Raw genomic sequence first — 70,700 nt, 5'->3', positions numbered from 1 at the left:
TTTACCACACCAAACTTAAAAGGTTTGCTCGTCCTCGAGCAAAAGAAGAAAGAAGAGAGTAGAAGAAGAAGAAATAGAGGATATAGAGATGGCTTTGTGGTTCGGCCAAAGGGGAGAAGTAGTGTCTAGGTTGTGTGAAAATGAAGGAGTGAAGATGGATTTATATAGGGGTGAAGAGAGGGGTAGGGTTTGGTCATGTAAGGGTGGGTTTGGGAGGGAAAGTGGTTTGAATTTGAATGGTGAGGTAGGTGGGGTTTAATGAAGGATGGATGTGAGTGGTGAAGAGAAAGATGGGATTTGATAGGTGAGGGGGTTTTGGGGAAGAGGTGTTGAGGTGATTGGTGAATGGGTGAAGAAGAAGAGAGAGGGTGGTGGGGTTGGTGGGGATCCTGTGGGTCCACAGATCCTGAGGTGTTAAGGAAAATTCAACCCTGCACCAAATGGCGTGCAGAAAATGCACCATTTGCCAATTCTGGCGTTAAACGCCGGGCTGGTGCCCATTTCTGGCGTTTAACGCCAGCTTCTTGCCCTTTTCTGGCGTTTAACGCCAGTCTGGTGCCCCTTTCTGGCGTTAAACGCCCAGAATGGTGCCAGACTGGGCGTTAAACGCCCATCTGCTAGCTTCACTGGCGTTTAAACGCCAGCAAGTTCTCCTCCAGGGTGTGCTATTTTTCTTCCTGTTTTTCATTATGTTTTTGCTTTTTCAATTGATTTTGTGACTTCTCATGATCATCAACCTACAGAAAACATAAAATAACAAAGGAAAAAAGATTAAATATAACATTGGGTTGCCTCCCAACAAGCGCTTCTTTAATGTCAGTAGCTTGACAGAGGGCTCTCATGGAGCCTCACAGATACTCAGAGCAATGTTGGAACCTCCCAACACCAAACTTAGAGTTTGAATGTGGGGGTTCAACACCAAACTTAGAATTTGGTTGTGGCCTCCCAACACCAAACTTAGAGTTTGACTGTGGGGGCTCTGTTTGACTCTATTTTAAGAGAAGCTCTTCATGCTTCCTCTCCATGGTGACAGAAGGGTATCCTTGAGCCTTAAACATAAAGGATTCTTCATTCACTTGAATGATCAATTCTCCTCTGTCCACATCAATCACAGCCTTTGCTGTAGCTAGAAAGGGTCTGCCAAGGATGATGGATTCATCCATGCACTTCCCAGTCTCTAGGACTATGAAATCAGCAGGGATGTAATGGTTTTCAATCTTCACCAAAACATCCTCTACAAGTCCATAAGCTTGTTTTCTTGAATTGTCTGCCATCTCTAGTGATATTCTTGCAGCTTGTACCTCAAAGATCCCTAGCTTCTCCATTACAGAGAGAGGCATGAGGTTTACACTTGACCCTAAGTCACACAGAGCCTTCTTAAAGGTCATGGTGCCTATGGTACAAGGTATTGAAAACTTCCCAGGATCTTGTCTCTTTTGAGGTAATTTCTGCCTAGACAAGTCACCCAGTTCTTTGGTGAGCAAAGGAGGTTCATCCTCCCAAGTCTCATTACCAAATAACTTGTCATTTAGCTTCATGATTGCTCCAAGGTATTTAGCAACTTGCTCTTCAGTGACATATTCATCCTCTTCAGAGGAGGAATACTCATCAGAGCTCATGAATGGCAGAAGTAAATCCATTGGAATCTCTATGGTCTCAGTGTGAGCCTCAGATTCTCATGGTTCCTCATTAGGGAACTCATTGGAGGTCAGTGGACGTCCATTGAGGTCTTCCTCAATGGCGTTCACTGCCTCTTCCTCCTCTCCAAATTCGGCCATGTTGATGGCCTTGCACTCTCCTTTTGGATTTTCTTCTGTATTGCTTGGAAGAGTACTAGGAGGGAGTTCAGTAATTTTTTTACTCAGCTGACCCACTTGTGCCTCCAAATTCCTAATGGAGGACCTTGTTTCAGTCATGAAACTTTGAGTGGTTTTGATTAGATCAGAGACCATGGTTGCTAAGTCAGAGTGGTTCTGCTTAGAATTCTCTGTCTGTTGCTGAGAAGATGATGGAAAAGGCTTGCCATTGCTAAACCTGTTTCTTCCACCATTATTGTTGTTGAAACCTTGTTGAGGTCTCTGTTGATCCTTCCATGAGAAATTTGGATGATTTCTCCATGAAGAATTATAGGTGTTTCCATAGGGTTCTCCCATGTAATTCACCTCTTCCATTGAAGGGTTCTCAGGATCATAAGCTTCTTCTTCAGATGAAGCATCCTTAGTACTTCCTGGTGCATTTTGCATTCCAGACAGACTTTGAGAAATCAAATTGACTTGCTGAGTCAATATCTTGTTCTGAGCCAATATGGCATTCAGAGTATCAATCTCAAGAACTCCTTTCTTCTGATTCGTCCCATTGTTCACAGGATTCCTTTTAGAAGTGTACATGAATTGGTTATTTGCAACCATTTCAATGAGCTCTTGAGCTTCTGTAGGCGTCTTCTTCAGATGAAGAGATCCTCCAGCAGAGCTATCCAAAGACATCTTGGACAGTTCAAACAGACCATCATAGAAGATACCTATGATGCTCCATTCAGAAAGCATGTCAGAAGGACATTTTCTGATCAATTGTTTGTATCTTTCCCAAGCTTCATAGAGGGATTCACCTTCCTTTTGTCTGAAGGTTTGGACTTCCACTCTAAGCTTACTCAATTTTTGAGGTGGAAAGAACTTTGCCAAGAAGGCATTGACTAGCTTTTCCCAAGAGTTCAGGCTTTTTTTAGGTTGTGAATCCAACCATATCCTAGCTTTGTCTCTTACAGCAAAAGGGAATAGCATAAGTCTGTAGACCTCAGGGTCAACCCCATTAGTCTTGACAGTGTCACAGATTTGCGAGAATTCAGCTAAAAACTGATGAGGATCTTCCAATGGAAGTCCATGGAACTTGCAATTCTGTTGCATTAGAGAAACTAATTGAGGCTTAAGCTCAAAGTTGTTTGCTCCAATGGCAGGGATAGAGATGCTTCTCCCATAGAAGTCGGGAGTATATGCAGTAAAGTCACCCAGCACCTTCCTTGCATTGTTGGCATTGTTGTTGTTTTCGGCTGCCAAAGGTTCTTCTTCCTTGAAGAATTCTGTTAGGTCCTCTACAGAGAGTTGTGCTTTAGCTTCTCTTAGCTTTCGCTTCAAGGTCCTTTCAGGTTCAGGGTCAGCTTCAACAAGAATGCCTTTGTCTTTGTTCCTGCTCATATGAAAGAGAAGAGAACAAGAAAATGTGGAATCCTCTATGTCACAGTATAGATATTCCTTGAGGTGTCAGAGGAACAGAAAAATAGAAGAAAGAGGGAGAAGAATTCGAACTTAGTGAGATAGAGTTCGAATTGTGCATTAAGGAGGAGTGTTACTCCATAAATAGAAGGATGTGAGAAGAGAGGAAGAGTTTTTCGAAAATTAAAAAAATTTTAAAATCATTTTGAAAAACACTAATTGATTTTCGAAAACTAAGAGTGGTAAAGAAATCAAGTGATATTTGAAAAAGATTTTGAAATTAGAAATAAAAAAGATATGATTGAAAACTATTTTGAAAAGGATGTGATTAAAAGGATATGATTGAAAAGTTATGGTTTTAAAAAGATATGATTGAAAAGATATGATTTGGAAAACAATTTAAAAAAAGATTTGATTTTAAAAATTAATGACTTGGCTAACAAGGAAAGATATGATTCAAACATTAAACCTTTCTCAACAGAAAAGGCAACATACTTGAAATGTTGAATCAAATCATTAATTGATAGCAAGTATTTTTGAAAAAGGAAAGAAATTGATTTTGAAAAAGATTTGATTGAAAAGATATGATTTGAAAAAGATTTGATTTTGAAAAATTTTGAAAACCTGAAAAAAATTTGAATTAAAAACAGAATCTTCCCTCTTGTGCCATCCTGGCGTTAAACGCCCAGAATGGTGCACATTCTGGCGTTTAACGCCCAAAATGCTACCCTTTGGGCGTTAAACGCCCAGCCAGGCACCCTGGCTGGCGTTTAAACGCCAGTCTGCCTTCTTCACTGGGCATTTTGAACGCCCAGCCTTTTTCTGTGTAATTCCTCTGCTGTATGTTCTGAATCTTCAATTCTCTGTATTATTGACTTGAAAAGACACAAATTAAAAATATTTTTGGATTTTTAATAATGAAGAATAATCAAAATGCAACTAAAATCAAATAACAATGCATGCAAGACACCAAACTTAGCAGTTTGTATACTACTGACACTAACAAAATGAGAATGCACATGAGAAACAACAAAACACTCAAGTCAATAGAATTCAAAGATCAAAACAAGGAAATCATCAAGAACAACTTGAAGATTAATGAAGACACATGCATGAATTCGAAAAAATGCAAGAAGAACAGAAACATGCAATTGACACCAAACTTAAAATGAGACACTAGACTCAAACAAGAAACATAAAATTTTTTTGGTTTTTATGATTTTGAAATTTTTTTGGATTTTTTGAAAATTAAGTGGAAAAGAAAATAAAGATATCAAAATTCTTAATGAGAATTCCAGGAATCATGCAATGTTAGTCTAAAGCTTCAGTCTAAAGGAATTAGACATGGATAGCCAAGCTTCAACAGGATATTGCATTCAAGAGCTAAATTGATGAGAATCAATCAGCTTTGGTGATGATAAGAACATCACCTTGAAACACTAGAATTCATTCTTAAGAACTCTGAAAAATACCTAATCTAAGCAACAAGATGAACCGTCAGTTGTCCATACTCGAAACAATCCCCGGCAACGGCGCCAAAAAATTGGTGCTGTTGCCGGATCGAAAATTTGGCACTGATGTTACCGGACCAAAAGCTTGCCGAAAACTCGAACAATCCCCGGCAACGGCGCCAAAAACTTGGTGCACGAAATTGTTATCACTACTTTTCACAACTCAAATAATCCCGGTAATGAATCCAAAAACTTGGTGTTCAGTACCATGGCATAAACACAACTTCGCACAACTAACCAACAAGTACACTGGGTCGTCCAAGTAATAAACCTTACGCGAGTAAGGGTCGATCCCACGGAGATTGTTGGTATGAAGCAAGCTATGGTCACCTTGTAAATCTTAGTCAGGCAGACTCAAATGGTTATAGATGATATATGAATAAAACATAAAGATAAAGATAGAGATACTTATGCAATTCATTGGTGAGAACTTCAGATAAGCGTATGAAGATGCTTTGTCCCTTCCGTCTCTCTGCTTTCCTACTGTCTTCATCCAATCCTTCTTACTCCTTTCCATGGCAAGCTGTATGTTGGGCATCACCGTTGTCAGTGGCTACAATCCCGTCCTCTCAGTAAAAATGTTCAACGCACCCTGTCACGGCACGGCTATTCATCTGTCGGTTCTCAATCAGGTTGGAGTAGAATCCATTGATTCTTTTGCGTCTGTCACTAACGCCCAGCCTTCAGGAGTTTGAAGCTCGTCACAGTCATTCAATCATTGAATCCTACTCAGAATACCACAGACAAGGTTTAGACCTTCCGGATTCTCTTGAATGCCGCCATCAATTCTAGCTTATACCACGAAGATTCCGATTAAAGAATCCAAGAGATAAACATTCAAGCCTTGTTTGCTTGTAGAACGGAGGTGGTTGTCAGTCACGCGTTCATAAGTGAGAATAATGATGAGCGTCACATAATCATCACATTCATCAAGTTCTTGAGTGCGAATGAATATCTTGGAATAAGAACAAGCTGAATTGAATAGAAGAACAATAGTAATTGCATTAATACTCGAGGTACAGCAGAGCTCCACACCTTAATCTATGGTGTGTAGAAACTCCACCTTTGAAAATACATAAGAACAAAGTCTAGGCATGGTCGTGAGGCCAGCCCCATGATCTAAGATAGCATAAAACTAAAGATAGCTACCCCGATGTCTCCAAATACAATAGTAAAAGGTCCTATTTATAGGGAACTAGTAGCTTAAGAATTACAAAGATGAGTAAAAGACATAAAAATCCACTTCCGGGCCCACTTGGTGTGTGCTTGGGCTGAGCATTGAAGCATTTTCGTGTAGAGACTCTTCTTGGAGTTAAACGCCAGCTTTTGTGCCAGTTTGGGCGTTTAACTCCCATTCTTGTGCCAGTTCCGGCGTTTAACGCCGGGCATTCTTGAGCTGATTTGGAACGCCGGTTTGGGCCATCAAATCTTGGGTAAAGTATGGACTATTATATATTGCTGGAAAGCCCAGAATGTCTACTTTCCAACGCCGTTGAGAGCGCGCCAATTAGGCATCTGTAGCTCCAGAAAATCCACTTCGAGTGCAGGGAGGTCAGAATCCAATAGCATCTGCAGTCCTTTTTAGTCTCTGAATTAGATTTTTGGTCAGGTCCCTCAATTTCAGCCAGAAAATACCTGAAATCACAGAAAAACACACAAACTCATAGTAAAGTCCAGAAAAGTGAATTTTAACTAAAAACTAATAAAAATATACTAAAAACTAACTGAAACATACTAAAAACATACTAAAAACAATGCCAAAAAGCGTACAAATTATCCGCTCATCAAAGAACATGCCAAACGGCCAAACGGAAAAACAAATAAAGGCACAATCTTTTTCAAAAATCAAATGAATCAGACAACAACATACAAAAGCCTTAGGAAGCTTCAAACTGCCAAGGGAACATCAGAGAAGAAAAAGCCAGAAAATGCAGCAACAAAATATAGAAAAGCGAAAAGGTTCAAACTTTCCCAAATATACACTCAAACAAAAACCCTACTGCACCAGGAAGTAGAACAATGCAAGCAAAAAGAGAAGACGAACCAACCTGAAAAAAGGAGAAGCGCGCGGAGAGCAAAGATGAAGAGACCAATAGTAGTCGTCAAAAGCAAGAAGAGCACCCACGATCGCCAAGCAAATGTCACAGAAGAAAATGAGAAAATCACAGAGAAAAACAAAAAAGAGAGAAAGAAGGTTACGAAGAAGAGAAACCGTTTTTCAAATGCGAAGTTTAAAAATAAAGAGACCCAGAGAAAGCGGAGCATTAAAAGCCCATTAATGAGGGTGTTAAACCCTCGCACGTTTCCAAAGCTAGAGCGCTAAATGCAAAAGCGCGCGCTTTTAAAGAAGCAGAAACGTTCTGCATTCGAAAAGGAGCTCTACAAAGATAAAGCGACAAAATGCTCGAGTTCAGCTTTACCCGAGCAGGCTTGAAGTCCAAGACTCGACCTCCAGATAAAGACCGAGCTCGAGCAGGGACACTGTTCATACCCTGGGTCGAGCTGTCCGACCCGGGATGTTCGACAGGCAAAGCGACCGACCTCTTCAGGTCAGGGCAACCCGACCTCTTTCCAAATAGCTCGGCCAAGTCACCAGGAAAGCCTAAAGAAGGGCCCAAATAGAGGAACACGCCCCAAATCCTAAGGCAGCCCAAGCCTACAGAGAGAAGGGCGGTTCCCCTAAAAATAAAGATGACCTCACTTGAAGATAAGATAAAGATAAGATAAGATAACTAACTTATCTTATCTAAGAAGGTCACTCTACGCCATTATAAATACACTGGAGCACCCATGTATAACTCATACTCTGATTCTACTCAATACATGCTTAATACCCTTGCTAACTTAAACATCGAAGTCCCTTGCAAGTACCCCCACCCTCCGAGGACGAAAGATTAGCATCATCACCAAGTCCAACGAGTCGGACACAGCGACTCCGACCACCATCATCAGATCGGATTCCGCAGTTCCGACCAATATAGAAGATCTCGTCCGAGATCGACCTCTAATTTCAGGTAACCGACGAAACAAAGGATACAGAAGAGTTCAACCACATACTTGTGTGCAATCCCATTTTCAACCTCAGGTGGGTCCTCAACTACATACACAACCGCAGGTTAAGGTTATAGAGGGGTTAAAGAAATTATTAAAAGATGCAATAATGCACTTTAACGTTTTGCATAGTTGACGCAGAGTCAATGAGGAGAAGACAAAGAACCCAATTATTCAACTTTCCAAAAGGTACGATACAGCTGTCCTGAATAATTATAGAGTGCATTTATCGTCTTAAGATTGGAGAACGGGGAAACACCGTGAAGGGTGAATCGAAATTCAATTGGAATGTGATAGGGCGGCCACTTCAATGAAGTCATAAAAAATGACTTCTACCGAAGACACTTCTCGGATTGAAACAAGTGTCCCACATGATTTGTTTTTTAATTTGGTTTGGGTTTTACTTTACATTTATTTATTAGACTGTACTGAACCAAGCCATGGATTTAAATTATATAGTTTAAATTTAAAAATATCAATATATCTTTAGACTAATATTTTTATTAATAAATTTATTTAATTTTTTTCTCCTTTAATAATAAAAATAAAAAAAACCAAAAAATAAGTTATAATTTGTATATCTAAATATAAATAAATTATAATAAGATAAATTATATTAAAAAATATTAATTAATTAAACAATTAATTTAAATCTAAAAAATTAGACAATTATTTATATTTATAATTAAATTAAACATTTACTAAGTGTTAATAATTATAATTTTATTAGTTATTGAAATATTTTTGTTTTAATAAAAATTAGAAGTATAATTTAAAGTTAAGAATGGTGTTTCGATTATAATTAATTGTTTAGTATAATTTTTATTTAAAATAAAGTATTATTTCATTTAAAGTGCACTATTATAATTATAATTAATTTTATATTAGAACATTTTTAATGTTAGTTCTAGTTTTAATTTTATTTTGAATTCTATAAAAATATTTGTGAGACCATATATTATAAATAGTGATTTATTTAAAATTTAGAGTGAAAATTTGTTGCTTCAATACTTAATCTTAGTTTATTTAAATTTTAATATTTTTTAATTATTTTATCAACATAATTATACGAACGACAAAATTTTATTAGTTCTCTCCATCAAAATGATATCGTATCTCTAAGGTGAATTTAGAATATGATTTAATTTCAAATGTTTGTTATAAATAAATGATAATTAGTGATCTGATCGAATAAAAAATTAAATATCACTTAATTAAGTTTATAATCATAACAACAAGAAAAATCAATAATATAAACTTTTTATTTTTAAAAAATCACTTAAGAAAATCTTTTAAAAGTTTACCCAAATAAATTTTCATTGTATTCAGTTATTTATTTTTTTAAAAAAATCAGAAATTAATTTGTTAAATAAAATTTAATTATTGTCATAAATGGGTTTATTTTTATATTAGTCCAATCAAATTCATCCAACACATTAAACTAAAATAGAAAAATTATAGTACAATAACTTTAATTTTTGGTCCACCAAAAAGAGGAACGCGATTAGGTACTCCATAAATGAATGGAGTTTTAAAACTCCATGAACAAAAGAAAGAGTAAAGTTTGCATATTTATTAGAAGCTCTTAAATGCGAAGAGAGAGAAAAACTTTTTATTAATTTTTGTTTTATTTTAGACTAAATTCAATAGTATTTTAATAATAAGTCATTAAAATTTATTTTATGTTTATTTTTGTCTCAAATTCATTTTAAGTTATAATTAATCTTTTTATTTAAAATTGTAGTGAGTTAAAATTAAAAACTGTAGAAATAATTTTTTTAATTAAATTTGTTTGGATTAAATTTTTTTTGTTTTATTATTTTTATTTTGGGCTATATTATTTTGAAATGATATCGAACTATTATAATAAAAACAAAAATAAAAAAACTAATAAAATAAGAATATCTTTTTATAGTTAATTTTAAAAGCTTAAAATATAATTTAAAATTAAAATTATTTAATTTGAAGTAAAAATATGATTTAATTTTAAAAAATTAACCTATAATATTAGTTAATTTTTAAAATACAAAATTGTTCTTTTAAAATTAATGTTGTTTGATTATTTTAAATATAAAAAATTTATATTTGAATTTAGAATGATAAAATTACTACTTTGAGGATTAATTTTAAAATATATATTTAAAGATTAATTAAAAACACCCGTCTTTCTTTTTTTTTGTTTTATTTTTTTAATTATTTGAATTAAAAGCCAAAAATTGAATTTCTATTCTTATTTATTTTAATTTTTTTTATATTTTATTTGAATTTAAATGTGAATATTTTTTATTAATATTTATGTTTTAAAATTAATAAAAAATAAACTTAAAAGTAAGAAATATCAATAATTTATACCAGTAATAAATTAAATTAGGCTTATTCAATTTACTACTAATACAGTATATACATGATAAATTAAATAAAATTACACCAATATCCTAAATTAAATTGGATTATATAGTACAAATTTAATAGAAAAAAATCTGAGCTATTGTTTAAATTAAATAATATTTTTTTATGTATTAATTATTTTCTAGATATCTATACGTATAAACATTCTATTAACATTATTTTTAAAAAATTTTTTCAGAAATTTGAAGCTTATACATTTAGATATATTAAACTATATATTAACGTATTAAAATTTTAAAATAAAAATAAATTTTATTTTAGAACGTAGAATAATAATTTTTCATGTTTTCCTTTTGAGAAATATTGTCAAACACTTATCTACTAAAATTAATATTCATTTCAAGATGTCTCTTTTAAAAATAATTTTTTGAATTTAAATTTTGTAATTTTTATAATGAATTTTATTTACTAATATTAGAAATTCAAAATTTAAATTTAATTATAAAAGACTAATATATGGAAAAATTATTTAAATGAATTAAAATAATTTTTTAATTTTCAAAACAAATAAAAAATCTTTAATTACATTAATCCATTTTTCTTTTGCGAGGACACAGATTATTCAAAATTTTGGTGATTTGCTAGATTTTTTTTTAATTTCTCTATTTTACACTATATTTATTTTTACTCTTTTTTTTATACCATGTTTAAATATTACTATAAAAATATTAATGAGTATAATAAAATAATCACTCAATAATATTTTTTATAGTACTTACTAATATATTTTATTGTATTTATTAATAACTTTTAAAGTATAATAAAAATATGATATAAAATAGAAGAATAAAATATTATATATATTAAAATTATAATAAAAGTATTAACAAATCCTATCAAAAAATATTAATAAGTAATTATTTTATTATACTGTTTAATATTTGTTATAGTATAATAAATATTTAAATATTAATTTGTAATTAAATATTTATAGTTTAAATATAAATATTTTTTTGTAGTTCTACAAAAATAATACATTAATTGTTTAATGATTTTATCAAGATGCATTAAAAGCTTCATTAATGTAATGTCTTCTAAAATATCGTGCTAATATATATTATAATATTAATAAGATAAAAGAGTTTCAAAACTCGAAACAATAGAGAGGTATTGTAACATTCACCCCAAAAAGAACATATATGTCCATAAGATCTTTAATCCCAAAATATATCAAACGGTCCAGCTTAGACATTCAGCGGAAGTCACTTTTAATGGCTTCATTGGAGTGGCCCCGGATAGATTTTATTAGATCGCTCCTCACCAAACACCAATTTCCTACATCAACCATCATCACTTCAGTTTTCAAGCACAAATCAATCCGTTCCATACTTGACATACACACCCCCTTGTAATGGCAGATAATGTGATTTCGTTTGTCCTAGATAACTTGTCCCAATTGCTAGCACGCGAAGCTAATCTGCTATTTGGCGTGGACGAGAAGGTTAGATCCCTTCACAGAGAGCTCAGAATGATAAACGAGCATCTCCAAACCCCTGAAGGTAAAACCAAGAAAGGAGTAGAGAAAGAAGTTCTTCGCCAGATCAGAGATGTCGCTCACGAAGCTGAGGATGTCATCGACACCTTTGTTGTCAAAGTGGCTATGCACAAGCGTCGAACCAAGCTGGGGAGGATGCTCCATGGTTTTGAACATGCAAAGTTGCTGCGTGATGTGGCTGAAAAAATAGACAGCATCAAAGCCACTGTCAATGAAATAAGAGACAACAAGATCAAGTTCACCGATGTCTTCCAACAAGAGAGTGGATCATCATCTTCAACAAGAGAAGACGAGAAGATGCGGTTGCTGCACAAGAGGAGAACAAATGTGGAGGAACATGATGTTGTCGGTTTTGTTGGTGAATCCAAGGCAGTGATCCAGCTGCTTAAGGAAGAGAGTTCCCAAAGCAATGTTGTCTCCATCATCGGTATGGGTGGCTTGGGCAAGACCACCCTTGCCCGAAAGGTCTATAACAGCGGTGAGGTGAAGTCATATTTCAATTGTCGTGCATGGGTTTATGTGTCAAATGACTGCAGAGTTAAGGAGCTTTTGCTTGGTCTCATCAAGTGTTTGATGCCTGACCCTGAATATGAGCATGGGAGGAAAAAGAAGGGAAGGAAACAAAAAGGTATGGAGAAACCAGGTGATCTCTCTAGCTTGAGTGTGGATGAACTAAAGCTCATGGTGCGAGATTTCTTGACCATGAAAAGGTATCTGGTAGTCCTTGATGACCTCTGGAGGACTCAAGATTGGGATGAGATACAAGATGCTTTTCCAAACGACAATAATGGTAGTAAAATACTAGTTACTAGCCGTTTGAAAGAGGTGACATCACGTACGAGTCCGTATCCTCGTTATTACCTTCAATTACTCGGTTATGATGAAAGCTGGGAACTCTTTTCCAGGAAAGTGTTTGGAGGAGAAGAGTGTCCTTCTGAAATAGAGAATCTTGGCAAACAAATGGTCAAAAGTTGTGGGGGTTTGCCACTCTCGATTGTTGTTTTGGCAGGGTTATTGGCAAAGAAGGAGAAGTCATACCGGGAATGGTTCAGAGTGGTGGGACATGTCAACTGGTATCTTACTCGAGATGAGACCCAAGTTAAGGACATTGTACTCAAACTCAGCTACGACAACTTGCCTACAAGACTAAAGCCCTGCTTTCTGTATTTTGGGATCTACCCTGAAGATTTTGAGATACCTGTAAAGCCATTGCTTCAAAGATGGGTTGCTGAGGGATTTATTCAACACTATGGGTCAAGATCTGCAGAGGATGTTGCTGAAGATTACTTGTATGAGCTCATTGATCATAGCTTGGTTCAAGCATTGCGAGTGAACTTTAATGGAGATGTAAAGGCATGTCGCATCCATGATCTTCTTCGTGATCTTTGCATATCTGAGAGCAAAGAGAACATGCTTTTTGAAGTTTGCACAGATAGTAACATTTTAGAGAGATCAAAACCTCGCAGGTTTTCTATCCAATGCTGCATGTATAGCTATGTTTCTTCAAGCAACAATGACCATTCATGTGTCCGCTCTTTGCTTTGCCTTGACCCACCAAGGTATTCTTTTACCCCCAGTGAGTGGAAATGGCTTTTTAAATTGTTCAAGTTGGTTAGAATATTAGATATTAAAATCAATATCATCAAAGTCCCTTCCAACTTAGGTTTATTTATCCATTTAAGGTATTTAAGAATATACCCAGAAACGGATACCTTGAATGTTCCAGATTCAATATGCACGCTTCAAAATTTACAAACTCTGGACATATACAGTAAATATCCGTTTGGGGTTTCAAATATATATTTCCGCAGTGGACTATGGAACCTCAAACAACTTCGGCATTTGAATAGTAATGGAATCATCGTCCTAAGTGGCCACCATCGTTCAAAAGTAGATGATCAAGTTATGTTGAATCTTCAAACCATCTCTTACATTAAATTCAATAGACGAATTGCATGCATGTTAGAGAAAGGAAAGTTTCCCAAGCTACGAAATTTGGGTTTGCAAATCTCCTCTGTCGACAAAGATAAGGTGCATGAGTTGTTGTCAAGCCTAAAACGATTAATTCATCTGAACAAGTTGCGACTTTCCTTTAAAATGAAAGAATGTAAGGGCCCAAAGCCCTCAAACTACTATCACATGGAACGGCAGATCGGTTGCAAGCCAATTGAATTATTACAGAGCCTGCAGCAGTTGCCATATCTGACCACATTAAAAGTTCACGAGGCTTTGGACCTTGCAACGTGTGATATTGCATTTCCTGCATGCATTACAAAACTAACGTTGACAGGCATTAGCTTCATGAAAGATGATGGGATGAATGCCATTGGTAATCTTACTAGACTCCGACTTTTGAGATTGCATGGAACAGGTGATTTTGATGATTATTTTGAGATTAATTGCACTGCAGGCACTTTCTCAGAGCTCCAGGGTTTTGAGATGCAGTCTCTGAGTATTCACAACTGGAAATTAGGCAATGGTGCAATGCCATGCCTTCAAAGCCTGCTTATCGGATATTGTGACAGATTAGACAATCTCCCAGATGAACTGTGGTCGTTAACTGCCCTGAGACAAGTAAAAGTTGTGGAACCCTCCCGGGCATTGTCTCTTGCGCTAGGAATGTTGGAAATGAAGGATGGATGTGACCTCATAATTAATTAGTGGTAACTATAGAATTTTGATGTGGAGATATTGAGTTTGAATCAAATTACATGTACTGTAAAATTCTTCGTACATTTTCATCCACCGAGTCATTCTGCACAAATATTACTATTCAGTTCCATTCGCATTGTCATGCTGATGTTTTCAGGTTTTACAATGCCACCAGTTTCATCCAAAACTTTTGTTGCTTTTACTTATCCACTTTCTCATCTGATAGTTGCTTGAATCTTCTCTCCACTTCTACTGCATATTACAATGAACATACAAACTCCCTTGTAAAGGGGCACTTTCTCTGTTTGAGTGTTCTTTTTTTTTTCCTAAGTCATATCACTTGTCAAGAGAATCCAGTACCAAGGTTATGTTATGGCATGCTTGAATTTGTATGTGTTTTAATATTTGAACTCTATTGATAGCCAGGTTTTGTCCCTTGTTTTCTCTTTTACATTTTAGCTTTTGGAACTCTAAAGCCAGCATTTACCATTTGGCCCATTCTGTTATGGCCTTTCACGCCATACTTTCACCAGAACTTATCCACCACTCAAAGATTTTCTTTGTCTTTATGTTGTAGAATTGTTTGGTTCCAGAATCCAGAGTGATTAAGTGATTATCCATAGCATTTATTTTTTTTAATTCTAATAGCAAACTATGCCTAAAGGCGAGGATCAATGCGTGGTTTGTATCATGAAATTTTTCTTCCAAAAATTTAAATTGATATTTGATGGGTACAGAGATATACATAGATGGTTTTATTTCTAATATAGGCTCTCTTGCAACTAAGATCAAACTTTATTCTCATAAAAGCTCCAATACTTGTCATTAAATAATCTCTTTGAAAAGCTTAAAATGATTGATAGAAGCATATAAATGGTTTTATATATTTGTTTGGAAAATGAGGGATCTCCCTTCTCAATATCAATTTCTGTCTTCTAAATTTATGCAAATCTCTCTCAGTCCGGCATAGGAAGATTTAAGTTAGGTTCATGTAAGCATTATCATTCAGCTAAACTATGAAGTAAAAACAGTCCTTCAGGATTTTCAGGGGATTGTTATGAAAGGATTATGTTCTATGTTACACACTTCACATATAATCGATTATAATAATAATAGATTTGGGCAACAAGTTTTCAAGTTTGTTTGCTAGGTTAGTTTGAAGTTTTTTTAGATACCTTATATCTGTTCTTGCACTGGTGCAGATAGTGTTAAGAAGACAGAACATCCTCATAAAGGTGAATATAATGCAAGAAAAGATGAAGATAAAAATGGATAGGAAATGAATAATGAAGAACATTGCCATTATGGTAAAGCTTTGAGAGGAAGCAAGACTTTGAGAATTAACTTGTGCAAATTCGTATTATTAATTGCAGAAAAAAAAAAAGACGAAAGCTGAATCATCAAGCTAGATAGTTTTATTCAATTATCCATGGTCATTTTCTCACGCCACCGAGGATTAGTGTAATTCAAGTTGTGTGTTAATGGCTTTACATTGTTCAAAGTTCAAACAGGTCTTTTAGGTTAGAACTAGGCAAGCTTACCAATAGGCTACCAATACCATTGTGTTTCGAGTATGCATTCATTTTTGTTAAATATATTAGGAAGAAGAGACACAAATACATTTCAATCATTTAATGAGTCACTCATGCACAGTATTTATACATTCGGCGGACACATTCACCCTCTCGGCCATTGGCGTGTAGCGTCGTTAGTTTGAATGGACACGTGGCTCTCTTTACTCCTTGCTGGCACGGATATTTTAAGTGAGGTGTCCCCTTAGTGCCAAATCAGAATAAACCATTTATTTTAATGATTAATTAAACAAAATTAATTAGAAACCATTCGTGGCACGTGTTACAACCATCCATACGAGTATGCCACGTGTCATTCCGCATCATTATACCATTACACATGGTCAAATCATAGAGTGGCACGTATTACTAACAACCCACATCATCAGGCTATGTCATCACGTCGTTAATGGAAAATGGATCAGAAACTAGTATGATGCATTTTCATCAATCTCAAGGACGTAATTAGTGCAATTAGAATCTTAAGAATGATTTTGGTGCACGACGCCAATTTCAAAGACCATTCTAAAATTTAATTACCTTTTGTTTCTATTGCAAGCTCGGTTTTCTCCTTCTATATGAATCTTAATTTTTTTCTCTTTTCGTTTTGATTCCTAATTTTTGCTCATTTGTTATTCCTATACTAATAAAAAAATGTGAGTTCTTTTTTTTAGAATACCAAATTTTACCTTTTCAAACAATCTGTATACATATATTTTAAGAAAATTAAATAAATAAAAATAAAAAATAAATTTAAAGAAAGAAACTTGATTAACAAAGACAAAAAAAATTGTATAAATTCATCATTTAAAGATAATATGTAAAAAAATTTTAAAAAATAAAAAAATATAATTATTTGATATATTTAAACTGACTTTTAAGAAAACTATAAATAAGTTTTTTATCAAACCAAATAATAAGATATGTGAATAAAAAAAAACGGTTCCATGTAAAATTAACTGCTGGTGAAATTTCACCATAATTTACTGCTGAGGCTGAGCTTATCCACGCGCACCTTTCTCACGAGTGTTCACAATCACTCTGCACGTGCCGTCAGAATTCGCACGTGCTCTCCGTCCCCTTCAAAGTTGAAATTCAATTCATTGATAATTTCATTTTCTTAAAAAAAATAATAACGATATATTATTAAATATACATATAAAATTAATTTATTTACAGTACATTAAAATAATAATAAAGAATAATTTAATTTTAATATAAAATATTTTATATGATCAATAAGTTCATCTATATTTTAGATTTTTGTTTATAAAATTAATATAAAAATAATTATTTTATTAATATAATATTAAATATATGATCAATGAGTTATAGTTTAAATGATATAATTTTTTCATACTAACTTTAAGAGGTCGCGAATTCGAGTCTCCCTATTTTCAGTAAAAAAATTATGACTACATTAAATTAAATTAATAATAATTTATACCGTATAACTAAAAATATATGTTAGATAATTAGTATTTATGTCAATACTATCAAATTTTTTAATATATTAATATTATAAATTATTAAGTAATATAAAAAATATTAATTTTTTTAAAAACTTTTTTCTCTTATTAATTAAATTTAAATTAAATAAATAAATTCTAAGTCACCAAAAAAAATTCTAAAACAAAAGAAGAAGAATGTTACGTGGCAAGACCTCTATAGAATCTACAAGCCCCAACAAGATATATATATATAGAGAGAGAGAGAGAGAGAGAGAATTGTGGGTTTTTCATTCTTGCACTTAGTTGCATATATTTACTCTGAAATTTAATTTTGCCGCATGAGCAAAAGTTAATCAAATAGAAGAGTGAAAGGAAATTCTTCTGAGGAAGAAAAGAAAAGAAAAAGAAAACCCATCTGAAACCCCCCGAAGAAATTCAGAGAGACAAAGGAGAGCGAGCACCATTTCAATTCTTAGTTCCCTATTTGCTTTCTTTTTTCTTTCACGGCTTCAGAGAGAGGAAAGACAAATTCATGAGCTGATGTGCTATCTATCAATTACTAACAAAATTGGAAAAGAATTCTTATAGGATCATATATATTTCGTTTTTCTGTATCTGCACTTTGAATTCGGCACTTTTGGTTGGTTGGTGGTGTCGTAGCAGAAAGCTAGAAACACTGATTTTCCGCAAATTGAAAGGACAGAAAACGGTTTTTAGGAGCTTCAAAACGGCGTCGTTGGAAGGCACTTAGCGCTTCTATTGCTACAACGCAAATGGCTGAACGCCCCTGAGGTTTTAACAATGCGGCGAACAATGCTTTCCAAGCAAGAAGTACGTGATTATCTATTTCTCTCAATCCATTCTTAGTTAGGGTTTTTATTTATACTATACTCATATTCATAATATGTAGTTCTGTGGGGAAGTTGTTTTGTTAGTTTGGTACTTGTTACGATAGGGTGGGATGATTCAGTATGTTCCGGTTAGGGTTGATTCCAGAACTTGGTTGAAATCTTTGCTTCTTTTTCGTGCCTAGTTTAGTGCTTACATAGCGTTTGTTCTTATGGTTGCTAGAGTTTGGATCGATGATAATTGTTAGTGTAGTTTGGAATTACCTTCTAGATGAGTTCAGCATTGCGAGTGTGTTTCTGTGGGTAAGGAGCTGAAGTTTAATCAAATATGTGAAGTAGCAACTGCATCTGGGTCTCATTGTAGTTTGATAATTTTTTCTTGATCATTTCTGTTTCTTTAATGATTTCTGACTACATTAGATGCTTTGATTTTAGTGAATGCTGAATTTCATGGGGAATATTTAACTTTGATGCTTCTTAAATTATATTGTTTATCATCTATTTGCCATTTATGATTTATTATCCACTATCAACTATTGTACTATACTTGGTGATGTTATCCTCTCTGTTGATGTTAAGCGATGACATTAAAATTAACAACCCACAAGAACTTTGTATGGCTTGACATATTTTTATTTTATGGTTAGTCAAGACCTAACAGCCAGCTAAAACTAGATATAAATAACGAAAAAGGATATCTTTATGCTTTGAAGGTCTCTTTTAATGGTTGATGGAACCTTGGCCTTGTAGAAAGAATTAGTGGGAGCTATATGACTAGTGAAATCTGCATCAAAGCTCATCTTTCTTTTAACATACTTTTTTATACATCAGGTATTACCTGAATCTGGAAAAAGAGGTGTGTCAAACATTCTATGATCCAGAACGCTGATATGAAACTCGAGTCAGGGACTTGTAACGTTTGCTCAGCTCCTTGTTCGTCCTGCATTCATCTTAGTCGAGCTCTCACTCGACCAAAGGCCAAAGAGTTCTCTGATGAAAATTGTCACTTGGGGGAGGCCAATCAGTTTTCTACGGATGAGGGTGATCAATCTTCTCGTAGGAGCAGAACTTGTGAAAGATTGAATCATGCTAGCAGTGAAACCGGTAACATGCTTAGTGTTAATTCCAGTCATGAATCTCTGTCTGAAAATGCTGAAAGCACACGAGTTTTATCAGAGAAGTACCGGGATGCCAAATTTTTAGAAGGTCTTGATGACAATGCTTCTTGTATCAGTAGAACCAGTGATGCTGATTTAATACCTGTTATTAATGGCAATACTGCTGTGCTTTCGACAAGAGTATATCCAAAGTCAGAATCAGATTCAGATAGTGATGTTGGTAATGTGAAAGACAAAAATCATAAAGTTCCAGTCCGTGATGGACTGCATGAGAAGCAAGGGGAGCAGGTTAAATCACCAGTCAAGCCTGAAGCTCACTCTGAAGATGAGAGTGATGACTCAGATGTTGAGCATGATGTGGGTACATTTGCTTTTATTGTTTGTTTACTTTTCTTTGAAATAGAGTTATGGAGATGAAAATTTTTACTGATCCTTTGGTGGTATAGGGTAGTGAATTGTAAATGTTAGTCTACTCACCTTAAAATCATTCTTGATCTTTCATATTCTCTTTATTCAAACTTCCATTTCTCTTGCAAAAATTGTGTATGCTGCTCACCATGAGGACAAGCATTCTTATGATTTCGTTAACTGGAAAATAGGTAAAAGTTTGTGACATCTGTGGGGATGCTGGTCGGGAGGAGCTGCTTGCAGTATGTAGCAGGTGCAGTGATGGTGCAGAGCACACGTAAGCATACGAACTGTTCATATTCACTCTTTCTTTTTAATCATATTCTGTATAACTCATTGAATAAAATGAGTCGTAATATTCTTATTTCTTTGAATCAGCTATTGCATGCGAGAAATGCTTGAAAAGGTTCCAGAAGGAGACTGGTTATGTGAAGAATGCAAGTATGCTCAGGAGACTGAAAATCAAAAGCTGGGTAAGAGTTAGGGAAATACAGGAGGATAGTTTTCTGCAGTTTTAAATTTCATCTCTCTAGTCTTTATGCTGTTTCACAATTATTTCTTTCTTTTACTGAATTTGCATTATATTGATGGCACTGTAAGCTATCAAGCACCCACATCTATTGCTGTGTATTAATGGATTTGTGGAATTTTATTGCAGGTAAAATTAATTCAACTGCACTTATCTCTGGAAAAAGGCCTCTTGAAAGTGAAGAATTGGCTAAGGCAGTAAAAAAGCAAGCTCTTGAGTCAAACATTGGGTCACCAAAGGGTTCAAGCCCCAAGAGAGTATTTCCACTGTCACGAGAGTCTTCATTCAAGAACCTTGATAAGGGAAAGTTGAAGTCTGGTTACCACAGCTCCATTTGTAATCACCCTGATGGCAGTGACAGAGAACTTGCTCGCTCTCTTTCAGCTGGTCCTCGAAGTCAAACAACAAAGAGTATGGATTTATTTTTATTTGCTCAGGACAATTCTACATTCCTAAGATATTTTTATTGTTTCTTTAAGTGGCTGTGGATTTGTTTTTAGGTACATTGTTGAAGTCAAATTCATTCAATACGAATTCCAACCCAAGAGTCAAACTTGTTGATGAAGTCCCGCAAAAGAAGAAAGGGGGCAGCGAACATGCTTCTAAGGATAGCGAGGCACCAAGGCAAATAATTAGCAAATCTACATCATTCAAATCATCAAATTTGAGCAGTTCGAATGCCACTGAATCAAAAGTTAAAATGCTTACTTCTAAGTCTGGAACAACACAGGACCTGAAAGGATCAAGACTAACAAAAGAATCTGACAGGAAATTTCTCTCTAGGGTTGATCAGCCTGTGGTTTGTTCAACCATTTCCAAACCTATAGGTGACCATAAGCTTTCTCCTCATGGTGAGACCAGTAAACCTTCTGCAGTTAACAATCGAGAGCGTAAGGTCAACCCAGATGTGAGATCAAATTCATTATCTAAGTCTAAGAATAATATAAACCGCAAGAGTTCGGCACCTTTATTTAGTGCAGGTGCGATCTTCATTGGAAACATGTTATTGCTTTGTGTTGATATTTTGTTTGATCCCGCAGGAGTTCCACTTATATTTTTAACATTGTTCTTTTCTGTGGCAATTAGCTTGTCTTGATATTTTAGTTTCAGTGTAGGAACTGTATCATCTATGAAACTGTATCTTATACTAGTTTCAGTGGGATAACATTTTGGTGTATTTTGTCATTTTGTGCTTGAAACTAAGAAACTACGTAATCTGCCAAGACTTCTCTTATTTTGTTCCTTAAATTTCAGAAAGAATAGCAACCAGTGGTGAAGAAACTCAATTGGATGGGGCGCCTCAATCAATAGAATTTTCAAATCAAATTGATAATGCCAAAGATAGTTCTATTGATCATGTGAGCTCTGGTCTTACTAATGCTTCTGGAAGCTCAATCTTTCACAAAAGTAAGGATTTTGGCCATGCAACAGAATGTCGTGGGGTTGCTAATAGAGAAGAATTCAGCCTCGAAGGATCAACCACTGCCCCAAACAGTTCAAAAGACAAGATACATAAAGATAATAGACTGAAAGCTGCAATCCAGGCAGCTTTGCTTAGAAGGCCTGAAATATGCAAGAAGAAAGAAGTACCTGATCGAACTGATGAATTTTCTACATCAGGCAGAGACTTGAATTCCGAAGTCAGTTCTCAGGATCAGTCGATTGTTATCAACACACGAAAGAATATTCTTTCTACTGAAGAAACAAAAGCGAGGCAGGAGATCCTTCACAACCCAACATTTGAAACTCCATCTTCCAATGGTTCGAAGCCAGTTAGCTTTGGTCCAATACAGCCAAGAAAGTTAGAATCTGTTGGTCCTGATCCTGGAAATCCTGTAGTGAGAGATTTCCAGAATCAAGCTTTGGCTGTCTCAAGTGTTCTTTCACAGATAGCAGTCTTTCCAGAACATCAATTCATCTGGCAGTATGTTAACATTCTGTGATAAGCTAGTTTCTCGTTATTCTAGATTGCTCTTGTTCTATTCCTTTTTAATGTTTAACTTTTAAGTGTGATCTACATGAACTTTGTTGTTCATGCAGAGGTGTCTTTCAAGTGCACAGATATGGAAAGCTACCTAACTTGTATACTGGAATTCAAGCACATTTATCCACATGTGCATCCCCCAAGGTTCTTGAGGTAGTGAACAAGTTTCTACCTGAAGTTTCCCTTGATGAAGTTTCTCGCTTGAGCACTTGGCCTTCACAATTTCATCAAGGCGGGGCTAGGGAAGATAATATCGCTCTTTACTTTTTTGCCGAAGACATTGAAAGGCAAGGATATGAATATTATTTTATTGACAGAGCTACGAATTTAATATATATTTCTTCGATTTTCTGTCTAGTAATTATTTAGTTATTCAATAATTTTTTGATTCAGTTATAGGAGACACTACAAGGGTCTACTGGATCACATGATTAGAAATGATTTAGCACTTAAAGGAAGTTTTGATGGTGTTGAACTTCTCATATTCCCATCTAATCAGCTTCCTGAAAATTCTCAGCGTAAGGACTTTTTATTGACTCTTGCTACAACCTATAGTTTGTACCACAACATAAGAAAACTTATTGTTTTAACTGCATTTTCTGCAGGTTGGAATATGCTGTTTTTCTTATGGGGTGTATTTAGAGGACATAGGATGAATAATTTTGACTCTGCAAGAAAGGTTTGTATTCCCAGTTTGAACGCGGTGCCAGTTGAGAAGGATTTTCCAACTTCTGTCATGAATTTGTCTGAAACCCACAGCTCACTGAAGCGGATGGATGAACAATCAATTGCTTGTGGTAGAACATGCAGTGCAGTTCTCCCTTCCACTTCCATAGGTGAAGGCCCTAATGTTTTCCATGGGGATTTTGATATCAAAGAAACTAGTGATGAGGCATGTTTGGCTTCACAAGTAAACTTACATAGGCAAGATAGTAGAATCAACACTGAATCTACATTGGAGATTCCTTCAAGCAGTGGTCAGTTGTGCCAAGAATTGCATTCCGCAGGTTCATCCCCGGTACTGTTTTACCCTTAAATGCTTAATTTGATATACTTGAAATTTTCTTTGCTAATTCTGCGATGTGACCCTGATCTATGAAATTTTTTAATTTCAAATGCTATTTTGATTTCCTATATTGTAGAATGTGTACAGTGGTTTATTTGGCGCTCCTAGCCTCCTACAATTAAGTTGAATTGCTGATGTTATAAAGTTACCAATCCTTAAATATTAAATCAAAGGGAAGATTAAATATAAGCATAATGAAGTTTTGGTATTAGAGACCATGTTGACAGTTATGAGTGCTGCTGCTAAGATGTTCTTGCTTTGTGCAGAAAGATGGACAGCAGAGAGTCCCCACACCTCCTGAAGCAATGAGAACACTTGTAAGTAACAGGATTGTGGAAACAAATAATGACTATGATATTTCAGTCAAGCAAGAGAACTCTCTGTCTTCAGGGATTCCTTCTGCCGAGAAACAAGAGACAGATGCTGCAAGCAATACCTCTGAAAATCAAATTTCAGAGAGAATTAACCATGATGAAGATCAACATAGGCCTAAAAGGAAACTGATAGAAGAAGATCTCAATATTAGCATAGAGGCAACGCTTCAAGAAGACCCATCTATAACAATCATAAACTGTCAGCAAACTAATGATAAAAAAGTTCAGCATATAGATGTTTCAAATGCAGTTTTGAAGGCTTCCACAGATAGTTATCAGAAATTGCCTTGGGATAAGGTGAATGGAAAATTGGAAGATGGAGAAAGTTCCAGCAAGAAGCTCAAGTCAGGTTTAACTGATATTTATGGAAGTTGTAGTTCAGGAGGTAGGGAATCTTCCAATGGCAGTTTTACGGCCCATGCAAACCATCCTGGTACCTTCTCTTCAGTTGAGAACCTTGGAACCATGGAAAGAACCTTCTTTCCTGTTGATTCGCATAAGAAAAATGACTCGCAATTGATGCTCAACGGCATGCCACTGGAGGGGTCTTGTGAGTATGAGGGTCAATTTCAAGTTGGGATTCCAAATCTAGAGCTTGCTTTGGGGGGCAAAATAAAACCACAGCCACTGCCAGTTCCAGCGCCGCCCCATAAGGGTATGTTCCCTTTTCTCGTCGGAGCTGTAGACAAGAAAAATAACCAGAAAAAACCACCTGAAGTAGTTGGGGATGAGCAAGAGGGCGACAACAGTGTTGCTGCATCTCTTTCCCTGTCTCTATCATTCCCATCATCAAATAAGGAACCTGTCAAACCTGCTCCAAAAGCTGAACATTCGACTGATGGGCATCATGTGAATACTCCGTTTCTCCTTTTTGGGAGATACACAGACAAATAAAATCTACCTAGTATATCTCTAATCTTGTACATTATCTGTTCCATATGCCTTTGATAAAAGCTATAGCCTATCATGTAGGACCCCTTAATCCACCTTCATGAGCTTCTAGAGTGAACAAGTGTGTTTTCTACTTTTCTTCCCTCCTTTACTCCTTAGTTAAATACATGTTTTTGGTATTATCTTTTTGGTTCAAAAACACATAGTTACGGCTGTTTGTATATATAGTGAGAAAATCAGCCGGCATAACTTCGGAAATATCAATAGGAGCTTGCGGATGACTTTCTTTTTAAATGACAAGGTTTCCTTTGTTCCTGACTTCATCATTGGTCTCTTTTTGCATTGCATATAATTGACCATCATCTCTGGTTTCCCCACTTGATTACTACTAGTAGTAGTAATAGATTAGCTAAATTCTTTACTGGGATTTCTTCTTGTATGACCCATTTAACGTAGCACCGATAACGTGTATGGTTTTTTATTTGAGCTAAGGGGCATTCTTTAAGCATGGATTTTGTTGAGGGTTTTTAAAATGAATAAACTATGGAATTTAAGGCATTTCAAAATACTGATGTTTTAATTATAATAAATATATATAATATATTTATTGAAATTAACTGCTAAAATTATTAGAATATTGGTATTTATTTATTTCTAAAATATTTAAAGATTTTCGTGAACTATAAATGATGTACTTGAAAGGTTCAAAACAAAAATAATTGAAAACGACAAATGAAGTTTAAAAAAAATTGAAAAGATTCAAAATTGGAAAATTCCATCAAAATTGGCTTGTAATGTGTATGAATGATTAAAATTTAGAATAAAGGATATTTTTGTCCTTGACCTTTTTTTTTTTTGCGGACATTTTCATCTTCAAGGAATGGAAAATACATTCAAGCCCCTGACCCCTGAAAAAACGTGGACATTTATGTCCTTCTGTTGAATTCAGTCATTTGCATTGGACGGAAAATGATGAGCTGGCAGAGGTGGCGCTGAAGTGGCCGTAACGGAGGCTAGGTGGCATGGAGCATTTCGTAACAGGACATATAAGTCCCTGGAGACAAAAACGACGCCGTTTTTGTAACCTCCCCCAATCTTTTAAGTTTCTCTACCCTTTTATTCTTCCTTCGTCCTTTTTCCCTTCCATTCTTCTTCCTCGGCCCCTGCCTCCATCACCGCCGCACAGTCGCGCCTCCGTCAGCCACCATCAACGCCAGCGACCTCTTCCTTCCTCTCTTTTGAGCGATCCTCAATCTCATACCCATTAATGGATGCTTCCTAATCAGGACAACCTTTCTGGATAATGGATCTTCGAGGCTACAAACATCAAAATAATCAGGATAATCGGCCAAAAGAGTCTTCACATAATCATGAGGAAGACCCAGATCCCATTTTAGCTTCTCAATTACATAAAGTGGCAATTTTCCCATACCAGCAAGCATCAGAAGCCTTGCAATCCTATGAACAATGTCTACATGGTTAATGAGACATTTGTGGATATCCATTTCTTCTTTGTGTAGGCATAAAGCATGAGGTGTGAGTTTAACATGTGGAGGGAAGCCACGATCCGGTTGGAATTGCATGAAAATACAATGATACTTGTCTATAAATTTGGTGGTTGTCATGAAAAGGTTGAGGGGTTCTTTCAACAGAGAAGCATTGTATAAGGAAAGAGATTTGGAAGTAGATAAAACTATTTCATTCTTGAAGGAAATGGCCTGTTTAAAATCTTTCTCTTTAAGGATTGCATTCAACTATATTGACCAAAGGACAAAACGTCCAGCACAAACTTTTGTGCCATTCAACTATGTTCTATTTTAATAGAATGCTATTAAAATAACCTACTCAAACTTTTGTCAATTGTGTTCAATTAAACCCTAATTTACTCAAATTGTGTAAACATAACCTACAGAAGAATTCTCAAATTATAGAAAAATTGCAACAGGTGAAGGGAGTGGACCAAGTCAAGCTGTAAGGGTCATATGTGTAGTTGAAATATTTAGACTCAATTTGGATAAATAACTTAAATAAGTTCTTTTGGAAAAAGAGTTTAAAAGATAAGGACTTTTATTAATAACAGCTTATAAATAAGTTATTTTGTATTTGGATTTTTAGTTATAAAAGTACTTGTTTTAAAGTTGTAGTGTTTTGATAAATAACTCAAAAAATAAATTTTTTTTTTACAGAAGAGAATGAATATTAAAATAACAATAATAACAAATATTTTTCAATATTAAATGTTGATTTTACATAACATAATCACTAATATTGTGTATGATATGGTAGGTGAAAATAAAAAATAAATATAAAATGTGTGTCAATGTATATTTTGCTGCTGTTTTTTATTTTTTTTACTCCTATTAGAACTCTCTTCTCCTTTATTGAGGTCAAGAACTTGCTATAATTAACTATAAAAATAATAGCAAGCTATAAAATCACATATAAAAAAAATAAAATTAAAACTGAAATTTCACACCACAGTTAAATACAAATTTAATAATAAAAAATAGAGTGATAAAATGATAAAAAAAATACTTAGAAGGAATATATGCAGTCAGATGTAATATTGTCTGAAAATAAAAATGGTGGTAGAGGATCAATACTTCCATCAGATAAATCATTACGTGAAAATGGTGAGGTTTGGAACATTGCGGAAGAATGATGGTGGAATGATGGTAGAAGGTCAGTGTTTCTAGCAGACCTTGAGTGAAAATGGTGGTGAAGGGTCAGTATTTTTCACAGAGTCAAAAAGGAAAGTAGATTTTTTTGTTTTGAAATTAAATTTTTTTAAAAAAGTGGTAGCATGACTTATCGAGAAGTAGAGAAGTCATATATTTCTACTTCTTCAAAAAGTTATAAATTAACTTTTCGAGAAGTTAAAAGTTTTTTTTAAAATGGTGTCAAACACACAAATTGTGACTTTTCATAATCCAGAAGTAAAAAAAAGTAGCTTCTACTACTTCCCAAACAGGCTCTTAGTATGACAGTTAGCAACATCACAACATCTCCTTTCCAATGCAGCAAACAAAACTTTTCTGAAATTCGGCAGCATCTCAGTAGTAAATAGTACATTTTCCAAAGTCAAACAAACAATGAATTCAACAGTCAATTATAGGTAGAGAGTGTAGATCAAATAATCAAGTCTCACCGAATCAAAATTGAAGTTCAATATGCATTAAGAACTCAGCATCACTAAACAAGAACAAAAACAAGTAACATGAACCATAATCAAGTATAGTGAAAACCAAGTAGCACAATCAACATAAGTACAACATAATGGCTTGAAATACAACACAGAGAACAAAAGCACCAGATTCAAGCAACAATTCTCATCGAGTTCAACAATTATATCAAAAGTAAGCTACACGAAACTTAACAAAAGTGCATCATTGAATCAAAGGAATTAACTCATTTTAAAATAGAGATGTGGCATCAGACAGCAAAATAAGCACATAAGAGTTCATTGTTAACCAAAACAGGCAATGAGAATTTACACAGCAGCAGTGTAAAACATCAGTCTCAGCAATTTTCATTAACCAACCCTAATCCTAACAACTCAAGAACAATTGAACAAACTAAATATAATGAACTACAAACAGTGATTGCACAGACAGCAGCATTAAGCAAGTAAGACCTAATCTACTATCCACGCCAGATTTTCTAACAACCTAATGTAACTAACTAATCTAACCAAATTGAAATTAGCTAAACAAAACTAACTAAATAATATTAATTAACTAATTGCAATAATAGGGTGAATTAAACAGAGAGAAAGAAGACCTGGGAAGCACACAGTGGTGCGTCGGTAGAGAGGCGGCGGCGCAGCGGCAGTGGGTCGCCGAGAAGGTTGTCGCGGACGAACGGTGGGTGGAAGGAGGGTGAGAAGAGAGAGACTAATGGGAGTAAGGGAGTGAGAAAGGGAAAAAGACGCGAAAAGAGAGGAAGGAGGAGGTCGTCGGCGTTGATGGTGGCTGACGGAGGCGCCGCTGTGCGGCGGTAATGGAGGCAGGGGCCAAGGAAGAAGAATGGAAGGGAAAAATGACGAAGGAAGAAGAAAAGGCAGATAAATTCGAAACAGGATTGGGAGAGGTTACAAAAACGGCGTCGTTTTTGTCTCCAGGGACTTATATGTCCTGTTACGAAATGCTCCATGCCACCTGACCTCCGTTATGGCCACCTCAGCGCCACCTCTGCCAGCTCATCCTTTTCCGTCCAGTGCAAACAGCTGAATTTAACAGAAGGACATAAATGTCCACGTTTTTCAGGGGTCAGGGCTTGAATGTATTTTCTATTCTTTGAGGACGAAAATGTCCGCGAAAAAAAGATCAAGGACGAAAATATTCGCAAAAAAAAGGTCAGAAACGAAAATGTCCTTTACTCTAAAATTTATTATTTTTGGTCATTATTTTTAACTATTAATTTAATTTTTTTAATCTAATAATTCAACAATATACTTTTAACTTATATTTTTAAACATTGATAACTAATTAATGAATAAAAATAATAAATTTCAATAATCTTCTAATATTTCCTTCTATTAGACAGATATAGGTTGTATACTTGTACTTTTAATGTAGGTTGCGAAAAGTAATGTTACACGTTGTTTTTCGGAGTTCTACATAGGTTTTCAAAAAATAAATCAGTTAATATATTTATAAATTACTCTAGTAATCTATTTTGGTAAATTAAACATTAAAAAATATTTAAAAAATAATTTTTAATAAATGAATTCTCAAAAAATTTAAATATTTGACAAAAATAATCAAACAGTTAAGTAACTTCGTTTATGTGATTGTATTTGTCAAATATTTAGATTTTTAGAATATTTTATAAAATTTTAATTTTAATATATTTATAATATAAAATAATTATATAATTATATTTATTATTTTAATTTTTAAATAATTATTTATTAATTAATAAAATAATTATTTTAAATAATATAATATTATATAATTAAATATATATATAAAAATATATATATATATATATAAAATTACAATAATGATATATTAAAATTAAATTTTATTTTATAGTTGTTATCTTTTACTTATTTTATAAGTATTTAAACTTTTTTTTCATGTAATTTTGGTAATTTAATCAGATAAAATTAGACCAAGATATTAGGCAAGAAGGCGGCGAGGTACTGCGCCGTCCTTTGCTTGTAATATTTAAATCGCGATTTGTGGCCACACGCAAGCCGGAATGGTTAGAATTTAAATAATGGTAATGGCAATTGAAAGAGATTTTTCTCCTAACCACACCACACACTGCAATGGTTGAATTTTCAAATTTAGGTTGAGTTTGTTTTTAAAAAAAAGATACGACAGACAACGTATTAAGAATTTATTTGGGAAGCTTTTAACAGTAATTTTTTTAAATTTTTATTTATAAAAAATAATAATATTAATATTTGGTATAATTTTTAAAATTATATTGTAATTTTTTAAAAAATTATTTAAAAATTTATAGAAAAATAAAAAAATAACTTTTTTTATAATATTATTATTTTTTATCATATTTTTATAAAATAAATATTTTAAAATTAAAAATTCAAACACAAAAAATTTATTTATAAATTATTTTTTATTTAAGTTATTTTTTTTAAAAGAAGTTTAATTAAGTTGTTTATTCAAATTGGCCTAAAAATAGTATATAAAAAAATATAAAATTTTATGTTTTTTTTATTCTATTTGGTGATAAATTAAAATAAATTATAAAAAATTAATTTATTTTTATTTTTTATTAAAAAATTAAAAAAAATAATAAAAATATAATTATAAAAAATAAAAAATAAAAAATAAAAAATAAATTGTGTTTTTTATTAGTGTTTTTGTATCTTTTCTATCAGAATGAACACAAAATATATTAATTCAGTATCTTTGAACACAATATTTCTATCCATATCTTATCGGTCAAACACGATTTTGTATCTTTATATCTTTATCTCAGTGTTCCATTTTTGTAATGACAGTGTGTAATTTACTAATTTTAACTTTTATTGTAATAAAACAAATAATTTTAATACACTCTAAATATAAAATAATTTTATATATATTTAATTAATATTATATCACTCAAAATAAATATTTTTTATTTTTTATATTTGATTATGTAAATTATTATTTAAAAAACGAATACAATTAAATTATTGCATAAATTTATATTATCAGAATTAAAATTAAATTCTTAAAAAAATAATGAAAATATGTGTTGTGCTCCCTGAGCTAAATAGGAAACGAAATTACGAAAGGTTGCCACAGCGTCGCTATTGCTGCTGGTCCATCCACACAACCCACGCGCACTTTTCTTCACGTTTGTTCACGGCTACTCTGCACGTGCCTCAAGAATTCGCACGTGTTCTAGCTTATTAGAAAAAATAAAGGAATTTAATTAATGATAAAACAAAAGTCTAAAACGTTGTTAATCAATCAAGAGTATTTAACCATTTTGATATTAAAAAAATTTCGCACCAGATACTTTAATCTTCAACTAAAATTAATTACTTATTTGGTTTTTAACAACTTTTTCAGTTATTTAGATTATTTGTTCCGTCAACTTTAATAGAAGATAAAATAGTCTCTGGCAACTTTAATAAGGGACAAAATAGTTCCTGATCCCTCTATTAAAAAACGATCTCTCTCAATTTCTATCATATCTCGTATAATTTTAACAATCTAACACTGTAATTTCAAACTACACAATGCACATTCTGCAACTTCAATGCTCACAAGGAAAAAAATCATCAACTTGTTTTCAATTAATTCATACTCAGAAAACTAATGAATATGTCTCTCAAGTACTTGTCGTCTTCGATGGATCCCATGAATATAGACAACAAGTCTGATTTGTTAAAAACCTGTCGTCGTCATCATCTCCCTCCTCCTCTGCCCTATCATCTCCATGGCCACATTGTCCACCACTCCAATCGCTTCCTTCAGCTTCTTCACCAAACTAATGTTCAGTAATCGCTTCAGTTTCCATATGAGCGGCGACAACAACATTGCTCGTTGTACTGATAGCTTGGATGTGAAGTCGAAGTTGTCTACCAGCTTGAACTTCGAGAGAGAGAAGGAATGAAACACTTGGGGTTCATTCCAAATGAGAATTTGCATATGATGTCGAAGGATAATCTTCTCCTAGTGTCCTAATGTCCAACAATCTATATTGCTTGCCGGAGAGTGGAGAAAGGCATGCCTTTAGGGTAGTTGTGGAACTTGGTCTTGAAGATGTGGTAAACGTTGTCGGAGTTGAAAGTGATGCTGTTATCGAGGACGTGGAAGTAGATGCTTCTAGTGGGTGAACTGCAGAGGAGGTGGGTGTACCAGTCACAGAGATTTAAGAAGTATGTGGTCTATGACATGTTGAAGTAGATACGACACGCGTGATAGTTACACAATGGATTGATTTTGGAGTTGAAGAGGAGGAAGGAAAAGATGGAAAAGAAAACTGTGAAGGTGAAGAAGAAGAGTATGAATGTTAGGGTTATCCGATATATGATGGAAATTGGGGGATAATAGTGTCGTTTCCGAACAAAAGGGTCAGTGATCATTTTGTCCCCTGTTAGAGTTGCTAGGGACCATTTTTTCTTTTGTTAGAGTTGACGAGACAAAGGACCTAAGGTAGCGTTTAAAAGAGAGGCAAAGACTAAGAAACTGAGACTGAGAGACAGATACTGAGAGATAAACACTGAAAGAAATTTTAGTATTGTGTTGATGTAAAGTGAGAAACAGAGACTAAAATAAGAATGAAGTTCTAATTTAATTTGCACAAAAGATAAAGTTAAAATTAATTAATTGAAATGAGGGTATTTTAGGTATAAAATATTATTAAAGTTTTAATTTTTGTCTCTAAAAATGTCACTCTCATGTATTTTTACTTTTTGATAATACTAAAATACTAAAATTTTTAAAAATAAAAACTGAAATTTTAACACTAATTTTTAGACTAATAAACATAATATTAAATTTCAATTTTCGTTCTAATATTTTAAAATAAATACTACCTAAATGACTAATAAAATTAATTATTAAAGACAAATTAAATAATTAATTTTAATTAAAAACTAAAATACCTGATTCGAAATTCTTTAGAAATCGAAACGGATAAAATACTCGTCCATCAAAAATAAAAATCACTTGGGAAGACCGTGTAGAATCTACAAATCTTAAAATGAAAATAAGTATAGGGCTTCTCAAGCTCTCATACTCGCATTGATTAAATGATTATCTTATTATCGTGGGGCTTAATTAGAAGAAGAAATAGACTTTCACTTTTAATCATGTGTCAACTAACACTGGTTCTATTTTTTTGTTTTAGCGTGATTTTTTTTAAAAAATTGAGTTACCTCGTTAAAGTGTTTATAAATTGTGATCCATAGGTCACTTGTGAATTGATAGATATTATTTTGTTGAAAAAAGAAAAGTTTTATTGAAGCGTTGAATGTGTTTTTTGGGTTTGGTTTTTTATATTATTCCCAATTTGATAGACTAAAAATTAATCTGTCACTGTATGAAACTTAATTTAAGCGTTATATATGTTTATTGGTTCTAATTTTTGTCTTTTGCAAAATAAATTCTAATTTTTTAATTTTTAAATTTATATTTTTAATTTAATTCTCATTCTCAATTTGTAACTCTTTATTATTGAATTTTTTAATAAATAATTTTAATATTTTATTTAAGAATATAAATAATTTAAATATAATTTATATTTTTTATTCTATTATTTATTTTGTTTACGGTATAAATAAATTAACTATACATGTATTTCGTTTATATTATAAATGAGATAAGACATATATATGTGAATGTATCACGGGTGCACACGTGTTAAGTAGCAGCTTATTTCGTTTACACGGTAAACAAAATAAGTATATAATTAATTTATTTATACTATAAACGAGATATGTTCAAACGATGTTTATATATAGAACTCATTTACAACATATTTGTAGTGTCATTTTCAAAGTTTTTTTCCTTCTCTTCTTCTTTTTAAACATTTTTCTTAAGATATTTGAGGTATTTAGACATTATGGCACGTTCAGATATACATAAAAATTATATCAACCGGCTGAATGTGATATAGTGTATTATTGGAGCGATGGATTCTGAGATTAGCATTGTTATTTTGTTCTTTTGATAGAAAAGCATACGGTTATAATCAGGATAGTTTGATTGGTTTTATTTTGTAATATATATGAGTATATTAGATGTTGTGTTACGAACATATAAGTTAGGGTAGTTGCTAATTTAGTTTTTATTAGTTGTTAATATCTATTTTAGTAATGTGTGTTATTGAATATTAGTTAAAATTTTTGTTAAATGAATATGTTAAATGTTTTATTTAGAAATTTTAGTTGTTAAATATTTTATTTAGAAATGTTTTATTTTAATAACCATTGTTACATTTGAATTAATTGTTTAATAAATTTTAAGTTAAAGTATATTTTTTGTTTTTAAAATTTGGCAAAAAATTTAAAAATACCCTGAAGTTTTATTTTGTTTTAACTTTGTCCCAAAAGTTTTCAATTTACATCAAATAAACCCTGAATGGCTAAATTTTTAAAAAATTTAAGACCAATCTAATAATAATGCATGAAAATTATGTTTAATTTACTTGTATTGATGGGTTGTTCTTATGAAATTGTAGTTGAATCGGTCTTAAATTTTTTGAAAAATTAGCCGCCAGGGATATATTTGATGCAAATCAAAAACTTCTGGTACAAAATTGAAACAAAATAAAACTTAAGAGTATTTTTAAAATATTTGTCAAACTTCAAGGACAAAAAATATAATTTATCCTAAATTTTATTTTAATATATATGCTGAAAATTAAGTTTAATAATTTTATAAAAAAATTAAATTATGATATTTGAAATAATTGTCTATTACATTCTAATTTTATTTATTTTGTATTTTATATTTTTTATTTTATTTTTAAATATGACATTTATTAATTTATAATTTACTGTGAATAGAGGTCTCAACTCCTATTTTTGAGATGAATTAGCCACACTCTTATACCACTAAACACCATTTACCCTTATTTAAGGGGAACTGATTTTGGAGACATGGACAATTCATAAACTTTGTTTGTTTACAATAATTGATTTCTGCATTTGTTGAGCGTTAACGTCCAGAGACTCAAACTTTTCACCTGTCTTGAAGTGAGTGCACTATTATCCTGTAAGATGTTGCGTACCACCTTAGATTATGCACTAATAAAAAATCAGTGGGTGGCTAGTTGAGGAATTTTCAGACATGATACCAACACCTGACGTGGGAGTGGGTAGAGGAGTTACTGAGTTAGGCCTCTTCATACTCAAGGGGAGTAAAGAAAGGAGTCGTTTTCTATCAACCTGACGTGGCTTAGGGAGCGAGTACATCATATGCTAGCTGGTACAGATCTAGCCACTCTTTGTCAGTATACGAGGTGCTATATCCTGCTACTGATCAGGGGTTACCTAATGCAAATAAGTCAAAAAATTAGGTTCATATCAGGTGGCTTCTCTTGTTAGATGACTTTGATAGGTGCCATAGTTTGTCTTGGAGATCCGCCATGCTGGCATGAACATATTACTTGTTGTGCTTTGCAACACATCGATCCACTACAGATATTGTTGGTTATGGGACATGCATAAGATATTGAATTGTTATACCTCCCGGGGTCTTAGGTACAAAATCCTTATCATCCCTAGTCGAACTACTTTCATTGCTATTCGCGATGTATTCTTTATCCGACTCCTCAATATTCACGTCCATGTAGCCACTAGACTAGCACAGTGGAGAGGGGGTGATGCAATAGGTGGGTCATCTTGGACAAAATTCGAATGTCCAAAATCATTACCGCCTACATCATCAACCTCTGCAAAAAGATCCATCACTTGTTGGGCCATGATTCTTCTGTGGACATTAAATATTAGGCGCACATGCTCATCGCCATCGACCTAAAAAATACGAAAACAAAATACTATATTTTCCATTAGTGCTAACAACATATACCCAACAGTTCTAACCTCCTTTGTCCCATTAACACTCATGCTCGTCAATATTAAGCTCTTTAACTCAAATAGAAAACTTAAATGACGAGTGCACAATAGATAGGATTATCACACTCAAATACAACTCCATCATCATTGTTTCTCATGTGACAATTAGGATATACACTCATAAAAATATATTCACCACTAGATATTTTTACTAAACTTATTGAAAGAATCGAGAAGAAGAACGAAGAAGGAGTGAATTGTGAGGAAGATTAATACTTCCAAATCTTTTTTCTAGCTGGTTTAAATTTGTCGTATTATATCTTATTTATAGTATAAACGTTTTAATTATAATTATATTTCATTTATAGTGTAAACGAGATATGTTGAGTGCGTCGTCTCTCACGTGTCACTGTGAACTTGTTTTATTTGTTAAAAATGTGTTGTGTAAACAAGATAAATAATATCACACAAAAACATAAATTGTGTCTAAATTATCTATATCCGTAAATAAAATATTTAAATTATTAAAAAAAATCCTTTATCATTGCTGTCACTATTATTTCAATTCCTAACTCTTTATTAATATTATCCAAATCTTTTCTCATATAATTCTCCTTTTCGACTACTCCATCGCCATCACTGTTATCACCACTACTGTGATTTTCTCTTGACTAACATCAATAAAAACATAATTGAATGACTAAACCAGTGGCATAGCCTTTCGAGACTAGGCGAATTGGCAGTTCACCTACTCTTAAATGAACTAATTCCTAAGTTCAAAAAAAAAAAAAAGAAGTGCATCCAAATAAATAGTGTCATCTTAATTTTTCTTTTGAAAATAAAGATTTTTTTATTTTATTTAAGAGAAAATTTATGACAATATAATAGCTTGATTTAATCCATATATTATAGGAATTTTATTCGATAAAGTGTGAAAATGAAAAAAAAAAAAGATTAAAAGAAAATGTTGTAAATAGGAAGGAAAATAGAAGGTATTAATTATGCATTAATGTCTCACAATTTCAAATTTTGGGAATCAAAATAATTTATGCGGGTATAATTTGGGCTAAAGAATTTTAATATGAAATAAAGATGTGTGTTTTTGTTGGAAATATAGATTTTCGATATATATATACAGATGGGTGGATATTACAGAGGTGCAGGCACAACACACAGGTAACGTGCTGACTCAGCACACACTAACGTGTTGGACACTTGTCCGAATCAAATGCAACATGCACTATCCGTGTGTTGACACGTGGCGCACATCCATTCAAAACGCATCATGCGTGATTCACACGTGGCAACCTGGCAAGCAACACGCATCCTGCGTGTTGTACACGTGGCAGACGCTGGTTGGATGACGTTGCAACACGTAACCTACGAGGTGAATCTTCTGCCTATAAAAACCAAAACTCGTAGAGAGGTATTTTTCTCCAGGATTGGTGCAGTAGAGGGCACTGCAAATATAGCGATTTACCACAACGGTGAAGTTATACGAAATACATATGAGGGGGTGAGCTTTGCCTGTGAGAATTCATTTTTGTTTGTAGTTCCATGCACTATAAGGGTGATGGCTATGCCGGTTGTGATGTGATCTATGATGAGATTGATGGTTGTGATGGCACTACTGATGGCTGTGATGTGATCTGCGATGAGACTGATGGTTGTGATGCTGCGACTGATGGCTGTGATGCGAGCTGTGATGGCTCGACTGCCCATGACCTGAGTTGTCGTGCTGAGATAGTTGTGGGCAATGATAAAGAAATGGCTGAAATACTGCATAAGGCTGTGCTGGCTACTAGGGGGATGCTAGAGTGGCTGCTGCGGTGGATGCTGAGGAATGACATCCGACAGCCTCAGGTACATCCTGTATGATCCAATGTACCAATTCTGATAATCAGAAGACGGGGGTAAAGTTGACAATTGGTTGCAGATCCCGATCTCGCATACGACTGTTGCGGTGGTTCTCCCATTGTTGTATTCATTCGTCATGTATCCCGCGCCAGTCATGGGACTGTACTCCCCGAAGAGTATATCAATGTGTGTCACTTGTATGGCTTGTGCTGCTAGAGGGGAGATTGTGCATATTCGTATTGGCGAACCACTTGATCCGCCGGAAGTCATTCGACACACTCGAATGACACCAATGGCCCTACCGTGTCACAGACATCAAGGTGTGCGTGTAGTTCGGCATGTATGATGATGCTGACATACGACCTCCAGACAAACTACAAAATATTGCGAGGGCCATTACATTATTAATAATACCGTAAATTATAATAGAAAACCTCAAAACCCATACTCACCTCTTCCATAAAGTCAATTGCGTGCCTAATAGACGCCATGCTCGTAGACATCCATGTGTTGGGTCCGTGGATGATGACTCCATCTGCAACACAGAACATTATTTATAGAGTTTAAATTACATATTGCCAGTAAAATATAATTAACATACAAGTGAAATTCTAATAAATTATTTATTGTTAGCTGCGTGCCACCGGTATATCAGCTTACACAAGCTGCTGCTGGGGAATGGGCGCAAGTCACAACATATGCTCCCATGCCCAAATAAACAACAAATAAAGTGGGCCATCCATTTCCTTACAATCGTACCGTGATCCATGACACAATGACCTGTAAAGGTGCGAGACACAAGCTAACCTCCAACTGTAATTGCCGATCTAATCAAAATTCTGGAGCAGTGGTAGATACTTCGCGTGGGCATATGCCATTGACTTATCCGCGAAGAGGGTGGTACCCAGCAGACAGAAGATGTGACACCTAACATAACGCTTAACAGACTCCGATGTGTCTAAAAGTCGTGTGTCTCTAATATGGCGAACCCATGAAAGTTTTATGTAGCTTTTGGAGGAACTGCTCATGGGTTCGCTGTCGAATATCGCGAGGCTTTGGATGACCAAGAAGTCGTGACTGCTATCGGTCCAACCGGTCACAACCTCTCCATCGATCGGTGGGCCGAATATGTGTAATACATCCTCCAATGTCACTATAACCTCATCTATTGGCATTACAAACGTATGCGTCTTCGACCGCTACCTTTCCACAAGAGCAGATAGCATCGCAAAATGCCCTCTAATCACTCCAACTCTCAAAAGCTGGTACAATCCAGTGGTTCGTAAGGCTTGGTCAACCGTCGAATGCCATGTCTCTGGCTGGTTAAGCTTACGGGACAGAAGATTCCTATTAGCCTGATAAAGTTCAACCACAAAATAAATTAATTTAATAAATAGCAAAAAGAATAAATTAATAATAGAAAATAAAATAAATAATCATTACAAAAATTCAAATTTCTTATTATTCATATTCATATTTTTTATTAATTTCTTTAATAAAATCATTTAGACAAATTATTCAAATAAATAATGACAAACTACTAAACTAATGTTAATTAACTAAATACTAACAAATTAACTAAAAATAATAAACTTACATAGTTAGGAGTCGATAATATGATCTTCTGCAGACGTATAATCACGTACTATTTTAGATGTTCTAGTCTTACTTTCAACTCCAAAATTAACTAATCACTCCTAACACAATAAATAAAATAAAATAAAAAAAAAAAGTTGCTGCTGAGGACTGTGGCTTGATAAGATGAGAGTATACGGTGATAGTGAAGGAGGGAACAAAAATGAAATGAAGCCAAGCCCCACTCCACCTCCGCTTTTATACACTGGAACCAAACTAAACCGTAAATGACACCTGTTCGCGAAGCAAAGCTTGCCTCTTGTATAGAGACAGCAGTCAACACGTTACTTGCATGCTGCTGCATGGCCGACACGTGATGGAAGGACGTTACCACGCATCCTGCGTGTTGCTTGGATGGTGCACGTGGCTTTCGCGTATTTGGAGTCACTGATCAATGTACTTTGAGAACATGCGGAGAATCTCTGCAAAGAGTATCAGGGATGCTGCATGTTGCTTTGCAACTGCCACGTGGCGGATCTCTGTTGGAATCTATGATAAAGTTACCTCGAAAATTTGCGCAAAATCTCTGCTACGTTAACACGGAATCTGCATGTTGCCTGGGAATATGATACGTGGCGAATTTCTGCTGAAAATCTCTAATAAAACTGTTTTTATTTTATGAAAAAGCTAACACAAAACCTGCATATTGAGTAGTATTTTTGGCACCTCTACATTTCTGTAAAATATTCTAAACACCAATATTTAAGTAATACACTACTTTTTTTTTTCCATATCTAAAATAATTTCTATATAATTTAAGATTAATTTAATTTACACCTACAAAAATAATGGTATAATACGCCCAATTAATCACGTTAGTATTTTATTAACAAAACTAATACAAAAAATATTATATGCTTGTTTGAGTATTATTAAATTAATAGAATTTTTTTAATATAATTTTTTTTTATTTTTTAATTTTTTATAAATTTTTAATAATAAAAAATATATTAAAAAATTAAAAAATATTTTAAAAAATTATAATTAAAATTTTTTAAAATATATTTTTTTAAAAAATATATTTTTATATAATAAATAAACAAAAAATATTTTTATATTATTATACTTAAATATAATTAATAAATAAAAAATTTATATAAAATATTTAAATATAAAATTATTTTTATTCTTTTAAAAGATTTTTTAAAAAATAACTCAAAAAATATTATTTCTTAAAAATTCATCCAAGAGATCCTTAATATAATACCTTAATCATTTTTCAATTTTGCATTTAATTATATTTATTGTCAATTTTATTTTGCAGCATGCGGAAAAATAATTTTAGGGAAGAGTGAAAGGAAATTCGTGTGGAAAAAAAAAACACAGAAGAATTTTAGAGACACGAGAGAGAGCGAGAGCTCCGTTAGATTATATAAATTGACAAATTGATTAAATTCTCATTTGATAAAAACTCATCTCTGAGATTTTTGTTTTCTTTTTTTCACCGCTTCAGATCGCAGAGGGAGGGGGAAAAAAAGAAAAGGGAAGAAAACAATTTATGAACTGATTGCTAATTTATCAATTACTATAAAAATTGGAACGAGAATTCTAATCGGATCGTGTGTTTTTAAGTTTTTCTGTATCTGCACTTTGAATTCGTGCATTTTTGGTTGGTCGGTGTTGTCGTCACAGAAAGCTAGAAACTCTTATTTTTTTGCAAATTGAAGAAGAAAGAGAGGGGAGAGGTTTTTGGTGGCTTCAAAACGGCGTCGTTTAAAGGCACTTTACGCTTTGATTGCCGCAACGCCAATGGCTGAACGCCCCGGACTCTTTTGCAATGTGTTTGGAAGCAAGACGCTTGTGATTATCTGAATCCATTCCTATTTAGGGTAACATGTTATATTAATTATTCAGATTTGTTCATATTTATATATATCCATTTTGTTTTTCTTTTCTTCGTTCATATCTGTAGTTATGTGGGAAGTTGTTTTGTTAAGTTTGGTACTTGTTAGTTGTTATTATAGGGTGAGCTGATTCAGTGTCTTGGAGTTAGGGTTGATTACAGGACTTTTTTTGAAATTTTCGCCTGCATGTTTTATTGGTTAGTTTAATAGACTTAGCGTTTATATGTGGTTATGCAAATTTGCAATAGTTGAATATGTTATTTGGTTCTCAGAGAAAGAATTTATGGATTAGTGCTTGCAAGGTGTTTGCTCTTATGTTTGCAAGAATTAGGATGGATGATAGTTGTTAATGTAGTTTGGGATCACCTTCTAGATGATAATTGTTAATGTAGTTTGGAATTCACAATCTGTTCTCTTTTTAGCTCAAATATGTATAGTGGCAACTGCATTTGGAACACACTGTAGTTTGATAATTTTGTCTTGATTCCTTCTTTTATTATTTATGACAATGTTAGAAGTTAGATGCTTTGATTTTAATGAATGCTAAGTTTCATCAGGAATAATTAACTTCAATGCTTCTGAAATTTTTTTTAATCATTTATAATCTCTTTCCCATTTATGATTTATCCATTATCAGTTACCATATTATTCTTGATTATGTTATTATCTCCCTAGAGGTTAAGCAATGAACATTAAAATCAACAACCAACCAGCTTTCATCTCTACTACTTTGTAAGGCTTGTCACTTAATATTTAATTTATGATTGAAGTCAAGGACCTAAGGTCGAACTAAAACTATAGATAAATAAAGGTGAAGGGTATGATATACATTGATGATCTCATTTGTCGTTTGATGGAACTTTAGCCTTGTAGAAAGAATTAGTGAGAGCTATTTTTGATTAGCGAAGTCTGAATCAATGATCAACTTCCTTTAACATTGGTTTTAACACATCAGGTACTACAAGAATTGGGGGAAAAAAAAGTCTGTCAAACATTCTATGATCCAGAACGCTGATATGGAACTTGAATCAGGGACTTGTAATATTTGCTCAGCTCCTTGTTCATCTTGCATGCATCTTAATCGAGCTCTAACTGGAACAAAGGCTGAAGAATGCTCTGATGAAAATTGTCGATCAGGGGAACCCAGTCAGTTTTCTATGGATGTGAGTGATCTATCTTCTCATAGGAGTACAGCTTGTGAAAGATTGAAGCATGCTGTCAGTGAAACCAGTAACTTGCTTAGTGTTAATTCTGGTCATGAATCTCTGTCTGAAAATGCTGAAACCACACAAACTTTATCAGAGAAGTATCACGATGCCAAGTGTTTAGAAGGACCTGATGACAGCTCTTCGTGTATCAGTAGAAACAGTAATGCTAATTTAGTTAGTGATAGCCATCAAAGAGATGCAGACAAAATAAATATTTCTTGTAGTTCATCCTCAGTTAGTCACTTAGGAGTAGAAGGATCTACAAGTGGGCCATCTGTTTATATATCAGGCTTGTGTGAGATACCCTCTTCTAAAGATGCAGATATGCCAGAGAATTCATCAGAATGCTGTGTTGGAAATGTTGAGTCATCGCCAACCAAGGAGATAATCACTGCTAATTTTTCAGGTGAAAAATTACTTGCAAATAACAAAGGCCTTGTTAATGGCACTACTAGCAAGTTTTCGGCAAAAGTATATCCAAAGTCAGAAGCAGATAGTGACAATGGTGTTGGTGATGTGAAAGACGAAGATCGTAAAGTTCCAGCCCATGATGGACTGCACGAGAAGCAGGGGGAGCTTGTTAAATCACCCGTGAAGCCCGAAGCTCAATCTGGAGATGTGAGCGATGACTCAGATGTTGAGCATGATGTGGGTACATTTCCTTTTACTGTTCTTATACTTTTCTTTGAAACTAAACTTGATAAAGATGAAAATGTGAGGAGTGGATTGTACTGGTTTGAATTTTTCAATGATTCTGTTGTGGTATAGGGAAATGATTTGCAAATGCTATTTACTCAGCTTATAATCATTCAAGAACTTCCGTATTCCTTTACTCAAACTTCCATTTCTCTTGCAAAAAAAGTTTATGTTGCTTATGACAAGGAAAAGCATTTTCATGATTTTATTAACTGGAAAATAGGTAAAGGTATGTGACATCTGTGGAGATGCTGGTCGCGAGGAGCTACTTGCAATATGTAGTAGATGCAGTGATGGTGCAGAGCACACGTGAGCATATGAACCTTCCATACACAATCCTAGTTTCTATTAGATTACCATATATTCTCATTGACTGAAATGACTTATAATTCTTATTTCTGTGAATCAGCTATTGCATGCGAGAAATGCTCGAAAAGGTCCCAGAAGGTGACTGGTTATGTGAAGAATGCAAGTATGCTGAGGAGACTGAAAAACATCGGCTGGGTAAGAGTGAAGTTTCACATATGGTAGTACATGGGAAAAACAGGATAATGTTCAAATTTCAGACCCTTTATTCTTTATCCTGCTTCACACACATTTCTTTTTCATGCTGAATTTGCTTCCGTTTAGGGCACCATATCGAGCACCACATATATTGCTGTGTGTTAGCATATCTGTGAATTTTTTTTCAAACACAGATTTCTGCTTTCATTTATTTATTTATTGGTTGCAGATGTTGAAGAGAAAAAGGTCCATAAAGTTTGTTCAACTGCGCAAATATCTGGTAAAAGGCCTTCCGAGGGTGAAGAATTGGCAAAGGCAGGGAAAAGGCAAGCTCTTGAATCAAGTAAAGGGTCACCAAAGGGGTCAAGCCCCAAGAAAATATTTCCACTGTCGCGAGAGTCTTCGTTCAAGAGCATTGATAAAGGAAAGTTGAAGTCTGATCATCAGACCTCCATTTGTAACCACTCCAATGGCAATGACATAGAACTTGCTCGTTCTCTATCTGCTGGTCCTCGGAGTCAAACAGCTAAGAGTATGGATCTATTTTACATTTGTGAACACCTTTCTACCTTCCTAAGATATTTTTTTGTTTATATATGTAGCTGTGGATTCTTGTTTAGGTACATTGTTAAAGTCAAATTCATTCAACAACATCAATTCCAAGCCCAGAGTCAAACTTGTTGATGAAGTCCCGCAAAAGAAGAAAGGGGCTGGTGAACATACCTCTAAGAATATTGAAATGCCGGGACGAATGATAAGCAAATCTAGTTCATTGAAATCCTCAAATTTGGGCCATTCATGTGCCACTGAATCAAAAGTCAAAATGGTTACTTCCAAACCTGGAACTACTGCAGATCAAAAAGGATCAAAACTAGCAAAAGAATCAGGTGCCTCTGATAGGAAATTTTTCTCTAGGGTTGATCGGCCTGTTGTTTGTTCAACCATGGCTAGTTCTGCTCTTCTGACATCTAAGAGTGATCAGAAGCTTACCCCTCGTAGCGAAACTGCTAAACCTTCAACAATTAACAACAATCACGAATTTAAGGTCAACCAAGATGGGAGATCAAATTCATTATTGAAGTCTAAGAATAATACAAGCCGTAAGTGTTTGGACCCTCTAGTTAGTTCAGTTGTGGTCCTGATGGGAAACATATTTTTCCTGTTATGTTACTTTTATTTTTTAACATGATGTTTTTACATGCCAATTAGCTGTCTAGGTATTTTTGTTTCAGTTTAGGAACAGCATTGCTTATGAAATTGTCTTATTTTAGTTTCAATGGATCATCTTTTGGTTCATCTTGTCATTTTGTGCTTAGAACTAAGTTGAACTATGAAATCTGCAAAGATTTCCTCTTATTCGATTCCTTAAATTTCAGAGAGAACATCAACCAGTGGTGATGAAACTCAATTAGATGGGCTGCCTCAATCAAGAGAGATAACAAATCAGGTTGATAAAACCAAAGGTAGTTCTGGTGATTGTGTAAGGTCTGGTCTTACTAATGCTTCTGAAAGCCCATTCTGTCACAAATGTAAGGATTTAGGCCATGCTACAGAATGTTGCATGGTTGATAAACAGGAATTTGGCCTGGAAGGATCAGCCACTGGCCCAAACAGTTCAAAAGACAAAACACATAAAGATAATAGACTGAAAGCTGCAATCCAGGCAGCTTTACTTAGAAGGCCCAAAATATGCAAGAGGAAAGAAGTGCCTGACCAAACTGAGAAGTTTCTTACATCAGCCATAGACATGAAGTCCGAAGTCACTTCTCAAGATAAGGCGTTTGTTATTGACACTCCAAAGAATATTGTTTCTACTGAAGAAACAAAAGTGAGGCAGGATATCCTTCAGAATCCTACATTTGAAACTTCGTCTTCCAATGATTCGAAGCAACATAGCTTTTGTCCAGCTGATTTTGGATCACAACCTAGAAAGTTAGAATCTGTTGGTCCTACTCCTGGAAATCCTGTAGTTAGAGACTTTCGCAATCAAGCTTTGGCTGTCTCAAGTGTTCTTCCAAAGATATCAGTCTTTCCAGAATATGAATACATTTGGCAGTGTGTAACATTTCGTGATAAGCTAGTTTCTCTTTATTCTTTATTGCCCTTGTTTTGTTCATGTTATAATGTTTAACTTTGAAGTAAGATCTACAAGCTTTGTTTTTCATGCAGAGGTGTCTTTCGAATGCATAGAAGCGGAAAGCCGCCTGACTTATGTACTGGTATTCAAGCGCATTTATCCACATGTGCTTCCCCTAAGGTTCTTGAGGTAGTGAACAAGATTCTTCCTGAGGTTTCCCTCAATGAAATTTCTCGCTTGAGCACGTGGCCTACACAATTTCATCAAGGCGGGGCAAAGGAAGATAATATTGCACTTTACTTTTTTGCTAAAGACATTGAAAGGCAAGGATATGAATATCATTTTTTTTATTGACAGAAAGCTGCCAAATAAAAAGTTGAAAACACGTTTCTCTGATTTTCTGTCTAGTAATTATCTACTTTTTTTAATAATTTTCTCATGCAGTTACGAGAGACACTACAAGGGTCTACTGGATCACATGATTAGAAATGATTTAGCGCTTAAAGGAATTTTTGATGGTGTTGAACTTCTTATATTCCCCTCCAATCAGCTTCCTGAAAATTCTCAGCGTATGGATTTTTAATCGTTCCTTGTGAGAACCACTAATAGTTTATATCACAACATAAGAAAATTAATTGTTTTAATTTCATTTTTATCTGCAGGTTGGAATATGTTGTTTTACTTATGGGGTGTATTTAGAGGGCAGAGGAGGAATAATTCTGATTCTGCAAAAAAGATTTGTAGTCCCAGTTTGAATGCGTTGCCAGTTCAGAAGGGTTCTCTGACTGCTGTGATGACTTTGTCTGAAACCCACTGTTCACCAATGCGGATGGATGAACAACCAATTGCTTGTGGTAAAACCTGCAGTGAAGTTCTCTCATCCACTTCCATGGACCAAGGCGATACTATTTTAAGTGGGGATTTTGATATTAAAGAAACTATTTTTGACCAGGCACGTTTGGGTCCACAAGTAAACTTACGGAGGCAAGATAGTAGAATCAACGCGGAATCTGCATCAAAGAATCCGACAAGCAGTGAACAATTGTGCCAACAAATGCACTCTCCAGGTTCACCTCCGGTAATACTTCTACTCTTCAATGCTTAATTTGATATACTTAAAATTTTCTTTGTCAATGCTGTGATGTCAGTGATTTATAATAGTTTAAAATTTCAAATTTTATTTTGATTTCATAGATTATGGAATATGTAGAGTGGTTGGTTTGATGTTCTTGCTTTGTGCAGAAAGATGGACAGCACAGAATCCCCACACCTCCTGAAGCAATGGGAACGCATGTAAGTAGCAGGATTTTGGAAACAAAAATTGATTTTGATATTTCAGTCAAGGAGAACTCTCTGTCTTCTGGGATTCCTTCTGCTGGCAAACAAGAGATAGATGCTGCAAGCAATACCTCAAAGAATCAAATTTCAGAAAGAACTAACAATGATGAAGATCAGCGAAGGCCTAAAAGGAAACTGATAGAAGAAGATCTCAATGTTAACATGGAGGCAACCTTTCAAGAAGACCCGACTATAAGAGGCACCAATTGTGAGCAAACCAATGATAAAAGAGTTGAGCATATAGATGTTTCAGATGCAGTTTTGAAGGCTTCCGCAGATAGTTATCAGAAATTGGAAGATGGAGAAACTTCCAGCAAGAAGCTCAAGTCAGGTTTCGGTGAAATTTATGCAAGTTGCAGTTCAGGTCGTAGGGAATCTTTCAATGGCAGTTTTACAGCCCCGGCAAACCATCCCGGTACCTTATCTTCAGTTGAGGGTAGAGGATGCAAAGAAGCTTGCTTAGATAAAGTCATTCATGAGGACCTTGGAACTATGGAAAGAACCTTCTTTCCTGTCGGTTTGCATCAGAAAAATGACTCACGCTTGATGCTTAATGGCATGCCAGTGGAGGGGCCATGTGATTATGAGGGTCAATTTCAAGTTGGGATTCCAAACCTAGAGCTTGCTTTGGGGGGCGAAACAAAACCACAGCCACCGCCAGCACCGCCACTACCACCACGTAAGGGTATGTTCCCTTTTCTTGTCGGGGATGGTGACAAGAAAAATAACCAGGAAAAGCCACCTGAAGTAGTGGCGGATGAGAAAGAGGGTGATGACAGTGTTGCTGCATCTCTTTCCCTGTCTCTATCATTCCCATCTTCAAATAAGGAACCTGTCAAACCAGCTCCAAAAGCTGAACATTCGCCTGATGGGCATCATGTGAATACTTCGTTTCTCCTTTTTGGGAGATACACAGACAAATAAAATCTACCTAGTATATCTTTAATCTTGTACATTATCGCCTTCGATAAAAGCTATAGCCTATCATGTAGGGACCCTTATCCACCTTCATGAGCCCCCTTTAGAGTCAATAAGGGTTTTTTGGTTTCTTCCTTAGTTAAATACTTGCTTTTGGTGTTATATTTTTTGTTACAGATCAAATAGTTACGGCTGTTTGTATATAGAGAGAATTCCGGCCGACATAATTCAGAAATGTTACTAGGAACTTGCGGATGATACTATTTTTTTTTATCACAGGGTTTCCTTTGTTCCTGGCTTCTTTATTAGTCTTTTCTATTGTTATAATTGAGAAAGACGGACGGATAAATGTATAGAAAGATTTTGGCGCCGAAAAAAATTTTTAAAAAGATAAATATTATATTAGTTTTACAAAAATATTAGAAAATAAAACACTGTTTTAAAACCTTGAGTGTATAATTGTATATCATGTTCAATTATTTTTATTAAAATAATACAATTTTTTTAAGTTTTCATTTATCTTAACAATCCTTTAAAGATTATTTTTGTCAGCTTCCATACTTATATGATTTGCTCATTTGGTTATGTAACTTGTAATAGATTAGCCAAAGCGTTAATACTTAACAGGCAATTACCCCTTTGCTTGGTTAATCCTCCCCAAAGTTATTTTAGAATATGATAAAGTTACCAATAGTTACTTGCATCCCTTGGTCTTTACTAGTAGTAGAATTTCTTATTTAAAAAGTCTCAGATCATCATCAGCTAAAGACCAATTGTTTTAGGCAACATGCCAAAATTACTCGGCAGCAAAGTACAACGCCGTGCTTTGCTGCACTATTTAAATTGGGGGTCTCTCTCTCGGTGCAGTTTATAATGTATGATTTGAACTTTTGATTGAAATCCATAAATAATTAGTAACTTAGTACCAAATACTAACTATAGAAACACAATAGCATGACAGGTTGGCGATGGAAACTTGAAAGGGAGAGGCAGACAATTTACAATTGATAAAGGCGGATCAACCTATAAATTTATAATAATGATGGCGGACTAACCGACGAAGACCAAACTTGTCCATTTTCTAACTGCTACTACCAACCTTAAACTTGTTTATAAGTTCCTGCATTTCTTTATTTCATAAATAGAAATAATTTTTACACAATAAAGAGCCATAACAAAATTTTTTACCAAAAGTTTGTTTTTATTTAAGATTTATTTTAGAAAGAAAAAACACTCAAAATTTACAATGGAAATTATTTTGATATGATAAGACGTAAGAGTAATCACTATACATGTCCTTTCTTAAAAAACCAATTATCAATTAGCTAATAAAATAATTAGTAGATAAAAATTAAGTAAAGAAAAAATAAAATTCTAAAAACGGATAAGATAAAATATTGAAAATAAGATATAATATATAGAAATATCAAATTTTATATTTTTGTATTCTATTTGTTGATAATTAAAGTAAATTATAAAAATTTAATTTATTTTTATTTTTTTCATTCAAAATTTAAAAAAATATAATAATAAAAAATTAAAAAAATAATAAAAATAAAAAATAAATTATGTTCCTTTATTAAAGTTTTTGTGTCCTTTCTCTAACAATAGACGCAAAATACACTAATTGTGATAATATCTCTGTCCATATTTGATCCGTAAAATACGATTTTGTGTCTTATTAACTAACTACTACTTCTCAAAGCTTATTAGCTCAGTAGCTTAGCATCTGAGAATAAAAAACCAGCGGCAGCAATAAGCTTCTCTTTTTCTCTCATTTTGTCCGAGTGTTATGGCATTGACTGCTTCTTTTGCGCCATTCTCCATTCCAGGTTCTTTCTTCTCACTTTCGATCCTTTCACTTTCGGTTCGTTTTTAATCTCACTTCCTTCATTTTCAATGGTTTTGCTGAACCTGCATTGCTAAGATCTATGCGTTTCTCTATCTACGATTGATCCGTAAATGAACTTGAATTCAACGGTTTTGCAGACTCGAAACATTTTTAGGTTTCTAGAAGCATCGAATGAATTTCTTTTCTCTATATCTTTCTACTTGATGTGTGATTCTTTGCTTTGGGAATGGTGAATAGGAGGTGGCCATGTCAAGGCATCTCAGGAGCTATGTTTAACAAAGCGTAATTGTTCTGGGCTTGGATCTGGGCCTGGACTCGGGCCTGGGCCTAAGCTCACTGCTCAGAGAAGATCACACTCCGCTGTCAGCAGGAATCGCAGGTCATCTATTTGTGCAGAATACCGGTATGCCGTATTGCAATTCTTTTAAGCAGTTAGATTCGTAAGACTCATTGTTATTTATACACGTATCTTAATATGAAAATTTTTAGATATTGTGGAGCTACTCCGTATTCCTGTACGGAGTGATTGATAGTAGCCGATTTTGTAGTGTTCATGTAGCATGATTGAAAAAGCAATAATAAAATTAAGTTTCCTGCTAATACGGATAGAATAAATTATACTGAACTACCTTTAGAGCTTTGATGAAATTCGCTGTCCTCGCACTCGATTTTCGATAATACACATTGAATTGAAAACTCTGAAATATAATTAATATTACACTTGATACTCTTGTATTTTGTAAGATGTGATGCTAGATATTCTGCTCAACATGATACTATCATCTTCTAATGAGAAGGTTAAGATAGATTGGAGTAGACCAGATATAAAGTCATGTTAAACTTCACTGAACTGCAAAGGAAGGGGAAGCATGTGTAGTTTAGTTTCTTATCATTGGGAGGTGTATGAACCTACTCGATACTTGTCACCACCGACAACATTGTTAAGGAAATTCAGCGTTTCCTTTTAATTTATTGTTCTAGCTTAGCTTTTGAATGCTAGGGCCTAGGAGGCTAAGTAGTGTTGAAATTCATTCCTGGCACTTGTGTTTTAGTTATTTCTTGCCTTTGAAGAATATGTATAGAGTCATTGTTCTTTTCATTTGTTGCCTCCCTTGTGTTCTGTTACAGAGAAGGGGGAGGTGGAGGTGTGGATTTTCTTGCCGGATTTCTTACGGGAGGTGCAATTCTTGGGACTGCAGCTTATATCTTTGCCCCCCAGGTGATTGCTTCCCCTAAATTTCAAATGTATTGTGTCTAGCAAGTGTGTGATCTATGAGCTTGGTTTATGTTATTCAAATGAACCCAGAAAAGATGTAGAGGAAGACGGCTTAACTATAGGTAGATGTCTACATTTGAAAATATTATATCCTCGATATCTTTGATATTTAATTATTTTTAATTGGGCAACTGTGATGTATGTCTTTGAAAGCACGGTATTGAAAATTTTCGATTTCCAAATCACTATGCTTGGTAATACCATATACGTTTCTCTTACAAAACCTTAGATGGTTCAGTTTGTGCTGTTCATGCTTCTTGTAGCATTTATTTTCTTTTCTAGTTTTCTAGCTATAATAAGGGCCATCTTTGTATCCTTGGTGATACTGTTGCATAAATGTTATTTTTACTCAAATTTTTCTCGTAGCCAAAAGATGCATGAACACATCTCCTAACCCTAAGTGACTCATCACAACACACCTTTAACTCTTTCTTACTTTTCCCCCCTTCCCTTGTTTCTCAGTGAGTGCATGCATCAGCACTCTTGTAACATGTATTTTATTGTTCCTATTTCTAGCTTCTAATGATGCCCGAGTCTGGAAGTCTTCATGGTTTTGTGTAATGCAGATCAGAAGATCTCTACTAAATGAGAACGAATATGGGTTTCGCAAGGCAAAAAGACCAATGTATTATGACGGAAGATTAGAGGTAACTTGGCTTGCTTCACATTACAGTTTTACATTCAACTCTTCTGTGCCTGTATATGCCGCTAGAATATCATGTTTTTGTTGTAAGTGTTATGCTGTTCCTGGAAACAGAGGACCAGGCAAACATTGAACAGAAAGATAACCCTTGTTGCTGGACTTATATTGTCAAATTCTGAATTGCGAACATCATATAAGTGAAGTTCTTTTTTGTGTGTGGATAATTGATTCCTATCTCAACCATTATTAGATTATTACATTGTTTGGACTGGATAATAAAACACAACACAAATACTTACATATATATACATACATACCTACATATATATATTATATGTATTAAAGACTCAAGATTATGAAGGAAACTGTTTAGCAATTGACTCAGAGATTATCCGTTTAAACTATTTTTAGTCTCACTGTTGCATCTCTTCCTTAATATTAAAGGGGAAATTATTAAAGTCAGTCAATTTTACATAGTATTGGAACTCATAAGATAAACGATCCCTCTGTAATTTCCTTTCCTCCATATATAGCTCACTAGAATGCCAAAGAATCTCTTTAGCTTGAAGTAGAAAGCATAGCGTACCATGTGATGTTTGTTGGGGAGACAGACAGTATCTGGCCATTGGCTATTTTCATGTCTGATTTGGATAGGAGCATGGTCCATGCAATTGAAAGTTCATTTTCATGATATGACACCACCTTATCCACATTTCTTGAAATTATAGATGCAGATATGACCCCATATAGATTGTTTAGATCCTATCTATGCAGGTGCAAACAAAAAACGTGACGTGATGCAAAAGTATCCGAGTTAATTTCAAAGCTTAAATCTTTCGCATGGTGTCCACAAAACTCAAAAAAAAAAAAAAAATCATATCATGTGTATCAAATCAAGTACCTATATAAAATACATATTACAATATAAAATACATAATGAAAATGTATGAAACAATAGTACGTAGTTTACGGATAAAACAAAATAATTTTTTTTCCAAAGCAGAGATAACAACTCTTAGAATACGTTTCTTTTTTTTTTTGGGGGTCTTTTACATAAGACACACTCACACACACCACTACTATTATGAGTTCTATAACTTCTTGCGCTTACTCAGGATTCGAACCTTGTGCAGCTCCTTGTGAGCTAGCAGATTCTGCCACTTCTCTAAAATCATGTGGTGGTGTGTGTGAATTGGATCCTTACCCCTGTTATTGAGGATTTGCTCTATCTCTTTTTGATTCGGTTGTTAGAATAATATTATATCTTGATGACAACTTTCACACAATTGGGTTGTTTCAATAGCTCAAATGCTTGTTCTATATCTGTTAATTGGACCTCATGGGTGAATAGTTCTTGAAGAGGAAATTCCTGAAAAATGGTAATAGATGGTCCAATGATCACAATTGTGAGACATTTACATTACTATTATTAGACACATACAAGATATAATTAATCTATGCTATGTATATAGATTGAGAATACCTGATTAATGCATTTGTCAGCTAGGATAGGCAGGTCCGATTTGGGTTTTAGCCCACCAAACATCGACCCTTTCAAAGTTCTCCCAAAAGCAATAGTAAACAGACCTAATGATACATAGGGTTCATTTCCTAAACCAAGTATTATTGTTTTACCTGAACCCTATACATGAGAAAGCTATAATTAGATTCACTAAATTGTTTGTAAAGGTTAATTTAATTTGTAGACAAAAAAATTTAGAAAGATGTACTTATTGAAAATGACACTAACCACTTTTGTAGCTTCTAATGATTCAGTAAGCAAAGGGTCAACTCCAGTGCACTCAAAGGAATAATCCACACCCATTCCACCACTTAGTTCCTTCACCAATGCTGAAGAAGATTTATCAGAATCAATTGGATTTATGAAGTGAGTCATTCCAAAAGCTTCACCTTTTTCTCTCTTCATGTCATTTATGTCAATCCCTATTATCTTAGTTGCCCCCAACATTTTTGCTCCACTTATAACCTGCATTACAAGGAAAATCATTTTTAATCAAAACTAAATGCTAAAATCTATAACCAATTCCCTGACAAAGATAATCATACCCCTAATCCAACAGCACCAAGACCAAAGACAGCAACACTTGATCCACTTTCAACCTTGGCTTCCTTCCATGCAGCTCCATAGCCAGTTGAGAACCCACATGAGATGAAACTGGCATGGGCTGGATCAATGCTTGGATCAACTTTGACGAGCAATTTAGCATCGATAACCGTGTACTCGGACCACGTGGCACAACTCGAAGGGTGGTATAGCCTCTGGCCTCTGCAGGACATCCTTGAAGTGTTATCTGGCATCAAGCCAGTCAGCCTCACAGGACATGTCATGCACAAATTTGATTTCCCTGAAATGCAATTCTCACATTCTTGGCACTCTTCTATGTATGTTGGAATCACTGTATCGCCTTCTTTCACACTCTTGACTTCATCCCCAACAGTTTCTACAACCCTGCAGTTGATGGTATTCATTATGCATGGATGGTTCAAAAAAATATCCCAACAAGTTTCTTTAGCATGATTTGAGTCTATGGGAAAGAATTGAAAGGTATAAGGTTATTCTTGGTAAGTGTATCATGAATGAAAATACATAAATACTGCGCTTAATGTCCTTAGTATTTTTAGTAGCAAAAAAATTGCACAAATTCTGTCATAACATAGAGAATTAGAAAAATTCTTTTTTGTAGCAAAAAAAAAACTGATCAAATTTCACCCATTTCTGTATTTTTCTGCTAATCTTCTCTAAATAGGTTTATGTTTGAGTCTCTGTATTTCTTTTATGACACAATTACCAAATAGAGTCTAGAGTGTATGGAGCTTACCCAACTCCTTCATGTCCAAGTGCTAGAGGATAAAAATTAAACTGCAAATTGTTAGCATTAAAGTACCACTAATTAGTGGAAGAAATATGAAGAGTAACATAGGAGTTAGTCCCATAGAGAAGAAAACAAAAACAGTACTGAGAAAGAGTCTTAACCATAGGAGATCCTTGAATGCTTGAGATATCAGTGTGGCAGATGCTAGAACAAAGCATCTTAAGTCGAACTTCATTTGATTTTGGTGGATCAACTTGAATCTCTTCAACCTTCACACCCTCTCCAATCTTCCAACATACTGCAGCTGAAATTTCCATACCATGATATATTCTAATTAATAATATGAGCCACTCTTTTCTTGTTCTTATGTATTTAATCATGTCTACTATGAATACAGTTGCATGAAAATGCAACATAGTGTTCAAATGCTTGAATGGTTAATTATTTCATACCTTTGCATGTAATAACTTGAGAGGTGCTTGTCATATTGTAAGTGCAATAATTCAGTTCCTACTTGATGGTTGAAGATAATTTGGACTTTGAAGTAACTGAAAAAGAAAGAGGAGGTAATGTATTAGAGTGCTTTGTTCTGTATTCCCTTTTATAGCCAAAAAAATTAGTGCTTTATGGTATTTTTTTTATTTCCTACGGTATCTCTCAATTCGACAGGTTAAGAATTAATTCATAATTTCAAATATTTTTTTGAGATAATAAGTGACAAATATTTTTTCTTTAATAATCTGTAGGTTGACTTATTTCAAATTCAAATTCTAAATATAAAATAATTGATACTAAAAATATTATACTCCTTAGAATAGAATAATTTTCTTTCTTATCAAGATAACATAACAGTGACTCAAAAAGAAAATAATTAGCATATTTGATTGTCCTTATTTATTACTTGTATTGGTGCAACTATTGTGTCATAGTTTATGAAAAACTTGAGGTGTTGAATTTGACTTTTTGTTTTCTTTTTATTTGATTTGAGTTGTCATCTTTTAATTCTCCCTATTATTATTTTAGTGTCAGCTTGATGAGTTACTGATTAGGACATGAGTACTGTGTAATTAACATCAAGTTGTTGGGTTCAAACTTTAGAATCAGTGATGCATTAAAAAATATTGAGAGAGAGAGTGTGAGTGAGATTCCACATTAATCTAAAAATTGTTTGCCGAAGACTATTTCACTGAATACTTAATTCCCATCATTTGACTTTTCCAGTTATATAAATTTGAGGGAACTAGAGAAGGATAATGTGTCAATGTCACACCAAACATAAGCAAACACGTTTTTCGTTATATACATTCTCTCATACCAAACATACACGTTTTCTTTAATAATCATTTTTATATAAGATAAATAAATTTATGTATCTTCTAATCAATTTCAAAACAACGCAATACCTTTGAAAATATTTTACAATTATTATTATATACTATATATATAGATACAGTTCTTTAGGATTCACAATTTTTGCCACCTTTAAATGGTTTTCATATAAGGATCAATCTTAAATACTGTAGTCACAGTGTCTATCAAAGTGAAACTTCTTTTCCAACTAAAGTTTGAATAAGATTAAACACTTGGTACACCAGAAATTAATATAAGAAAGGTTGCATTAGCGAATTACTAATTTTGGACCACCAACATTTGATAATCAAATTAAAGTCACATGATCTATATATTGAAACCATTTAACGTCATTTCAATGCACTCACATTTTCTTTTGGCAGTTTCCTTGCTACCTTAGTGATCTGCAGACTTCGAAACTCACACTCGTAAATTTCATATACAAAGCCTAGTTAGAGAATAAACTGTAAAATCTATCTTTTTACCCTGTTTTTAAAGTAATGATAAGAGGGTAATAGTTAAAAATTATTTTATTTAACTTAATATTTATAATTTTATATATGTAATATTTGTAATTATATATTTATTATAGATAAAATTATTAATTTATTTTAGCAATAATTATTAAAGAAGAGTGTATAATAAAAAAAAACCTTTGGGGCTATTTTTTATTAATTTTTATTTTTAATCTCACGTTGTGTCTCTTGACTCTTGCTTAATTGATATTAAAGGGGAAATTATTAAAGTAAGTCAATATTTTACTTAATTAGTATTGAAATTCATAATATAAACAATGCCCTCTGTAATTTCTTCTTCTCCATGTAAAGAATGCCAAAGAATCTCTTTAATTAACTTGAAGATAAACGACCAAAAGTACAATGTTGTTCACGTTATCCTTAGGAAACTGAAAAGTCAAAAAGAAAGCTCAGCGTATCACGTGAAGATTGTAGGGGAGACAAATAAGTATGTGGCCAGAGAAGCATGCTGCATATCTGCATGGTCCATGCAATTGCAAGTTGATTTTTCATGATATGATTCTTTATCAACTTTTGTCTTATACTGCATTTTCCAATTTCAATCATATTTTATTTAAAATTTGAATTTTATTTGATTTCAAATTGAATCAAACTGCATCTCAATTTGAAACAAATTCTGAAATTCAAATTTGAAACTCGTCATCTAGCTTAATTCATTCCATCTAGCTTTCTAACACTTTGGTTAATTAATTGTTATAATACTAATTGTCAATTAAACTCTAACATGTTATTATTATTATAATAAAAAATATTAAAGCGTTAACATACTTTATTATTTTTGTCGATACCATTTAAAAATATAAACTAGAAGTATATTATTAAATTGTTAGAATAAAAAATTAAATTAATGACTAAAAGTACTAACAAAAAATAATCATTTCTACTTACTTTTAAGTTTTTCTCTTATAATAAACTAATAAGAATAACCTAAAAAATTTATTTATTTATTTATTTATTTATTCGTTCGATTAATTTCTTTAACCAATGTTTTATTTAATTTAATCATTATAATTTTAGAATTCAAACTCTTTCTCAAGAGTTGATAAATTCTGCTAATATTTAAATCATATCTATTATCCATTCAATTAATATATATCTAAAATCAAATTATAATAAATAATTTGTTAATTATTATAATAATCACATGTCAAAGAACTTTTTATATCATATTTATCCTGAAAATACCCAACTAACAAATATATGATAATTATATATAACGATTAGAAATTTTTATTAAGTTGGTCTAATAATCACATCTTTATATGCACAACATATATATATATGTATATATATATATAATTTAACAAATAAAATAAATATTTGCCACTCTTTTTTTTTTTTTTACAAATTCATGCAAATATATAATACAAAAAGAGCATATGTGGAATAGTATTATAAAAAATAGGGATGGAATTATCATTTCTCTTATGTATTATTAATATCTTTTTTAATAATTCTACAGTTAAAAATAATTTTGATTAAATTTTAAAAAATTTATCTTTCATTATTATAATTATTATTATAAAAATATTATTGTATTAATTCTTTGATTAAATAATATATATAATAACAAATTATTTAATAAATAATAAATTGAATTATAATCTTACTATTTATTTCTAACACTATGGTGTAAAAAAAAGTTAACGCAGTAAACAAATATCTGATCCCAAATTATTTATCGCATGGTCCTGAGGAATGCCCTGGTACAAGATCTCGGCGATAGGGCACTCCGACCTTGTGGGAATGAACACAAAGTACCACCGGAGGAAGCCAAATTGAAGCCCGCGGCGGCAGCAGCGTTGAAGGTAGGGTTGGAAATGGGTAAGCTGAGCAGAGCTTTAACTTTGACAGTCTATTCTATATTATAAATTGATGATTTAAGTATAAGCTGTTACTTTTTATAAGTTTTTTTTCAGAATAAGGTCACGAGCCTATTTTGTAAATTAGAATTTAAAATAATACATTTAAAAGATCTAAAACAGTAAATACATTCTAAAATTTATAATTTATAATTTGTTAAGCATAATTCATTTATATATTAATCGTTAGTCACATATAATAATTATATTTACAATGCATAAACTTTTTTTTAACAAAAAAACTACAATTTTAACTAATTTTGACTATTATTTTTTTGTTTTGTTTTATGTTTAATATAAGTGAAAAGTTAAAAGTTTAAACTAAAATTAATTTATTTTTATAAAAAAATATTTTGATGAGCCGCCTCAATGAATATATAGACTTTTTTTAAAGCCTATGACCTAACCTTTTTAACTAATAAACTTTTCATAAAACTCAAACTTAACATGTTTAATAAAATGAACCAAAACAAACTGAGTCTAAAACGAGTCGAGTCACGAGCCTCCGTCGTATAATCCGACCTATTTTCACCTCCTAATTGAAAGAGTGAAATGGGGTGAGGGAATTGGTAATTAGTGATTAATTTCACAGTTTAAACTCGTAATTTTGAGATCACATAAAAACTATTCAATTATTAATATTAATAGTACTTTAAAACTTCTTCTCACTTGGTGTCTATATAAAATAAAACAACATACACTAAAAATCAGTTATTAAATTAACTACTTGTATAAAATATATATATTAAAATATATATTTATATACAAATATAACTGATTTAAGTTAATTTTTAATATACATATAACGTATATAAAAAAGGAAAACAAAATTGAGATAACACAGTTAGAAGGATTGTTTCTGTAACATATATTTTGATGCAATTCACAGGTAACTATCCTTTAAATAGGTACATTTAATTTCCAATCATTTTCAAACTAGAGATTGACAACATCTAGAATACGTACGTTATCATACTCTCAAAAGCTAAGTGGAGTTGTGTGTGACTGTGTGACTTAATCATTACCAGTTACCACCAACCATTATTGAGGCCTTGCTTTATCTCTTTTGGATTCGGTTGTTAGAATAAAATTATATCTCGATGACAACTTTTACACAATTGGGTTGTTTCAATAACTCAAATGCTTGTTCTATATCTGCTAATTTGACTTCATGGGTGAACAATTCTTGAAGAGGAAACTCCTGAAAAATGATAATAAATACTTAAATAGTCCATTCATCATAATTATGAGAGATTAATATTACTATTATTAGAACATATTTAAGATATAATTAATTTATATAGATTTAGAATACCTGTTTAATACATTTGTCAGCTATGATGGGTAGGTCTGACATGGATTTTAACCCCCCAAATATTGATCCTTTCAAAATTCTTCCAAAAAGAATAGAGAACGGATCAAATGGTACATAAGGTTCAGTTCCTGAACCAAGTGTTATTGCTTTACCTGTTCCCTATATATTAGAAAGTCACAGTTAGATTCACAAAAGTATTTACTTACAACTTGAAGGAATTAGCAAAAATGTGTAAAGGTCAATGAAATATATTAAAGATTATATAATAGATTTAATAATTAAATTTGTAAAAAAAAAAACAAAATTCGACTTACTATTAACAGTAAAAAATTTATCGACAGAGATAAATTTAAAATTTATTTTAAATATTAAGAAAAAAAACATATTTTACCAAATAATTTATAAGGATGAAAAATGAAACGAACCATTTTTGTAGCTTCTAATGATTCAGTAAGCAAAGGGCCAACTCCAGTGCACTCAAAGGAATAATCCACACCCATTCCACCACTTAGTTCCTTCACCAATGCTGAAGAAGATTTACCAGAATTACTTGGATTTATAAAATGAGTCATTCCAAAAGCTTCACCCTTTTCTCTCTTCATATCATTTTTGTCAATCCCTATTATCGTAGTTGCTCCCAACATTTTTGCTGCACTTATAGCCTGCATTACAAGGAAATTCATTAATAAAAACTGAAGGCTAAAAACTATAATCATATACCAATTACAAAGATAATCATACCCCTAATCCAACAGCACCAAGACCAAAGACAGCAACACTTGATCCACTTTCAACCTTGGCTTCTTTCCATGCAGCTCCATAGCCAGAGGAGAAGCCACATGAGATGAAGCTGCCATGAGCTGGATTAATGCTTGGATCAACCTTGACAAGGTAGTTAACATCGATAACCGTGTACTCGGACCACGTGGCACAACTCAAAGTGTGGTATAGCCTCTGTCCTCTGCATGACATTCTTGAAGTGTTATCCAGCATCAAGCCAGTCAGCCTCACAGGATATGTCATGCACAAATTTGATTTTTCTGAAATGCAATTCTCACATTCTTTGCACTCTCCTACAAATACTGGAATCGCCATATCGCCTTCTTTCACACTCTTCACTTCATCTCCAACCGATTCTACAACCCTGCAGTACAGTTAATGTTATTCCTTGTGCTCGGAAAAAGTAGTATTACAACAATTCAATTTATCAATATGTGCCAGCTGATAATTCTAATTCTATTATTATTATTCAATTAAAAAATTCTTTTGATTGGACACGATATTCCCTAGCCCAACAGGTCCGGTGATTAATTTGTCACGAATTTAAACTATATTTAAATTTTAGATTTATTATTACATGTGTTATGAACCTCCTGTGATCCTTCAAAATACGCACGGTTCATCCAAAGAATTTAAGAATCTCTGAACAAGATCCTTTAGCATGATTTGAGTATATGATGAAATTTATGGGAAAATATCGAAAGTCATAAGGTTTTTCTTGCTAAGTGTATCATGAATGAAAATACAGCTGTTCTTAATGAATGTCCTTAGTACTTTTAGCAGCCAAAAACTTTGATAAATATTCTCTTAAGATATAGAATTAGAAAAAAAAAATCTGATCAAACCTTACCTATTCTTATATCAATTATACACTTTTTTTTATAATAAATATTATTTTATACCAGTATTTTCTTAATAATTAATACTCGGTCTCTTTTATTTACTAATTTAAAAAATAATATAAATAAATAATTAATTATTAATTAATAATCATTATATTTTTAGTATAATATTACATGGCCAACAAATTTTATTATTTTTGGACTAGTAATAATTTGTACTCATATTTATAGAAATTTTATACACAATAAACATATAATTTGTACCTATATTTATCAGAATTTAGAATTTACACACATTTTTTAAAGTTTGCATGCATAAATTATAAAATTTATCTATTAAAGATAATTTAATGTTTGTACTGGTCAAATGATGGCCAAAAATTATACTGGAGTAAAAGTTTCTCATGTTTTTATACCGGAGTAATTAAGGATTAAAGAATTAGGGGTGTTCATGGATCGGATCTGATCCGCATATCCGTGGTATTTATCCGAATCCGATTCAAAATTACGGATATTTATCCGATCCACATATCCGCGAATCCGCAAAAATAAATAAATAAATAAGTAAATATTCTTTTTATTTTTTATTTCAATTAATAATTATCATATATATTATATAATTTTACTTTTATTATTTAATAAAAGTATGTTTAATAATATTTTAAAAATAAACATATTTAAAAGAATAAAAAAATAGTATTTTATTGATATTTTTTAAATAAAAATAAATTTTTTAAAATATTTATTTATTTTCCGGATATATTCGAGATCTGATGTGCGGATCGATTGGATCCAAGCTAAAAAATTACGGATATTAAATTCAATCCGATCCAATAATTTTAGTGTAGATCAGATAGAGATTTTGTTCATATCCGATCCGATCCGCATTCACCCCTATAAGGAATGTCTGATATATTAATAGTATTCTTAGTTTTGTATTTGTCTGCTAATATTCTTCTCTAAATATGTTTTATGTTTGAGTGGCTGTTTCTTTTACGACACAATTACCAAATATATTCTAGAGTATAGTGTATGGAGCTTACCCAATTCCTTCATGTCCAAGTGCTAGAGGATAAAACTTAAACTGAAAATTGCAAATTTGTTAGCATTAAAGTACCGTTAATTAATTAGTGGAAGAAAGATGAAGAGAAACGTAGAAGTTAGTTCCACAGAGAAGAAAACAAAGACAGCATTGAAAAGAATCTTAACTAGAGGAGTTCCTTGAATGCTTGTGATATCAGTGTGGCAAATGCTAGAACAAAGCATCTTAAGTCGAACTTCAGTTGATTTTGGTGGATCAACTTGAATCTCTTCAATCTTCACACCCTCTCCAACCTTCCAACATACTACAGCTGAAATAAATTTCCATACCATGATATATTACATTCTTGTGATTAATAATATGAGCCACGCATTTATTTTTTCTGATTTAATTAATCTTATTATCTACTATGAACAAATTAAAGTTGCATGATAATGTTTGAAAATGACATGAAAATTCTCTGTGATGTGCATATGCTTAAATGGTTGATTGTTTCATACCTTTGCATGTAATAATTTGAGAAGTGCTTGTCATATTGTAAGTGCAATAATTCAGATCTTACTTAAAGGTTGAAGCTATAATCTGGACTTTGAAATAACTGAAAAGAAAAGAGGAGGCAGGAGTTGCTGTTGTAGATTCTGTCCTGTAATCCCTTTTATAGCCAAGAAAATTAGTATTTTAATGGTATCTAATAAGATAAAGAAAATATCTTAATATTAAAATTAATTATTAAAATTAATTATTATATAATTCTGAATAAATATATATTATTTAATTTATTTTTAATATATATTTTGTATTCTAATATATATTATATATTAGTGATTAATTTTAGTGTATTATATTTAATATAATTGAATAAGATAAAATTCATTCATTTAAAATAAAATATTAACAATCTTAAATTCTTTATAGTATAAATATTGATAATGTGAATGATGATCAATTGGCTGATTCAATTTTGGAATGAATCAGGTATACATGGCTATAACGATATTAGACGTGATTTGATCATCAAACATATTACATATAATTTGATATAATTTGATCCTATTTTCTAATTTTAAGAAATATACTATTTTCATGATTTGACTATTGTTATTTTCATAAAAATGTTATCAATGATGGCAATAGTAGTAATGGAATAATATCGTTATGTCATTTTAAAATGCCTTGCATTTTGACGCAAACACGTTGAAGTGACATGTTCTGTCATTAATCTTCATTATCCATATTCTCAATATCATTTATGAAAAGTATTATCTATTTATAATATATAAAAATTAATACTAATTTTTTTATACAATAAATTTTAGTCATATTATTTTTCTAATAATATCACAACACTTTTAAATACATGACAACATATGAAAATTAGTTAATATTTTTTAAAAAATATTATTATTAAATTAAAACATAAATTACTAATTAAATATAATAAATATATACAAATAAAACGTCATAATAATTATAATTATAAAAAATTTCGATTACAAATATTTAAATCCTATATTATTTGTCTTACTTATATATATTATGTAAGATTTTTATTAATATACTATTTAATCTATTGACAAATCATGTTACATATAGTACTTTTTATTACTATTATTTCATTTCTTAATACAATAAATATATACAAATAAAATGTCATAATAATTATAATTATAAGAAGTTTTAGTTACAAATATTTAAATTTTATATTATTTGACTTATTTATATATTATATAAGACTCTTATTACTATACTATTTAGTCTATTTACAAATCACATGTTATATATAATTTTTATTACTATTACTCTATTTCTTAATACAATAAATATATACAAATAAAATGTCATAATACTCATAATTATAAGAAGTTTCAATTACAAATATTCAAATTCTACATTATTTAACTTACGTATATATATATATTGTATAAGACTTTTATTATTATACTATTTAATCTATTTACAAATCATCTTACATACAAGTTTCAGTTTGTATTTAATTTCTCCAATTTTTTTTTTGTAATTTCTCAAAATTGTTTTTCTTTCTCATTTTTCATTTGCACATATTAATTTTGTTTTGTCAACTAATATTTTGTTGTTTCAAATTATAAAATGATATTGGTTCTCCCTTTTTAATTTATAGTTAAATTTATATTTGAACTATATTCTCTTATTATGTTGCATTTTTTATACTTTTAAATTTTTTAATTTTTTATATTTTTTATTACTATAGCCATACATGTATAAAAATTAAAAGGCATACATATGGCTTTTTCAATATTTTTTTCTTATATATTTTCTATTATTATATTCTAATTATGTCATATAATAATAATAATAATAATAATAATAATAATAATAATAATAATAATAATAATAATAATATAGGTATTTGTCTTATTCAATTCATAATACCCCTATTTATATGGTAACATGGTTGTTTTTAGTAATTATATACGAAATTTTAAAATAAATTTATATATTTTTAATAATTATTAAAGAATATTCATATAAAAATAAATAAAATATGTTAATAATAATGTAAAAATTATCAAGGATTGTTTCTGTAATATATTTGGATGCAACAATACACAGAAAGATTGTTTATATAATACATTTAAATGCAACAATACACAGTTCATAGGTACAACAAATTAATTATTGTTAAATTTTTTTTAAGAGATACATTTAGTTTCCATCAATTTCAAAGTTGAGATATCTATAAACCATAGAAACCTCGTGGAGTCTATGCTGATATGGCATTTTCTTATTTTTTTTATTTTTTTTAAAATAAATATTTAGAAAGCAGCTGATTAGTCAAAGAGAGTTGGTAAAATCTTGCACTCTACTTTCACATCACTCTCAGTTCCAATCTTGTGTTTCTCTTCTTCACTTCACAAACCACTCCAGCCAAGGGTTTCCGATCAAAGAATCAAGAACCCTCCAAATATTCCGAGAATGTCAACCCTAACAGTAATACCACTCCATTTTCCAAACCCTTATCCAATCCTTGTGGTTCTTCTTCTTCTCCTTCTCCTTCCCCTGTTGTGAAGAAATCGTGTTCCAAGTCACAGAAGAAGCCACAATCCTCGGCAGCAAAGGAGGGTGTTGTGAATTCCGTTCAGAAGAACAAGATCAGGCAGAGGAAGTTCGTTGTTGCAAAGAAGAATAAGAACAAGAAGTTCGAGATGGTGATCAGGGTTCAAACTCAACGCTGTCGTTTTGTAAGTGCAAAGAGAGCAACAAGAACAACAAGTGTCTCTGTGTGGCTTACCAGAATCTCAGGAAGTCACAGGAAGAATTCTTCAAGAACAAGCAAGCACAAGAACAAGAGCAAGATCAAGAAGATGGAGCTGCTGAGATTGAGAGAGTGATCATTGAAGAAGAACAACGACAACAACAAGAAGCCATAGGAGAGGATTGTGGTGGATAGTTCCAATTGTATTAGGTACCCAAAAATGGCATCACACTCACCAACCCGTTTCTGTTTCTCTCTCATTGTTCTCTGTGCAGTCTTCATCTTGGGAGCTAACGGAGCCTCACCGTCCCACTCGCACAACGCTGCCCCAGCCCCCGCCGTGGATTGCTCCTCCCTGGTTCTAACCATGGCGGATTGCTTGTCCTTCGTCACCAATGGCAGCACCACCACCAAGCCGGAAGGTAACTGCTGCTCCGGGCTCAAATCGGTTCTGAAAACGGCGCCTCAGTGTCTGTGTGAAGCCTTCAAGAGCAGCGCTCAGTTCGGCGTCGTTCTCAATGTCACCAAGGCCCTCGCTCTCCCCGCTGCATGCAAAGTCTCCGCCCCTTCCGCTTCCAACTGTGGATATCAGTCAAATTATAACTTCCTTCTTCCTGTTTTCGAATCTTCTCTCAGATAAAGTTTTCATTTTTATGTGACTTTTTTTTGTTTATTTTTTGCAGTGTCTGAAACACCTGCCGCCGCTCCTGGTATGTTTCTTTCTCACTTATAATCCATTTTTAATTTTAGATTCTTAGCAGCATTTTATGGAATATGGATTTGTGGGATTTAATTGAAATTTGATTCGATTTGTAAAATGAAAAGAAGTTTGGGAGGGATCACATGCTTAGACATATAAGAGGAGCCATACCTGATTTTGTAGTTTTATTATTATTTTTTTTTGTTGTTAATTTTTCACGGACTGTGGATAATGGAAAATTAAACGTGAATTTTTTTTTCCTCTATAGTGTTTTCATTCTATATGCTCTACATGCGTTCTGATTTTTGGGTACCTAATACAATTGGAACTATCTACCAATTAAAAATAGAGAGACACTTTGGTATATCTACCAATTAAATGATATACAGATGTGTGTGCAAAATGATATATATGTATCTATGTTATACTACTTATTTAATAGTAGCATTTATCTGTTTGTGTTGATGTTTGTTATACTTTTTATTCAAACTGCAGTGTATCTAACAGGACTTCTAATGGAGGTAGAAGAAGCAGAAGAAATGTAAGTCTTCTGGATGCTTACCTTTTTTGAGGAAAAAAATGAAGATTTGATTAAAATGAGGGTTTTCTAAATTTGAATTGAATGGATTTGCTTTTTTCAGAGTTTGGAATCAACTAGCACCTTTGGGGGAAGCAGGTGGAAGAAGAAGCAGCAGCTGAGAGTCACCAGCCAAAAACCATTCAAGCTAAGAATTGAGGTAATGCCTATTCTGATGCAACAAATTGATTGATTGAATCAATTTTCCATTGATTTTTGAATTGGATAATAACATGGATACTGTAATTCAATGCAGGAAAGGGGGAAGGTGAAAGAGGAAGAATTTGTGAAGAAGATACATGAAATGATGACAGAGGAAGAAAAGCAAAGGATACCAATACCCCAAGGGCTTCCATGGACAACAGATGAACCTGAGGTGCCCATTTTGCTCTCAAAATCTTGTGTTCAGTTCACAACTCATACTTTTTCCATTTCAGTGACATGCTTGCATTTGCTGTATAGACTGTATTGAGTTACTCAACTATCTTCTATGCTAATATTTCAGTGTTTGGTAAAGCCTCCTGTCAAAGAAATCACACAGCCGATTGACCTGCAGCTTCACAGTAATGTGCGGGCAATGGATCATGCTGAGTTTGATCATCAGGTACCAACTCTTATTTTCATTTTGTTTAATTTTGCTTCATTAAGTGTAATATTGTGTCATGAGCAGCATCATTGTAAATTCTGGATCCATATTTCATAGATTTGTCGCTACTGCAAGCATCTTTCATTTTTAGAAAAATACAAATCGGTAGACAATAGAACACTGTTTGATAAATGTTGAACCATTCATGAATCATGTAGGTTGCAGAAAAATTGAGTCTGTTCTATCTGGATCTCTGGTCGACTACTTCTTGCGGTCTCTCTACTCACCCAGTAGAACTGTAGGTTTCCACCCAATCGGCACCGGCGAAGGGTTCGGGCCGATGGATGGTGACGGTTACGGAGAATACGGGTTCAACACTAACCAGGCTCCTCCTCCGTAGCTATGTGGTCACAAGCGAGGGTTTCGAGGAGTTTCGCCAGATGAGGTACCATACTTTTCATTGTGATCTGGATCTTGGTTGCTCCTCTCCTATTTTGATTCCCTTGCAATCCTATCTTAATTTATCTTCAAATTTTTATTTTTCTCCCTTTTTATCATTTTTTCGGTTCTTTTGAATATAAGAGGTGGTGCTGAAGATGATACCAGAGAACAGTGATTTTCTATTTTTTTGTTGATTTTAATTGGCTATTTTCTGTTTTGGTTCTTTTTTCTTTTTCATGGTTGTCCCTTCCTATTTTGTGTTGCTTTGTTTACAGTTATTTTCTTTTCAGTTATTGCTTAAATGAGAACTTATATGTGTGTCTTCAAGGTTTTCTTAAGTTTTGTTTTGATAAGAAACATTATTGAAACTTGTGTGTGGGTTGGTTATGCAAAGAAACATAAAATCTTTTTTTATTCAAACTTGCCCACCATGTGTTTGATATAAGCTCCCAATGATACCACTTCCTTGTTTTCTTGTCTACAATTACTACTTTAGGAAGATATATTGACTTAGAAATAATTTTATCGTTATTTTCTGCTTTAATTATCAACAATGTAGCTTTTCTTTAATGATTTTACGCTCATTTAATTCAATCTTATAACTTGGTTGTTGTTTAATGCATGCTATGTATTTAAGGTGGTTGAAAAATTCCATTTCATTAAGGATATAGCACGTTGCTATTTAGATGGTTATAAAGGTTACAGAGTTTTTTTTCTTGTCTACAATTATCAATGAGTGCAGCACTATTTAGGATTATTTTGCTTTGCTAGATATATGATTGTGCTGTTGATTGTTATAATTTTAACTCTTTGACTTATGAAGCATATTAATGAGACCCACATGACATAATAAGAAATTTTTTGCCATTAAAAAATTAGATTATCTTTTTGTTTTTCATTAGCTTAGTTATTTCATTATGTGAAAAAACTATAAATGCTCATGTGTAATAAGAAGTTTCAATCATGGACAGTAGGTTAATTAAATTAGTCAAGGAGAGTGGGTAATGTACTCCTCTAAGTTGTGTCTCTCTCTTATTTCTCTTTCTTTCACAGCCAAGAATATCTGCCTTCAATGATGACTTCTTATCTCACTGCTTCATCTATCACAGAGAGGAACTTGAGGTCATTTCAGTGCTTCTATTTTTTCTGCTTCTACTCACTTCTTTTTGTTTTTTTGAATTTTTTTAATTCACTTTTTTTTTAGTTTAAAATTATTTTTATACGATATTTAAAATTTGGGGACAGAATTGTAGTCTCTATTTGTGGCTTGATTTTTTTTTTTGCTTTTGTGACATTGAGAAATGAGAAACTGACATAAATAACAAAGCATTTTTTTTGTTTTAGAATTTTTTTGTAGTCACTGATGAGGTATTATTTTGGATGTTTTGAGGTATGTATGTATAACTAACAGTATGCAGATGATTTTGATATGAATGGTAATTTTTTATGTTAGAGTGTCATAGAATGTGGTGATGTGTAATTTGATTAATGTGTAAGTGATTCGTTGACCTACTCTATTTGATTGGTCTATTCTTTATTGAAAATACTGTTGTTTCGTGTAGATGATGAAGTTTTTCTTAGTATCTTAGGTCAGATGTAGGGGTTTCTATAGTATGAACAAGTTTAGTCTATATATATATATATATACATTAGTGTGATACTGGGTTTTGTGTCGGTTTTGTGTCATGAGATACAACGATGTGATATAAGTGGGTAGTGAAGTTTTATATGGATTGAGGATGTGAGTTGGGTGATCTAATTAGATATAGCCATATAGGAATAATTTGTTATACTGTTGCGGATTGTGTATGATGTTGGTTTTGATTGGATAGTTTTTTCTGTGTCGTGTGTTTCCATGCTCGGTTATGTATTTTAGTGTAAGTGTAGTTTTTTCTCTCCATTCTTGATCGGATTTGAATTCAAAAAGTTCACCCATTGGTTTTCTCTATAAAAGGATGCTTTATGTTGCACTTCTAATGCATTGAGCTAGTGATCTTTTACATTAATCTGATTTCTTTGCTATAGTGACTTGTTGTATTTGTTTTGTTTTCTTGTTTTTGGGTTTCAATGTCTCTTCCTTATCCATAAATGTTGAAAGCCAAATTACTATAGAATTCCTGAAATGGTCTTTCATTGGATTTCTGCTTTTGGTATTCTTTAGTTAACATTTCAACTATGAAATTCATACTCAAATAATATATTATGTTAAAATTTTTAACATGCTGAAAGTAAATATATTTGTTTCTGTTTTAAGAGCCGAAAAAGGGTTTGGATAGACTTGAGTTGGTTCAAAACTTAAAGGATGCTTCATTTAGTTTATCTTTAAATGTGGTATAAAAGGGAAAGGGTATGGTTTTGAAAAAATGTTTAGGTTGCTGATTTCAAGAACTTTATGCTGATTAGAGTTTATTTTTTGCTGCTCCCATTCAAGTAAATTTTTTTAAGCATTTTTCTATGCTCGAGGTTATTGCCGAAGTCATTGTCTTGGATCTTAACTGTTTGGAATTAGTTTGCTTTTATTAGTTTTGCTATTCATGGTGGATAATTCTTAATTGCTTAAATTGAGGAAGTTGGTTTGTTTTTCATAATGGTTATGCTGCACTATCTCATTATTATTTGTCTTGCAGTTTTGTGATTTTGCTTTATGAATGGTAATATGTTTTAGAGGCATGCACTTATGTTTAGGTGTGGTAGATATCCATGGATCTACTAAGAATGGACATACCAATTTAAATATATATCTACCTGAAAGATCATCTTCATCTACTAAGAATGGACATACCAATTCGAATCTTTAGTATTGATGATAAAAAAATACTACATACTTAACACTACTAGATGATTTTGTTTGTACGTAGTTAGTAGTAGTTGGTTACTTGATTTTGTTTTTCAATTCTTGATATATAGGAAAAGGATATAGTACAAAAATAAAGTTAGTTTTGTGAATTTTAATTCGAACAAGTGTGTAAAAAAAATAAGTTGTTTCTTGAATTGATAGTGAAGGTTTATTTAAATTGTTTTGCATTGATTCAATTTTATGCAAACTCCCCTTTGTAAACTGTAATCCAAACACACACTAAGCAGATTCTATTTTGGCAGGTAAGCTTCCTTTACCACTTCAAAAAAGTGTGACTTGCTATATGTTAATACCTTTAGTTCTCCTAATGCAGCTTGGTTAGTTTCTTCTTATTCATATGTTTA

The 70,700-nt window shown here is 32.9% G+C and overlaps 7 protein-coding genes, 1 long non-coding RNA gene and 1 other non-coding gene across 12 annotated transcripts; 6 read left to right on the top strand and 3 right to left on the bottom strand.

The window, feature by feature from the left end:
* The first annotated feature begins 2,537 nt into the window (after window positions 1–2,537).
* Window positions 2,538–2,645, top strand: LOC130971267 (small nucleolar RNA R71). Its single transcript, XR_009082495.1, has one exon. It is a non-coding gene; the product is annotated as a small nucleolar RNA R71 (small nucleolar RNA).
* An 8,733-nt stretch (window positions 2,646–11,378) lies between these two features.
* On the top strand, window positions 11,379–15,684 carry LOC130970779 (putative disease resistance RPP13-like protein 3). Of its 2 annotated transcripts, none has more exons than XM_057896962.1 (2): window positions 11,379–14,335; window positions 15,527–15,684. In XM_057896962.1, exon 1 carries the CDS (start codon window positions 11,529–11,531, stop codon window positions 14,331–14,333), a length of 2,805 nt encoding a protein of 934 aa, XP_057752945.1. In that variant the 5' UTR covers window positions 11,379–11,528; the 3' UTR covers window positions 14,334–14,335; window positions 15,527–15,684. The 2 variants fall into 2 exon arrangements, with proteins under 2 accessions (XP_057752945.1, XP_057752946.1); XM_057896963.1 differs by lacking the exon at window positions 15,527–15,684 and having other exon boundaries at window positions 11,379–14,001; window positions 14,083–14,490.
* Window positions 15,685–17,640: 1,956 nt separating this feature from the next.
* On the top strand, window positions 17,641–24,887 carry LOC130968408 (uncharacterized). The gene is made up of 11 exons (XM_057893662.1): window positions 17,641–18,177; window positions 19,026–19,669; window positions 19,912–19,997; window positions 20,099–20,193; window positions 20,379–20,660; window positions 20,750–21,229; window positions 21,504–22,173; window positions 22,290–22,520; window positions 22,627–22,751; window positions 22,839–23,251; window positions 23,566–24,887. Exons 2-11 carry the CDS (start codon window positions 19,067–19,069, stop codon window positions 24,565–24,567), a joined length of 3,987 nt encoding a protein of 1,328 aa, XP_057749645.1. The 5' UTR covers window positions 17,641–18,177; window positions 19,026–19,066; the 3' UTR covers window positions 24,568–24,887.
* Window positions 24,888–25,736: 849 nt separating this feature from the next.
* On the bottom strand, window positions 25,737–31,679 carry LOC130965473 (protein WHAT'S THIS FACTOR 9, mitochondrial-like). Its single transcript, XM_057890232.1, has 2 exons — window positions 31,424–31,679; window positions 25,737–26,299 (listed from the first exon to the last, which is right to left on the bottom strand). The coding sequence occupies exons 1-2, from the start codon at window positions 31,677–31,679 to the stop codon at window positions 25,737–25,739; spliced, it is 819 nt and encodes a 272-aa protein (XP_057746215.1).
* An 8,706-nt stretch (window positions 31,680–40,385) lies between these two features.
* On the top strand, window positions 40,386–47,925 carry LOC130968330 (uncharacterized). 2 transcript variants are annotated; one of them, XM_057893534.1, is made up of 11 exons: window positions 40,386–40,875; window positions 41,846–42,746; window positions 43,018–43,103; window positions 43,204–43,298; window positions 43,528–43,830; window positions 43,919–44,398; window positions 44,675–45,353; window positions 45,468–45,698; window positions 45,820–45,944; window positions 46,038–46,453; window positions 46,622–46,912. In XM_057893534.1, exons 2-11 carry the CDS (start codon window positions 41,889–41,891, stop codon window positions 46,670–46,672), a joined length of 3,324 nt encoding a protein of 1,107 aa, XP_057749517.1. In that variant the 5' UTR covers window positions 40,386–40,875; window positions 41,846–41,888; the 3' UTR covers window positions 46,673–46,912. The 2 variants fall into 2 exon arrangements, with proteins under 2 accessions (XP_057749517.1, XP_057749516.1); XM_057893533.1 differs by having other exon boundaries at window positions 40,388–40,875; window positions 46,618–47,925.
* Window positions 47,926–49,254: 1,329 nt separating this feature from the next.
* On the top strand, window positions 49,255–51,603 carry LOC130965472 (uncharacterized). Its single transcript, XM_057890231.1, has 5 exons — window positions 49,255–49,463; window positions 49,721–49,886; window positions 50,612–50,702; window positions 51,326–51,406; window positions 51,517–51,603. Exons 1-5 carry the CDS (start codon window positions 49,424–49,426, stop codon window positions 51,601–51,603), a joined length of 465 nt encoding a protein of 154 aa, XP_057746214.1. The 5' UTR covers window positions 49,255–49,423.
* A 744-nt stretch (window positions 51,604–52,347) lies between these two features.
* Window positions 52,348–54,817, bottom strand: LOC130969859 (8-hydroxygeraniol oxidoreductase-like). 2 transcript variants are annotated; one of them, XM_057895762.1, is made up of 7 exons: window positions 54,689–54,817; window positions 54,398–54,540; window positions 54,243–54,283; window positions 53,470–53,872; window positions 53,153–53,389; window positions 52,886–53,044; window positions 52,348–52,771 (listed from the first exon to the last, which is right to left on the bottom strand). In XM_057895762.1, the coding sequence occupies exons 1-7, from the start codon at window positions 54,720–54,722 to the stop codon at window positions 52,661–52,663; spliced, it is 1,128 nt and encodes a 375-aa protein (XP_057751745.1). In that variant the 5' UTR covers window positions 54,723–54,817; the 3' UTR covers window positions 52,348–52,660. The 2 variants fall into 2 exon arrangements, with proteins under 2 accessions (XP_057751745.1, XP_057751746.1); XM_057895763.1 differs by lacking the exon at window positions 54,243–54,283.
* A 4,257-nt stretch (window positions 54,818–59,074) lies between these two features.
* LOC130966355 (8-hydroxygeraniol oxidoreductase-like) lies at window positions 59,075–62,497 on the bottom strand. Its single transcript, XM_057891146.1, has 7 exons — window positions 62,464–62,497; window positions 62,131–62,273; window positions 61,965–62,005; window positions 60,041–60,443; window positions 59,725–59,961; window positions 59,300–59,458; window positions 59,075–59,185 (listed from the first exon to the last, which is right to left on the bottom strand). The coding sequence occupies exons 1-7, from the start codon at window positions 62,495–62,497 to the stop codon at window positions 59,075–59,077; spliced, it is 1,128 nt and encodes a 375-aa protein (XP_057747129.1).
* Window positions 62,498–65,824: 3,327 nt separating this feature from the next.
* Window positions 65,825–66,621, top strand: LOC130970488 (uncharacterized). The gene is made up of 3 exons (XR_009082068.1): window positions 65,825–65,905; window positions 66,391–66,436; window positions 66,537–66,621. It is a non-coding gene; the product is annotated as an uncharacterized LOC130970488 (long non-coding RNA).
* Window positions 66,622–70,700: the final 4,079 nt, after the last annotated feature.

The sequence above is a fragment of the Arachis stenosperma genome, chromosome 3, assembly GCF_014773155.1.
Source record: "Arachis stenosperma cultivar V10309 chromosome 3, arast.V10309.gnm1.PFL2, whole genome shotgun sequence".
Taxonomy (NCBI): domain Eukaryota; kingdom Viridiplantae; phylum Streptophyta; class Magnoliopsida; order Fabales; family Fabaceae; genus Arachis; species Arachis stenosperma.
Note: the sequence above shows the minus strand (reverse complement) of the source record. Positions and strands in the feature narration are given on the sequence as shown.

Coding starts and splice junctions, on each gene's coding strand:
- LOC130970779 (XM_057896962.1), top strand. CDS start 11,529: ATGGCAGATAATGTGATTTCGTTTGTCCTAGATAACTTGTCCCAATTG.
- LOC130968330 (XM_057893533.1), top strand. CDS start 41,889: ATGATCCAGAACGCTGATATGGAACTTGAATCAGGGACTTGTAATATT. Junction 42,747..43,017: donor ACTCAGATGTTGAGCATGAT/GTGGGTACATTT, acceptor ACTGGAAAATAG/GTAAAGGTATGTGACATCTG. Junction 45,354..45,467: donor GAATATGAATACATTTGGCA/GTGTGTAACATT, acceptor TTTTTCATGCAG/AGGTGTCTTTCGAATGCATA.
- LOC130969859 (XM_057895762.1), bottom strand. CDS start 54,722: ATGACAAGCACCTCTCAAGTTATTACATGCAAAG. Junction 53,045..53,152: donor CATTAGAAGCTACAAAAGTG/GTTAGTGTCATT, acceptor TCTCATGTATAG/GGTTCAGGTAAAACAATAAT. Junction 52,772..52,885: donor CTGACAAATGCATTAATCAG/GTATTCTCAATC, acceptor ACCATTTTTCAG/GAATTTCCTCTTCAAGAACT.
- LOC130965472 (XM_057890231.1), top strand. CDS start 49,424: ATGGCATTGACTGCTTCTTTTGCGCCATTCTCCATTCCAG. Junction 49,887..50,611: donor TCTATTTGTGCAGAATACCG/GTATGCCGTATT, acceptor GTTCTGTTACAG/AGAAGGGGGAGGTGGAGGTG. Junction 51,407..51,516: donor ATTATGACGGAAGATTAGAG/GTAACTTGGCTT, acceptor TCCTGGAAACAG/AGGACCAGGCAAACATTGAA.
- LOC130968408 (XM_057893662.1), top strand. CDS start 19,067: ATGATCCAGAACGCTGATATGAAACTCGAGTCAGGGACTTGTAACGTT. Junction 19,670..19,911: donor ACTCAGATGTTGAGCATGAT/GTGGGTACATTT, acceptor ACTGGAAAATAG/GTAAAAGTTTGTGACATCTG. Junction 22,174..22,289: donor GAACATCAATTCATCTGGCA/GTATGTTAACAT, acceptor TTGTTCATGCAG/AGGTGTCTTTCAAGTGCACA.
- LOC130965473 (XM_057890232.1), bottom strand. CDS start 31,679: ATGCAAATTCTCATTTGGAATGAACCCCAAGTGTTTCATTCCTTCTCT. Junction 26,300..31,423: donor GGAGATGATGACGACGACAG/GTTTTTAACAAA, acceptor CAATCCTTAAAG/AGAAAGATTTTAAACAGGCC.
- LOC130966355 (XM_057891146.1), bottom strand. CDS start 62,497: ATGACAAGCACTTCTCAAATTATTACATGCAAAG. Junction 62,006..62,130: donor GCATTCAAGGAACTCCTCTA/GTTAAGATTCTT, acceptor TGCAATTTTCAG/TTTAAGTTTTATCCTCTAGC. Junction 59,186..59,299: donor CTGACAAATGTATTAAACAG/GTATTCTAAATC, acceptor ATCATTTTTCAG/GAGTTTCCTCTTCAAGAATT.